Source organism: Musa acuminata, chromosome BXJ2-11, assembly GCF_036884655.1.
Source record: "Musa acuminata AAA Group cultivar baxijiao chromosome BXJ2-11, Cavendish_Baxijiao_AAA, whole genome shotgun sequence".
NCBI classification, from domain to species: domain Eukaryota; kingdom Viridiplantae; phylum Streptophyta; class Magnoliopsida; order Zingiberales; family Musaceae; genus Musa; species Musa acuminata.
The window spans coordinates 23,678,876-23,739,823 of record NC_088348.1 but is presented as its reverse complement, the minus strand read 5'-3'; the positions used below and the strand labels follow the sequence as shown (position 1 = coordinate 23,739,823).

Sequence of the window (60,948 nt, the reverse complement as noted above, 5' to 3'; positions counted from 1 at the left end):
TATTTTACTTTCATAATTATAAAAAAAATTAATAGAAATTTTTTAAATTCAAAAACTAAAATATTAAAAATATCTAATTAAAAAATATATAATTAACCCTAAAGAAACACTACACTCCTCCGAACAGGTGGATGAATTCTTATGAAACGGATTGGCTTATGTGTCGAGATTTACCCGCTGACTTCATAAGTTTCCATCCCAAATTTTTACCTTTTTGCCATAAGTCTTCATGCTTCTTTTTAGAATATATAATGTTTCGTGAAATTTATTCTTAAAAAGTGTATACGAAAGAAGGTATTTGCGCAATGAGTAGACACGACCTTTAGAAACGAATTAGATGTAAAACCTTTTGCCTATTGTATAGACGATAAAAGGGCATAAAAAAGGCGATGAACACCTGAAGGAAGAAGGTTATGTAGCCGACCAAAGAGTTATCCGGTTTGAATTGAGACACAACCAGGAAATATAAAGATCATATTAAAGCACAATACTCGGGAAACGGCTTCAACAAACCCTAACTACTACAAAATTCACGAGCCTTCTGCGTTTGCATTAAGTGACCTGTCACTTGAGATCCATAAAGACTACCTACAACCCACATTAGATCAATGCAAAACTCAATGGGACTTGACATACTCCTGAACTATATGAAGACCCTCCGATTCTTCACCATAATCCTGCCAAAGAAAAATATTAACAGATATTTGGAAGTCATGTCCGAAAATGTCAAAGAAATGACAAGTATAATGTTCTTTTTCAATTGATTACAGTACCTTGATTACCACACATGAACAACCCACAACTTTCCTAGCCTTTCCCTCTGAATCAATCTTGCATAGCTGCATTCCAATAACACAATAGAAAAGCATTCAGAATCGTCAGATAACAGCAAATCACAAAGAGATACAACCACCGCGCATACATCCCTGATTAACCAAGATAATAACAAGCGTGATGTAATACCATTTTTCCTGTCAACCAACTGCCCTTTATAACCAGATACCTATTACAAAGGACATAAGAAAGAGCACTAGGAAGAAGCAGTCAAGCCTATAAAATAACAGCAGCATAAACGGCTGCAAACCATGGACACATCAATATGCCTACCAGAGAATAATAGGTGACATAATATTTGCCTGTTTATGCATATTTGTCACACAACATCAATGATGAAACAACATAGTTGACAGAGAAAAAATAAATTGAAATCATCAACCACCATATATGCATATTATATTTTAATGTTGTTAGACTGTAAAATCTTAAAGAAAGAAAAATCTGACAAAGAAGATGCATTTCTACCACCGTTATCATCTTGGCTCATATTTGAAGTTCACAAGAAAAAAGAAAGGATTTCAAAAAATGTCTGACAAAGCAGGCTGGATCAGAGTCTATATTTACTAAGGTTGTGACAATTTATATACATGTAACACAGATAAGCAAAAAAAGTCGATGAAAAAAATTTACAGGACAATATTCAGCTAGCTTGCTTGTACATGCAGTTTTGTGATATTTGACTAGGAATATAGACTGCTAACTGCGTTTTTGTTTTGCTTTAAGCAAACATTAGAAAAGAAGTTTTTTTCAAAAAAAAAACTTTCCCCATGAATCATTTGGTGCAACCAAATACAAAATGAAAAAAAAAGAGAAACATGAAGAGATACAAACCCCTGCCCACTCGCCAAGGGTTTTGGCACTTGGAACCATTACTAGATGCACATTATGATCAGCACAGAGGGCTTTGACTAGCTTGACATAGTCAGCCTGGTTGCAATCCTCAGCCAGAATGCAAAGCTGTGCTGCATGCTTCTCGATTGCCTTGGCAGCTTCGTGAAGACCACGAACAAGCCCATCATGAGCCAATGACTTCTTCATCACAAGTTGGAGAGCTGTCATCAAGTCCATGGGCTCTCCAAGAGCTGGAGCAGTTTTTTCAGGCTCTTCCCTGAGAAGCACAGGGAGAGAGTGTAAAAACGGTGTAAGAGGGCTTAAAACAACGTGTAAAGGTGAGCTCACTGCTCATGCAAGAAATTCAAATAAAAACCATGCATACCAAGAAGCAAATCGAAGGAAAAAGATCAGGAGCTAACTGATGCTTTAAAACAAAAGTAGCTTCTAAATGTGGATCATTTATTCAGTATACAACACAGTGTTAAATGCACAGTCAAAAACCAATAATAATGATGTTGAAAATCAATAACTTATAACTTAATCAAGCTAAATATTTAGCCATTATCCCTCCATAAAGTTTACAGCCAGCTCAACAACAAAACTATGCATTGCCTCATTGCATTGTTTATGAACATAACTTATTATGAGTACCATAGAAAAGTGGCAGTGCTATTGCCGTCCAATTGCACTGATGACTAGATAAGCCATATGTAATCGAAGTGAACAAGTTAAAATTAAGCAAAGTATGGATAAAAAAGTCACATGAAGAGAACATCCAAAAGTTGAAATCAAGAAACAAGATTAGTTATAGAGTGAAGGTTCATGACTCCACCTGTTGGTAGTACTGGCCAGCCAAAAGAACTATGTCTGCCGAGTTTGATATAGATCAAGACTAAACACCCTAGTACAAGAAGTTACAATTGTCTAACTAAGCACATCCTTTCACCAGGAAACCCAGAATAAACTTGGGCGCAAAATTACTGTTAGATGGTCTTCAGTATGGACAGTTACTGTTACTTTGGACCATGACAGATACTGCATCAATATAGTTACTTTTTTATTACTTTCCATTAGTAAAATAATTCAAATGACTCATATCATGAACATCAATTAAACCTCCAAAATCATTAAATTTCCTTATAAGGGTGCTTGGTCAAAGCATCTATGGCATAAAATTTCATTAGTTAAACAGTCCATTATTTAATTCTTAGAGTACAAGTGCTAACATCTAACTGAACAGATGAGCTTGTTCCTCTGAAGGAACCTTTCTAATCATGACTTATTCTGAATAAGTTTTGTTTAAAACAGCTTGAATGATTCAGAAATCTCCTCCCGCCTCCATGTTTCCCTAGCTCAATATTAAAAAACCCATCTTATCATTAGATTGTCATCTATAACATGCTTTGCACTATCAACTAAGAGTTTACTACTATATAATTCATGTCATTAATGAAAAAGAGAAGAGCAATAATTCAATCGTGAGTTATTGAGACTTAAATCTAGTCCATGTGTAGGGCTACCAATGCCCGATTCACCTAAATTATCTAGGAAGATGAATGTTTCTAAAAAAAATTTATTAAATTACACAAGCTAAGCTGAAAATAACAGACAAATTTCTCCGTGCAAAGCATGAACTATAGGCAACTGTACACATGTACATGTCTCTACTTGTCAGTATTTTCTGCGACAAGACATGCTGCACTGCATGCCGCAGAAAGAATTCCATTTCAACACTCATTCCACTTGATTGAGAAAACAACCTACCAAGAAGCATGAAATACTCAACCAAAAACCTCTTATGATCCCGATTGACTTGGTTCTAAGATGGGCAAGCTGAGAAACCATTATAGACATTACAGAACTTTACCATGGGCATTCAAGATTGAGGTGAGTCTCAATTGGTCTGTTATTACTACTTATTAGGAGCTTGAACTTTGTACAAGCAGCCAAAGTACATAGTCAAGGGAAGTGACTATGTGATAGATACAACAACAACAACAACAAAGCCACAAGTCCCAACTATTTGGGGTGACTATATGGATCTTTTGCCACCAATGAAATCTGTAAAAAGCCATATGTTAAGTCCAGAGAGCTTAGATCTTTATTTATAATTTCTATTAAAATCTTTTTAGGCCTTCTTCTATCTCTCTTTGTACCGCTAACATTAATCATTTCACCTTTTCTTACTATCACATCTAGAAATCTCTTAAATGTGTTCATACCATCTTAAATATTTTCTTATCTTATCCTATATTGAAGCGATACCCAGTCGTTCACGAATAAAAATATTTTTTTTCTTATCTTTCCTAATAACTCTACACATCCAACTCAACATTCTCATCACGGTAGCACAAACTTTTTGTATCTGTTATTTCTTAATTGTCTGACACTCAGATTTATAAATCATTGTTGGTTTCACAACTGTCTTATAATTTTTTTTTTAATTTCAACGATATCTTATGATTACACAAGGCTCCTGATGCGTCTCATCAAGAGTCTCTACGAACAATATCTTCATCAATCTCTCCATCTTGTTGAATAATTGACCTCAGGTACCTAAAGTTTTTTACTTAGAGGGACTTTCTATCCATCTAACTTAACTATATTCTCTCTACTATTCCTAGAATCACTAAAATTATATTATATATATTTAATTTTAGTCCTACTTCATCTAAAACTTTTAGTTTCGAAGGCTTGCCTCCATAACTCAAGTTTATAATTAATTCCACTCAGGCTCCCATTAATTAAGATAATAAGATAAGCAAATAATATACACTAGGGAGATCAATCATGTAAGTGACTAATAAGTTCATCCATTATCAATGTGAAAAAGGTAGAGACTTAATGTGGATCTTTCATGTAATTCCATACCAATAGGAAACTACTAGACACACTTCCTATAGTTATAACACTAACAGCAACATTAGCATACACCTTTCTTTTTTAAAACCTGCCATAAAAAATATCTAAGAACCCTATCATAGGCTTTCTCTAAATCAATAAAAACCATATACAATTTTTTTTTCTCCATATATTTATTAATTATCTTAATAAATAAATAACTGCTATAATTGATCTCGAAGCATAAAACCAAATAGATTTTCAAAGATATTTATTTCAAGCCTTACCATACTTTCAATAACGCTTTCTCAAAATTTAATAGTCTGACTCATGATTTTAATTCCTTTATAATTCGAATAATTTTGTCATCATTATTTTTATAAATTGGCACTAAAAAACTTTTTTCATTCATTAAATATCTTGTTGAATCTTATAATTTTGTTAAATAAGCTAGTTAGCTAAGTTACTCACTTGTCCCATATAACTTTTTAAACCTTAATAAGGATGCTATCAGGCTTCACATTCTTAACTATTTTTATCTTCTTTAATGAGTATTTTATTTCACTAACTCTAATTTTATGAACAAATCTATGATTATTAAATCTATCATTATTATTTATCATTAAATTTAAATCATGTCTACAATATTTATTAAATAATTTATAAAAATAACTTTTTCATCTTTCCTTAATCTCCTTATCATTAAGGAGTATTCTTTGATCTAGTCACCTCTAATGCATTTAATATTACCTAAATCCTTACACTTTATTTCCTTAGCTTTAGCAATTCAATATATAGTTTCTTCCCCATCTTTAATACCTAATTTATTATAAAAAATATCATAGGCTTTATATTTTATTATACTAACCACTTTTTAACCTCTTTTTTAGATTCTTCACATGTTTAAAATTTTCTCATTTTTATAATTTTTCCAATCTTTAAAACATTATCGTTTTGTAAAAATTACATTTTAAACTTCCTTCTTATCATGCGATCAATCTTAAAACTCCATACATGAGGAAGATACCTAAGCAAAACCAATTGATAGAAACAAAGGACTCATATCACGGCCATTCTAACCCCGATGAGATGAATACTCCACCTCTATACATGAATAGGATCCTAAACAAAATCAATTGATAGACACAAAGGACTCACATCATGGCCATTCTAAGCCTTAAAAGATGAACATATTTGATAGAAATTTATAGTGTAAATATAATACAACTAGAAACCCCCGATTTCGTACAAGAATTCAGCTTATTACGAAAAAGTTGAAACATCATGTATCTGAACAAAAAAAAAGAGGAAAAGCAAAATGTCTTTCACGGCTGTCGAAATAGAACGGAAGAACAAAGTGGGGGTAATGGATTCCTTACGCGGCCATCTCTTGACAGACGAGCTCGACCTGAAGAACAAGAAAAAAAAAAGAAAAAGGAATCGTAAGAACAAGAGGGAATGGTTCGAAGGAGACGATGAGGATAAGAGGGGAGGCGGGGGTGGCGCCACAAACCTGAGATGAGATGCGCGGGTTGTAGGATTAGGGTTTCGGGATGGCGAGGCGAAAGGCGAGGTTGCGGTCGTTTACATATATACATATGGGAAGGTGGTTTCCCCTGACCCGCTTTTTGGGTTGCGCGGAACCCAACATGACCCATGTGGGTTCGGATTATCCGAACCACTTGAAGTTTGGGCTCGCCGGTTCCCTGATCGATTGGGTCGGACGACTTGGGTCTGGTGATGTAGAGGAAGAACGGCAGGCACTCGCGCATACATACGTACGCCCATTATCTTGGCGTGTCACGGACAGTTATGCTAAGCTTTTGGTAGCCGAAACATCATGGGATCACATGACATCAATATTCTGATGAGACGAGGAAAACCTACAGTTTGATATCAATTAAATGCAGACAATTATAGGAAACAGCAGGAAGATGATGCGGGCTTTATTATTCGAACTAACATCGATGTGCATTTTTTCAGAATATATCGATCATCTATACTTAGCTCACAAGCACCAAAGATGGGTTAGAACGTAAATCATATAAGTCTGTCATATAACCAGAAAAAGAAATAAAAAAGGTCGCATCACTATCCGAAGCGAGCGTTACCATGGGTACAACAGTAGTCCTATGTTTCAATATGATCAACAACCATTTTTAACACCGTTAAGCATCAAAGGGTACAACAAAGAAACAAAAAAGAACAAAATAGGAGTGAGCAGCTACATGCCAATGATATTATTGGCACCAATCAATTTCAACAACTTCCACGCACGGCGAGAAAACATGAAGACAAGTTGCCAGTGCCTCCTTATGTTAGATTGGCCTGTCATTTGTACAGCAGTGATAGGTCAACAGTAAATGGCAGAACAACATATCAGCCCTCGTACCATAAAAGCCTTCTCCCAAGATGTACAGGGCTCTGCAGTTTTTACAGCGAGCAACAATGTCGAGGTTACCATCTGAATGGAGCAACCATCATTGGATCAATATAGAGCTGGTGTTGTCCATCTTGAACTCACTTCCCCACATTGTCAGAAGTCCTCTCATGTTCTGAATCTTCAGCAGCAGATTCATGTCCAAGTGGCTCCGAACTTAAACCAGCGTAGGTGATTTGAGGAGATCCAGGTGAGTCCCCACATAGATTACGCTTACTGGACTCTGGTAGTTCTTCAGCAGGAATGTCAGTAGGTCCTGGTGATCCACCTTCATCCACATCTGGTCTCTCTGTTTCTGCGTCTCCAGATGGAGGCTGACAATCATCTGTACTAGGTGTAACTTCATTATCTACATCTTTCTCCATCTCAAACTGACCATTCGGAATATCTGCAGTTGGATTTATACCAGCTATGTCAGACCCCAGCGTCTCTCTCCATTCAACCCACCCTGGTGGTTTCTCATCCTCACTTATACTTGAGTCACTAGTGCCCTCTTTGGGCTCATTGATAGGACCATTCCCTGAGACAGTAGCCTGAGTTTCTCCTGAAGTGGTTCCTAGAACTGTCGCTTGCAAAGATGTTCCCATGTCATTTAGATCTTTGTTATCACCAATAACCACCTCATCGGGCTCATCTACATCAGGTGATTTCTCATTTGAATTCGGTGACGATGAAGTAGGAGAATCTGTTAGACGATCGTTGACCCCTCTATCATTTTCAAAAGCAAACCAGTTGGAATTTGTGAAGATGGAACTGCACAAGCCAGAGAATTTCAATCAGCTTGATCAATCAAGTGGTTGGCGGGCAGGCATATCAGGGATGTTCACAAAAATTGCAACTACCTGTCCTGGTCATCCCCGAGACGCAAAGACGAAATGACAACTTCTGCAGATTCATCATCAAAGTAAACATCCTGCAAAAATTATCCAATATCTAAATGCCTTTGGACCAGATGAATACAAACTCAACTATATGGTTGAAGAGCACTGACAAGTTCACCATGTCCTACCTCATCCAGATTTGGATAATAGCATGAGAAGTGAAATAGTAGAAAATCAAGTGAAACCTTCATGTAATTGGCATATCAAATAGAATTAAGAAAATAAAAAGAAACAGCTTATTTCTTTGAGACTGCATCCAACCAACCAGTGATTGAAAGAGGCACTCGAGCGCTCGCCTAGGCGCTCGGGCGAGGCGAGGCGAGGCTCGAGCGCCTCGCTAATGTCCCAGGCGGCGCGCTTCAAACAGGCGCCGCCTGGGCGCTCGCCCGAGCCCAGGCGTTGGGCGCTTCGGGCGAGCGCCTAGGTAAACCAAGTGACCGAACCAAGATTTTAGGTCTGGTTCGATCCTGGTTCGGTTGTTAGTTGGTTCAATCGAACCAACTAAACCGATATAACCCTTACCCAACCCTAACCCGCTGCCACTCCCGATCTCACTGCTCGTCGCTCCTGCTCCCGCTGCCGCTGCTCGCGCCTCCCGCTGCTCGCGGCTCCCGCGAGCCCTCCAGTTGCTCGCGCCTCCCGCGAGCCCTCCCACTGCTCGCGACTCCCGCGAGCCCTCCCGCGAGCCTTCCCTTTGCTCGCGACTCCCGCGAGCCCTCCCGCTGCTCGCGCCTCCCGCGAGCCTTCCCTCTGCTCGCGACTAGAATTTTTATTTAAAATAGTATATTTTTATTTAAAATTTTAAATAATTATATTATATATTTTTATATTTTAGCGCCTCGCTTCGCTCGGGCGAGCGCCTGGCCAAGCGCCTAGCGCCTCGGGCATTTTTGGACTTTGGCGCCTTTTGGCGCCTAGCGCTTTTTAAATCACTGCAACCAACACCCCAAGGTTTATAACCCAACAGTTACCCATTCCATCACTAGAAAACCTTTCGAAAATTGACAACAAAAACAAAAAGTATTAACTGTGACATTGTACCATACCTCATCATCATCTCGTTCAAAAGATCCTTGAGCCTGCACCCAGCAGCCAAAAACATTGATAAATTATCAATAACAACGAATCCAGATAGTATATACACAACCCTGTGTCTTGAGATAATTTTTTATCATTTAACTATTGTGCGAATGGTGAAAATCAGGTTTGCAAATATCTTTGATGTTACCAAATCATTAAGCATAATTAATGTCTCACAATGTCAGCTCTAACAAAACAAGAAAGGTGTTTGCTTCCAAGCAATCTATTTTCCAGAACTAAATAAGAATGATGTGTTTGTTTATCATGCTAGAACAGCTGTGAGTACACCTCTAATATTCTCTTACATGTTAATCAGAAAAGGACACATCCACTCCAATATTACACATGTCAAACTCAATCTTACACAACATTGCCAAGCAAGGTTTGCTTAAGCTATTGTGCACATGCTAATAATTGTTTGTTGTGGTATATATCATTCATCGTGCCATGCAGTTATCAAGCCAGTAATAAGACCAGAAAGGATTGCTGAAGCTAATCCTTAATCAAGCCACTCATATCACACATGTCAAACTTAATTTTACACAACATTGCCAAGCAAGGATTGCTGAAGCTATTGTGCACATGCTAATAATTGTTTCTAGTGGTATGTATCACTCATCGGGCAATGCAGTTATGAAGCCAGTCATAAGACCAGCAATTACTCAAATTTTGATATGGGCAATACATGGCTTGCATCAGAAGCATATTGGACTAGATGTATTCCTATTCCAAGGGCATGCTGAAACACTGCAGGAATTGTGTCAACCCAAGCCCATCAGCACCTAGGACTGTAGCAAGTAACGTGCAGCCTTTGATCACCGCACACAGTGTGATAAGTGAAATTTAAAGGTATATCAAATCAAACCAAACTTACTGCAGATAGTCTGAAAAAAGAAATGATTCACAGATGAAACTTAACAGTAAGCAAGCAAAAACAATATTTTTAATAACATAGACGGTTCAGGTGCATCCTTATGTTACCTCTTCAATATCATCATTAGTATAAATCCCCAATCGAAATGCCTGACTCAAATTATTAGCCAGTGCTGCCACATCAAAATCCCTGTCTCGGAAGTCCTCATCATCACTATCCCTAACTCGGTCCTGTAGTGTAGTTGGACGCCTAATAAATAGTGAAAACCATTTTAATCCATGGAATATCCAACAAGGTGTAGATGGTCACAAATGTAAAAAGTTCTTAGTCTGTACAAATAGCATAACTTTTATTAAATAATTTAGTGCAGCATAAAGTTGGTAATGGTTCTGTAAAAACAATGGTACAAAATTTCAAATATGTTACTAAATCACTGAGCAAGCAATCAGTTTACATAATTCAAGTATTTGAATAAATCATACCTAAAAGAGAAAAACAATGGAGATTATTAAGGAAGCTCTAATGCTTTGACAAATTGTCATGTAAAGATGAACTAAGTTCAATTACTGTAGGTCATCAATCAAGTGAACTCTCCTAGAAAATTCTAATTTTCTGAATATCTGCCTGTTTCCAGCCTTGGACAGCTTAAAATACCAGTATCCAGATATATGCATGAAAATAAGTATATAATACTGCAATATATGAGATAACCAAGTTCCAAAATATTCCGCAAGAGCATGTTCATTCTGATTTTTTTAGTATAGGATGCACCAAAGGTTTTAAAAAATGGTACTAATATTATGTAAGCACTCAATCCATTATATATAAAACAACTACAATCATGCCTTTGATCGTAATATAACAAATGATGATACATTTAAACCAATTCCTATGCATAAGCATAACCATCCTATATAATCAACTAATAGAAGGAAAAAGCTATATATGCTCTAACTGCCATAATTAGCCAAAACTGTGGCCTTATCAAGATTTATGTGGAAACAAAGTTTATAAGTACAAGTTGGTTACTGGTTACATCAACTGGCCAAACCCATTTGGCACACAAGGTGGTACGAAGAAAAAACTTAAATAGTAACTGATACTACCTCTATGGTCTAGTTGTGGTGCTTGGTCGAACTAGCAAATACCAGGTTGTGGTGCTTGGTTGAACTAGGAAATACCAGGCAATACATACAAGTCCAACCAATATTTGAAAATTTCAATGGAATATATAAAATTTTAAAGTCAAATATGCATCCCCAAAATTCTAAAAACTGCCTTTTGCAACTAAAAGTTTGGCAATTAAACCCTTCAAAGGCTGGCATCCAAGTAACTACAAGTGAAGGAGAGATATAGTTACCCTAGGAGATCAACAATGGCAAAGATCTAAATTGAAATGATCACATTCACCATATATAACAAAGATGAGAATGCAAAGAATAGTCAAATTTGTTGCACTGTGGACATCTACCAAGCAAAAGAATGTTCCCCCCTAATAAAAATATATAGAGAAAAACGACAACAATAAAATGAGATAATTTTATGTTAAAAACTTAAAAAGTTAAAACCCATCCAGAGAAACTTTAAAATGAAAACAACCATAAAATAACAAAGTATACAAAACCCAGAATTTAAGAGAGCATGTTGGACACTGAAAACTCTCACTATCCTACTACATGAATAGTTCTTTTGCTATCAACTGCATATTCTATAGACTCATCATTCATAAAAAAGGAAGTAAACTGAACTCAGAAACCTTATTAGGTTGTAGTCTCAAATGAACAAAAACAAAATCTACAGAAAAGCAACACATGGAAAAAAAATAAAGGTTAAGCATCTTAGTGTGACCATTTAAACCCTGAAATAACCTACCCACAAGCCCATTGATGTACATTTTCTACAGAATTCCGCTTGAGCAAGACATTGCTATGCCAATCAACCCAATCACTATTTTCCTGCAGGTAAGACCAGGCCATAAGAATGAGTGTTTATACAATGAAGTATAGCATCAGAAGCAAAGGTAATTAATACAATTACAAGCTTTGAAATTTAATTGAAGCACAATCTGCAGAAAAGTAAGAAAGGAATAGTCCTAAAGTGCATGCAAGTAGCAAGATTGTCTTCAGAACTTGGACAGCAAGAGTATCCAATCATAACAGGAAGTAATGTAATAGAGTAAAAAGTGTATATAGACTCATAGAAAAGAAGTTAGGCAAACGATAAACCAATCAAGATAAGGATGTCCAAACCAAGGTTTACAGTTTCGAATAATACTGTCCGGTTCGGGCGGTATGTACCGGCCCGACAGCAAACCAGTACGCGGACCACCTGCTACCGGGCAGAACGCTTAATATCGCCCCGTATCGGATGATATGGGGGCTGTAACGGTCGAAATTTCAACCGTTACCGATCAGCAACAGTGCTCCAATGGTCAACTCATAGGTTTTTAAACTCTTTTTCTCCCCTATTTCACTCCATTTCATTCTTATACTCTCTTAAACTATCTCGAACTCTTTTTTTCTGATATTTGAGCTCTATTAAACTCTACAAAACAACAATTTGTGAATTGAATCGAGGCTAATTTGGGAAGATTAAGAGGAAGAACTTTCTAATGAAGAGGTATGTATTCTCTTTCTTTAATTAAAGAGTGAGAGTAATTAAGATCTTTAATATTATGATTAGTGTGTTTAATTGATTAATTCAAAATTAGATACTTAATAGGTCAAATATTTATATTTCATGCATATTAATTATTAAAAGATATTTATGATAGTAAAATAAGTTTAATTAGGTTTTATTAAAGTAATTGAATGCTGTGATTAATCATTTTAATGATAATTTAATCAAAATTTGATCGATTTTATGTCAATTCAATATCTTTAATATCTATTAGGGTGTTTGACATGTTTATAATGTTGAAAGAGAACCAATTAGTGAGTAATTAACTATGTTAATCATGTAATTAGTATATCTAACGATGATTTCATCGTAATTTGAACTATATTGGATCAAATTACGTATTTAATCCTTCTTTTATATGTTTGACATATTTATGATGATAAACTAGGTTTAATTAGGTTAATTAGGTTTTATTAAAGTTATTTAAGGTTGCGATTAGTTATTTTAATGATGATTTAATCAAAATTTAATCGATTTTAGGTCAATTTAAAGTCTTTAATACCTATTAGGGTGTTTGATATATTTATAGTGTTGAAAGAGAAATTTATGCCTCAGGAGCTGCCTCGGACAAATGTGATTCATGACGATCAGCCTACGATCATCACCACATTGATGCACCAATGGCATACGGTATATCAATACACTATGTTGTAAGATCAATTTCATGATTGAGTCCAACAGACATATCATATTGAAATGCAAATGTATAGGATCGAGGACCACAATCCACCACCTGTGGAGGCCTGTCGTTCGTTTTGGTGGTAGGATCAACAATTAGGTATATCTACATATATGATTATTTAATTCATTTGAAATTTAGAGTTTATATTGTAACAAAATAGTCTAACAATTCAAATGATTTTTTTGTAGATATTTCAATATTTACAGAAGGACAATCCATAACGGATTGAAATACGAACCTTGCACAAGACTATTTCTCAAAGTCTGAAAAAGATATATGATACTATTCTTACCTAATTTACATTAATTTTGCTAAACTTATACTATTACTATATTTATTTCTAACTTAAAAACTCTATCCTAACTTTTTTTTATTTTCGAAGGATTTTACGCATAAATTAGGTGTACCGCTCGGTACGCCCTAGTGTACTACGCAGTACACGGTACCATACCATACCAAACCAAGCTCGAAACATCAAAACGGTACGGTGTTTCAATCCTTGGTCCAAACACTAAAGTTTTCATTATAAAAAACCTTTGAATGACAGGTAAAGCTTCTAACTGCCGCATCAAACAAAGTCCACATTACACCCAATTTTTTCATCAATTTGGCTTTTAAATTTGACCATGATAAATTTCAATATGTTTACAAACCATACTTCTATTAAAATTAAGAAAGTCGACTGACCTGCAAGTGTGTCTGGATTATGCTCCTGTTATTTCCCAAGTGAACAAGCTTGTTTGCAATGCGTGTCATGTGACCTATATTTCCTATTCTTGGAGGTATCCGTCCCTCTGCAGACACTGTAGCCTACAATGAAATTTTAAACTTGCAAGGTTGTTAAAGAACATCCTGATGTTATCTTTAAGAAAGAGAACAAATGAATAATATACAAAACAAAGTTAACTTGGGGACTGAGGCACACATATAGAACATGACGAAACATAATCTTAAGAATTCTAGTAGCAAACTGTTATATTATCTAGAACAACTAAGGTATTATACAAACTCCATACCTTAAAAGAATCAGTTGACAAGGAAGGCTGCTTTTCTGCCGCAAGAATTTTGCCAACAACGTCACAATCATTCAAAATATGTTCGATTAACAGAGTCCTCTTACTCTCTAAGCACGATCCTATAACATTCTCGACATGATGATGCAAAAAACTATTGAAAGGGTACCTACAATTTCCATGAAGTTTCAATGCTATAAATTTTAGTGATAAGGTCAATAGTTGACCAAATAATAAGTCAATCAGATGCGCAACTTACTCAAAAAACAAATCTATGACATGCTTTATTACTCCCAGCCGGATCAATTCTTTTTCAACAGCTTCACTACCGATTGTCAACAAAACAGAGATGAACTCCACAATCTGAAAACAAAAAAAAGCCATTTTAAACTATTATTAGCATGAAGGCATCATGAAAATTTTGGGTCAAGTTAATCCCACATAACATGAGCAAGTACTTCAATGCATTATTTAAACATTAATAAATCTAGAAAAGTCATTCGGTACTGAAGATATATGCAGCCCAAATGGTAAGCCATCATCATCATCATAAGGCATAAACTACATAAATTTGGCATGTAGTTTGAACTTTTAGGCAATAAAGCATATATCAACATATTAACAAATAATTATGCATTTTCAGGCAATTAAAGTGTTTTTAGTTATGTAATAAATGCCAAATTAATATGGTGCCTATAACATGAGATAAATATTATATCTTGTTCTAAGTTAGATATCCAAAAACTACAAGTTTACACTAAAAAGGACATTATTTATTCATTAACTTTGGCAAATATAAACTCATAAACACAATCAAACTTTACACAATACCTTCAAACGTTGTTTCCCAAGAGGAGGCTGTAGTTTACCATATGTGGCCGGTAAGTCACTATCCGATGAAGTAATATCCAACAATTTCAGTAAATCACCTGTTTCATGTTTGAATGAATAGAAAAGCAAATACAGAAGCTGATATAGAGAACACCAAAGTTATAAACAATTATAGAAAACTTCACATAGAAACTTTTAAAGACTACTACCAAGAAAAACACAAAAAAAATAAATTCAGTATAATACTTTACTATCAAAATGGAAGTTGGGACAGACAACAAAGAATGCAATGCATGACAACATTTGTGCTTGATACCATAAAAATATATACCCATAACAATATTTAGAAGTCTTATGAGATGAACTTCGACTTTAGTCTCAAGTAAGAACTTTCAACATGTTTGAATATTTCCTACAACTGGAAGCTTTCGAGGTTTAAACTTTAAAGCACATAATAGTGTTGATGGTGAAAAATTAGAATGGAGTGTAATGAAATGTCAGCAATTATGTGCTTAAAAAAGTACAGGTAAGAAATAGAAAATCAGGTAATAATTAGGAAATCATCACTTCCTAGTGATCGTTCGTGAGTAGGAATAAAAAAAATAGAAATCTCATGTAGAAAAATAATTATAATGAAGTTGAAGTTCAATATATAGTAATTGAATCATGGTCTTCAAAATCTTATTAAACCTAGTGGATTTAATAAGCTACTACTATTGTATTGAAGCCAATGAAATTGTAAACATTCATAGGTCCAAAAGAATAAATCAGAATCTGTTGTGTAGTATTCGAGCACTTATCTTTGTGATGAAAAGTATTGCAAGCACACACATTGTTAGGAGGAACCCCACTCCATTTCTGTTTGGCCTTCCTCAATGGCCTTTGGACTAGGGAAAATAATCTATCCTTTTACTGTCAAAACCAATGCTAGGTTTTGACTTTACTGGTGGCAATAGCATTAGATAGCTGTCCAAACCAATGATGGGTTTGACTTTACTGTCAAAATCAATGTTTGGTCTAGTGATAATAGCAATAGACAGATGGATTGCTACTGATGTACCAACATGTTAAATTGATCAGTACCGCCAAGGGAAGGATAAGACAGGAGGATTGCCAAAGGAGAATGAGAAGGTGGACGAGGAGACAACGACCTAGAAGAGAAAGCAGCAACATAGCAGAGCGAAGGAGGAAGATGACAGAGGAGAGAAGGGGGAGAGAGAGAGAGGGAGGGAGGAGGCACATGAGAGGAGAGAAAGAAAGGTAAAGAAACGACAGCTGTCAAAAAAAAAATTGATATGGGTATCAAGTGACAAGCGAATAGAGAATTTGCATGAAGAGAGAGAAAGAAAAAGAACAATCATCACAGCTATCATAAATAAAAAAAAGTTTCAAGACTAGTACCGGGTTGTGGACTTACAATCTCACACTGATTTGCTTATCTACTGGAAGTTCACCAAGCAATACAACCCATACCAGACCAAACCAATCGAAATCATTCTGTTCACATTTCAGCTGGATGTCAGACTGGTAAATACCAACTTGTACTGACCAGTATGCACAGTATTTTTAACCATGAATATTGTGGCAATGAGATACGATCCAAGACCGTGGTAATGAGATATGATCCAAGGCTGTGGCTCAGGATCAAACCATAAAATCTTAAAGGTCATCCTCTCAAGGTTTGTTGTTTCATCACAAGGAATACTCATGTAACCACTAAACTTTAAAAAAAAGCCTAATCAGATGTTGATTAATTGATTTCCTGATGTGTATAGAATCAAGGCTTTAAAAGAATATACATTTATTACACTTGCTAGAAAAGAAGACTACTGTTGCATCTAATTTCAAGATCCCACAGGACCCATACAACACCAACAAGAATCATATAATCCAAACAAAAAAGTTGGCATGGAGAGGATTCTGTAAGTTTTTTTTAGAAAGAAATTGTCAATATATTAAATAGCATATAAGACGTCATACATAGAATTGAAACCGAGACCCATCAATCGTGCAATAGTGCACTAACCAATGTCTCACCAGACATATAATGGAAGTTGTTAAATAAGCAACTCAAAGTCTGAAATTATTTTGAGATATAGGATAATGATGGGCAATAAAGCCAAAAATAAAAGGGAATAATAGAGCTGGTTGTAATTTATCACAAGCATCCTAATCTACTAAAACTTGAAACTCAAAATATTAAACCTATAAAAATAAGATAAACAAATTGTAAATCTTACAATAGAAGTATCCCAAGCACAAACAAAAGCAACAACATACCTAGTCTCCCAAGCATACCCTCAACTGTTTCTTGACTAGCAATAACTAATGATCCATGAGTTAGCTGGCTTCTAAACGCTTGATAGGAAGATGCTACCAGTCGTTTAGGATCTAACAAACATATGCAGAAAGACAAGGCGTGCACTAGCACAGATTTAGGTCTTGAATCTTCCAGTGCATGATGAAACAATCTTCCCACATAACTGCATTGTGAAAACATAATAAAATAATCAGAAGATAGAACAAAGCTCAAGATCCAAATGATCAACAGGTTCACTTCTATGACAAGCTTGCATTAAACAGAACTCTTATATCATGTTTACCTTGGGCTACAAATTTTAGCTGCGAGTGCTGGAGGGGCACATCGAGTAATGGCACAAAGAATTTCTGCTACATTGGAATGGACTTCCGGTGAGTCCTGTTCAAAAATTGTCAGATTAGAAAGAAGTCACCCATTCAGATAATTAGGATCAAGAAATTCTTTTACTTGGCTATAGATCATACAATATTAATGGTGGAGAAAGACATAGAAAATGACCTAATGAGACTGTATTAGAAACAATTTAAAAAAGATTTCAATAATCCTGATTTAGATATATTCTTGGTCAAAGCTCAATCTCAAAAAAAGATCCATATTAGCTGATCCTAAATAGTTGGGACATTTAAAGCTTGTTATTGCACTTGTTGTTATTGTTGTTGGCAAGATTCACAATTTCGTATCGTACCGGAGTATCATGCTCAGTTCGGTACGGTACAAGTAAATCGAGCGGTACACTCTGGCATACCACTCAGTATATATATATATATATATATATATATATAATAAAAAAATTAAAAAATTAAAAAAGGACGACGTCGCCTCGTTTCTTCTCGTCACCGAGGCTTCTTCTCCTCGCGTGGATGAGGAAAAGTTGCCGACGACACCGAGGCCTCGTCACCTCAAACGAGGAGGCGACATCTCATATGCAGCGTCCAGTGAGGGAGGGCAACGACAGATCGAGATCGTTAAGGGAGAGCAACGTCGAATCTCCAGGTTCTCCCTTTTCTTCTCCCTCTTCTTCCTTGTCCCTCGACTAATACCACCCCGTAGCGGGCGGCGACGGTCAAAATCAACCATCGCCGATCAATCCGATAGCGGGCAGTCCACGTACCGGTCTGCTGGCGGACCGGTACGTACCACCCGGTACGGACAGTATCATTCGAAATTAAAAACCTTGGTTGTTGGTAACTTGGTATATAGCTTATGTCTCATATAGGAACATGTCTTCTTTATTTCCTTATAGCAAGTCTCCAAAAAGGACTAATCTAAAATGATGATACAAGACATATCACATACCGATGACCTGAACTTATCCACGATCATCTCAAGAATATCAGCATCTTCCAAACACTGAATTGTGTCCGTGTAGTTGGAGTGCATATTTTCATCAGCACCAATCAATCGAATGAGTACCTGCCTTACATGTCAACATCAGAACTAGATGAAAAAAAAAAAAAAAAGCTAGTAGCTGTGTTTTCATAGTTGCATATCAACTTCACATAAACATAATGAAACTGAACCACTAACCTCCATTATAGATGTGATCCCAATGAGGTCCACAAGTTCACGAATTATTTCTGGGTGACCCTAGACAATAACAAGGAAATGTCAAGTGCAAATACTTATTTATGCAAATGATATCAGAAAACATGTACAAACTGGAACATGAACTTTGGCAAATAATACATATTTATGTACTGATAGTTAATATCCCTTTGGAAATCAAACTATCTGGCTTGCAGAAGTTGTAAAACAACTTGAAAACACAGGTTCAAGATAGTGGAGAAAGCAGCGCAAATTACATTGCTCCTGCACATTGCTTGTGGTGTCTCTTCCACAGAAGATTTCAACCCTCAACAACTAATGATAACATCATTCAACTTTTTGACTCTTTTCACCAAAATACAGCAGAACCTGTACAAAATGCTCTTTTTTAACACAACAACATCTAACAAGCCTTATCCAGTAACTAACACATAAAAAAGATAGATGTTTCTTCCACCTTTCTCAGTGACACCCTTTGTGAATAAAGGGTAATCAGCCCTCTTGATCATGGCTACCATACATGCCAAGATGCAGAATTTAGTTCACTCAGCGGCACTTTTATACAGAGATAAGTTAGTACCATCTACGGTTTTAAAAATTAAATCAAAATCTCAGAAGGCAAACGAAAACTGATGACAGGATTCAGAAAGTGTCATCCACATAGGCAAAACTGCTCTCATGCAAGTATTTATATTTTTGGAAAGAGGGGGTGGTTGTTCTAATGTAGACTAGTTCAGTATTTTGAACCACAATAAACACCTAAGACAAAAATGGCACATCCTCTCTTGTTTTTCCTGACAATTCAATCTTCTAGGGCCCAAGCTATGTGGAATCAGATATGAAGACAAGACAGAGCCAAGATGACTTGCCACTGAAGAGATTAATCGTGAACGCTAGGGCAAAGGTCAGTTAAGCAGGTATCCCTCCCTCCCTCCTTTTCTCTCTCTTTAATTTGCTTCCTTTTGTCTTTTTTTAATGAGAACTTTATATAAAAGCTGCCCCGCAACATGTCAGTCGCCAGCTAGGAGAGGAATGTGGATGATGATTATAATCCCATTTAAAACAATGAAATATGATCGTAGAGGTAAGTTATATTATGTTTTATATCATAGTTTCTACCATTTCTTTTCCCTTTTGTTGGAAACTTCAGAGACTTTTGCAAAAGAAAGAAAGATATATGCAGATCTGAAATAAGGCTCAATAAGGCTATTGCATAAAAAAAAAGTCAGAAAGAAACCACAAAAATCATCAACCTATGTCTAGAAATAGTCCATTGATGGGCAATTCAAAAAAAGTGAATAGAAAAAATCAGATAGTTATGATATCAAACTATCACATTATACATCAGCACACCAATAGGATGGGGTCATCCTCCTTACCAGTACTATCCTAAAGCAAAACATGCATAAAGAAAATGCATGCCAAATGATGATTCTCAGACATTTGGTTCTTTGAATACAGGAAGGATCAGTTGTCCTTTATCAGTGTTATGCAATGTACATTTCTAAATGTCTTCAACAGGGTTATCAGCAAAAAGCATACAAGTAGCAACTCATTATACAATTAAATACACATGGAAGACGAGACTAATAACAAAAGCCACAAACCCAAGTGAACAAATGTATCAGGTCCCATGTACAAGACTAATGGAAGGGACATCACACCCTTTCTCATCCACTAACACAACTACATCAAATGAGATGAATTCCACACTGTGCAATTGTTACAGTCAATCCAAGGCATTGGATTGTCTGAAAATGTAATTAACGATCCCAGGCTTAATCACCTTTACCTGTGGCATATTAATAGTAATGTGCCCACCAAGTATGAAAATTGTGTAAGGCCCCTAACAAGCTTATCAGCATGCTCCTAACAAGCTTGATTTTCTGCAAACATGCTCCTGCCATCATTGATCAAGCAAAACCCAACGATAGTCCATTGTTTGATTCAAGTTTAGCATTCTTAACATATTACTTCAGGTGTGTGCTAATTTAGTCATTCACCCCGAGCTGATAATTTTAGTGAAGGAAATTTCTACTGTGGAGAAGTTGAGCAATTCCCCAATGCCCGATGCTGCTGCTGATTAGCCAAATCATCTTCCTTCCTAACAGAAGATTGTTTCTAGATATGCTTTCAGTAAATTTGTAACTGAATTTCACAACAAAGATATATACTAATGTAACTAATCAACAAATAACACAGGGAAAAAAAAGTTTCTTGTTTGACTACATGAACTGCACATACCTGAACATAGTTGAGAAAAAGGCCTGTCTTCCGCATCATTAGGCATATCACAACCTTTCCAAACAACATAACATTTGCAATAACTGCTGTTAGCCAGAAAGAAGAGCTTAAAAATGCTGAAGAATCACTTATGACATGTTTGGCTAAATCCTACACAAAGGATGTTATGGATACCTTACTAAAGTAACCAGCCAACAATGTACTATGCGGGTGATCCGGCTTGAGGAAGGAAAATAACTTGTCCATAAGCTGAAACAAGCGAAAAAAAAGGAGGTGCAGTCAGTAGCAATTTGAAAAAGAGTGGTGATCTTCAATATCGCACAGGCTGTTAAAGGTTTAATAGAGACATTTACCTGTCCATCGTCAACTAAAGCCCTCAATATGATATCAACCTCACAAGTAAATATCTCACATGCAATAAACGGAAACCTATATTGAAGACCAAATTCAACAAATAATCATGTGGCAGAAGTGTTGAAGCATGAGTAATATGACAAACAAATTATGGCTCACTTGAAACTATGCTTCTTATCGGCATCCTCAGGCGGCTCCTCCGTTATATAATGAAGCAATTGCTCCACTTGGACCTTTTCTCTCAAACTACATATGAAACAATAAGGAAACAATAAATGGCTAATGAAGACCATTGAAGAGATCGAAAAAAGTGCAATTCATGCAAAACCTAAGTTCCACATTCAACAATAATAAAAATGTTGAATAAAAGGACATATAAAAATAACTATAATAATTACACCACATAATTTACTATGTTAAATAGAATAAAATATTATAAAAATTATAAAAGACCTCTCATGATTGCTTCCAATTTCAAAATTGATGTGTAACTGGGAAAGTGCTTGTTTCTCATAGAGGAAAAAACTGATAGACAATTCCAACATCATAAACATCATAAAGAAGAGTTAGATACATTGTTGGAAAAGTTCAAAGCAGTGCTAGTTTTTAAAATGTAGAGTCTAATAAGTATTGAGGCATCTGGCAATCCGAAAAATAGCTCATGCCCAGGCATGCATCCAATGTCAACTACTTTAGGTTGATACAGGAGGCACTTTATACTTGCAGAGAAATGAAATACTTTTTCCCCTCCCTACTAGATAAATGGTGGTTTATCCCTTTTTATAAGTATACCATTTTATTGCCCGAAACTAAAAAGATCAGCATACATTTAGAGTCATACAGAACTAAGACAAGGAACAAACTATCCCGAAAAAACTTTCCTAGCTAACACCATGTACAATCAATCAACTAAATTACAATCACATCATAATAGAACTTAATATCATGAGGCTGTACTTCGTACTTTACTTCTTTTACATACTAATTAAGTGGAAAATGAATTTGAGAAAAAGCGAAAAGAGGTGCAGATGTTACACAGTGTATACCTATGAAAGCATAAATGAGAGTACAACTAAAAGAAGAAAAAAAAAGCAAACAAGCAACCATCAACAACCAAAGGGGAAACAGGATATCACCATTAAAGGTTCCTGATTGATTCCTGTGAAAAAGATAGTTGAGTAATTTTATTACTAGCTAGAAAAATTACTAAATCAAATAGTTATCTGTGATTGAGTCTTTCAACTACTTTTAACTAATCATCCATGCGCTAGATGCCCTGACATGTGATGTTACTACTCTATCCACCCCCTGACAAAAAAAAACAACCACACACACCTTTTCTCTCCCTTGCCGGTGGGAGTGGCAAAAGCCAGTGTAGCACAGCGCATCGGCTGTGGCAGTGCAAGTAGTTCCTTGATCCACTCTACTTTTCCTTCCATCTTTCCTTCTTTCTCTTGTTCTTTCACTAAAAACTTTTTCATGCCTAAAATTTTCCAAATTGCACAATTTTTGTTCCTCAATTTCATCATTCTCTTTCTGCTTAGACATTCCGATGCAAGTAAATATAAACATTCCAATACAAGAATGTATGCGCTGAAGATCTTAAACAATTCAAACAACTTTACAGTCTGTTATATTAGCATAATTAATTTTCTCAAAGCTAGACAGGTTGATTGCTAGTTCCATTCTTGAACCTTTTTTTTTCTTTTAACCTGGTTATTAATATATTTATCTGAGCAGTGTGTGCTGTTTTTCCAAGGTTTTTTTGCGAGAATTTCTTTCTTTTGCCTCGTGGAAAGGGAGCACTGCCACAGCCACATGCTGGTGAAGTTATTGGCATTTGGTTAAATAAATTCATAAGAATATTCCACATTTCAATTTCAATTGATTTTGTACCACCCATTGCTTCTTTGTGACTAACTAATAGACAAATGGTCTGCTGATACAAAAAAGCATATACCAAGCAGTTCCAGGATGTTTCTGGTGACTTAGTTTATTCAGCATTAGCTACTACGCCAACGAATTGTGTATATAGAAAAGGATATGCTAATGTAATTTTTAGTATCCTTCTATAAGATCATTATCTCTCTATGTAACAGCATAGGATTAGAAGAAAGTCTTTTTGAACATGGATCAGGCAATCAACAAAAGAGTAAAACAAACTATTACAAATTTATAAGACGAGTATTTAATGCTCTGCATTCTTGGATTATTTCATCCTCATCAAGAAGATCTTCCAAGGTAAAATTCTCCTTCTCCAAAATGGCGTCCACCTGAAACAAATAGGAACTAGTATGAAAAAAATGCTTGTTTTACATGCATTATAAACTAATAGCAACAATGCAAATGTAGGAGAGAAAACAGTAAAATTCATCAGCAGACGAGGATAAGTATCGATAAGGAAAACTGCATTCAGATGACTAGTATACAGAAGAAAAAAAAGCCAAAAAGGTGAAGAAAAAGAGTTTAAACATCAAAAGAAACGGTTCCAAAGTTCTCATGGTGAATAAAACCAAGCAACCACGTAGCTGTCACATATGTTGTAATTTGAAATTGTGGATACAAAGCCTCCAGAGCCAAAGAAGATAACAACATAAACATTAGCAACCACAAGTCAGAAACCAAGCCTGTCCTGGCATATGATCAATTGAAGAGCATAAATCCAACTCAACAGCAAAATAATCCATTGAAATCACAGTAGAACTCACTGGTCTCCAAGAAAATAATAACTGCATAACATAGATGCATGTGAGCTACTAATATGGTGGAACTACTGCATATCAAGTTATCAGCAACAACAACCCTTAGGTCCCACATCAATTGCTCTAGCTATATAAACTCTTTTCAATCATTCGACGTTACCGAGGACAACATCCTCCACTAACTCGAAGCCCAATAAAAGGCACACACCATTAGTTGCGATATCAATGTCATCTTATCCAGACCTAGGGCATGCCGTGCAAGAAAGTGTCATTGTGCACCATTACAGTATTGATGAAAAAATGCATGTATGTGATGGTAGGAATTTAATAACAAAATATAGTTTATCAAAGAAGCATTGCTCGTTCCAAGATCAAAATATAGTAAGACTGAACTCCCAAGTTTCTAAAACTGCTCAAGTGCCATCTAAGTTCTCAACTGCACCCCAGTGCACTAATTGGTACAGCCTGCACTACAGAATCTGAATAATCCAGTCAATCATCCTAACAAAGAAGTGATCGATGTTCTTCTCCTGCCGGATCATCCAAGAGATAATGTCAGACGGACCATGTCATCAAGCTAAGTGTAACTACCTAGGATAGGAAATGTTGGTGGAGAAAGATGACATGAACGAAAAGTGTGCTGCAACCATACATTGTTCTCCACTATGTTTGGTAACAAAAAGGACAGTTTGACCGTCAAAGTCAAAAAGCCAAATCTTTTGTCCTGTTGCCAAATCAAGAAAATCATACTTATTTAGTATCTCTTTACTAGTAGTATCGATGCCTTAAATCGTTTTCAAAGACAATGAACTAACCCACGGGATCGATCGAGTTCTCAGATTCAAAATACAAGGAAGGAAAAAAGAACGAAGATGCACAATGCGCAGAACAAACAGCTAACTGGAAGACTAAACCCTCGACAATTGCACGCGCCAAAACGAAACCAATTCTCAATCATCAATCACAACACGTAAAACAGAAGGCGGCAAGAACAAAAAATCACATCCACCAACACGGAGAGACTCACCGGAGACGCTTGAGACAATCCGGTCATGCGCCAGAACATCGTGACGGCCGCCAAATCGAAAGACCCCGAGAGCTCCTCGGACGCCCCAACCCCAGATCTAGGGTTCCGGACTCGGGCACCTGCTCGCCAATTCGGTCTGCTGATCCCCCGGACGCAGCAAGAAGACCCGAGGGACGGGAGCAGAACCCTAGAACCCCGATCTGCGCCTCTATGAGGACTTCTTGAAGGGGGAGCAGATCGATGAACGGCAAAACGCGATCCGCAGAAAGAAGGCGAGGCGAATTGGTCGTCAATAGGGGGAGAGGAAGGGAGGGCTCCAAGGGGATCGAATTCGAGGAGGCTTTGAGAAGAAGAAGAAGAAGAAGACGGGGAGAGCGGAGAAGCGGCGAGGGGGATACGGGCGAACCCTTGAATCGCGGGACGAAGCGCTTCAGATGTAACGAGAAAGGGGTCCTATCGGTCCTACAGTAGCTTATATACGTGCCTCGCAGGGCCTTCGAGTATTTATTTCCGATTTAAGATAAATAAATATATATATTTTTTGTTTGCTTGTTTGTAATACATGTATTTGACAACCTATTATATAATATATATATGAAATATTTCCACAATCACACAATTGATATGGAAGAAAAAAAGTCTATTTACATTGGAGGTTGTTATAGACTATCAACCTCCATCGATAATAGTTTACAAAAGTTTATTTAGGCTTGTATCTCCTTTTTATCACTGTCGTCGGATGTTGAGATCATTATAGAGGATCCACTCAGCCGATCAAGTATAAAAATCGACCCAAGGGTCGAACATTTCTTCTAAAAACCTCTCACACCCCATATAACCTCCTGAATTAACTCAAGAGTTAGAGCGGCCAGGTCGAGAAACCGCTCTCAACACTTACCTTTATACAAGAACCTATAGAGAAGCCAGATTCCACTGAGTCGATCTCAAAATTATCTTGAGTAGGTTAAAGTTACATGAAGACCTCCTCGGAGCCACTACAATCACACCAAGGCCACCACAAAGGTCCCTAAGACATCCCTATACCTTTGGGTCAAGACCAAGCTTAGTTGACTCAATCGTCGATGACACTTCCTCTCAATATTTTAGCACTAGAAGGAGGGCCTCAAATGTCGCAGGAACATCCGCTCAACGAGCTGTCACAAACGGTCGTCGTGCACCCGCAACAACTTTGTTCAATAAACTGTTCGTCGCTTTTGCATGCTTGTACCGCGACATGGCAGCATGTTTTGCCTTAGTTTTGTGTGTTTTTGCTTGTATAAATGCAAGTTCGAACAAGTTGCAGTGCTATAGTGCGATCGCTCGTCGCGCCGGGCTGAACTGCCCAAAACAGCTCCATTTTCACGTGTCACGGCTTATTTTCTGCAAGTCGCAGCTACGCGTAAAACACCAGCCATCTCAGTACTCTGGAAACACCAGCCATCTCAACACCCTGAAAATCTCCGGGTTGGCAAAGGGAGTTCCCATAAAGATCGGAACATGGAGCGAGATTACGAACATGATGGCGGTGCCATTGGACGACTTCCAAGTGATTCTTGGAATGGAGTTTATGCACACGGCGATGTTGGTACCAATGATGTTCCTAAACTCCTTATGTATGATGGGAGGTGACGACCCTTGTGTGGTTCCCATCTCTCGGAGAGGAACCAAGGAACCCAACAGATTTTGGCATTACAACTGAAAAAAGGGGTACGAAAAGGTAAATTAACATTTGTGGCTGCTATGAAGCTAGAGCCACTCGACAAGAAAGTCATTCATGAACCTACTGTGGTGGCAAATGTCCTGAAGGAGTTCACAGACATTATGCCACCTGAGTTACTAAAGACTCTACTGTCACGTAGAGGTATAGATCATTATATCGAGCTGAAACCAGGAGTGAAGCCTCCAACGAGACCACCCTACTGCATGCCCCCTCCAAAGTTGGTAGAGCTTAGAAAGTAGTTAGGTGAACTACTAAGCAGTGTTCTCATCTGTAGTTCTAAAGCACCATTCGGAGCTCCAGTTCTCTTCCAAAAGAAATAAGATGGGAGCCTCCAATCATGCATCGATTATCGAGCCCTCAATAAAGTGACGGTGAAGAACAAGTATCTCATCCCACTCATCGCAGACTTGTTCGATCAATTAGGCAAAGCCAAGTATTTATCTAAACTCGACCTCTGGTCGGGGTACTAGCAAGTGCGCATTGCTGAAGGCGACGAAGCGAAGACTACCTGCGTGACCAGGTATGGAGCGTTTGAGTTCTTGGTGATTTCGTTTAGCTTAACCAACGCTTCGGCCATGTTCTGCACTCTTATGAACCAACTATTCAAAGAGTATTTGGATTAGTTCATGGTCGTCTACTTGGACGATATCGTCGTCTACAGCCAAACGCTTGAGGAGTATGTCGAGCAACTTCAGATAATTTTTAAGGTTCTCAGGGAGAATACTTTGTTCATGAAAAGAGAGAAGTGCTACTTTGCTCAAATGAAAATCTTATTCTTGGGGTATCAAATCGGTGATGGCTCTATTCAAATGGACAAATTGAAGGTGCAAGCTATTGCAAAATAACGAACTCCAAAGAAGGTGCCAGAGCTGAGATACTTCCTTAGTTTCATCAACTACTATCTTTTGAGAAATCTCTGAGGGTGACATCACATGTGCAGTGGAAGAACATAAAACAAAATCCCCAATTCCCAAAGATAAGTTCGTCGTTGTGCGAAGATTGGTACGCAAAATCTGTGAAATAGAAAACCATGTGTGAGATAGATTGTGTTACCTAGGGAGATTGTATATCCTTGAATCCCTACAGATCTCTATGAGAGGATGAAGGAGGTCAAGCGCCCTCCTCTCTAGTGGTGATCCACATAGTAGGGCTGCGACGACGCTCCTCAAAACTTCAAGCTTGCTTTGAGATGGAGAGGGGGAGGAGAATAGGAGAGGCAAGCAAAGACTCTAGCTTATGAACCACTGAATCCCTCTTATTTATAGAGGTCCACTGTTAACTTAACTCCAATGGATCCTCCCCTATTAGGTATTAGATCTCCATCCAACTACCCAAGCCTCTTAGATTAGTGGATCTCTATCCAATAATCTCTCATGGGATCTTTAAACATAATTCTTGCTAATAAGAGTCATGTTCGTAGAAAAAAAGGAATTGACTTTATGAGTAAAACTCAACAAAAGCCAACCACTTTTGTTAAAGGACCCACGTTACATATTTCTCTTGTAAATAAATATAATTTTTTATGGTAGACATGGTCATTTTGCATATAAATATTCATTTAAAAGACATAACTTGCATAAATTGGTTTGATTTCTTAAAAGAACCATAAATAACCTTATGCCAAAAATCAAGATAGATAGATCTAATCATGAGGGACCCAAAGTCAAATGAGTACATAAAGGAAACCTACCTTTCTTGTAGACATCTCTTCAATCGAAAGCTAGGAGCAATAAAAAAAATTTGATAATGGATGCTTAAGGCTTATGACCAGAAATCTAACATACTTTACAAAGCTCACTAGCCAAAATAAAATGATTTTGATTGAAAATACTTTATGTTTAATGAAATCATGCTTGATGATTTTTTTATGTGTTATGCTATTTATCTTTGTCGTGATGAACTTTGTTTTTTTGGTTTTAAACATGGATGCATATTTGGCATAAAAGACAAAGGTATGCTTGTATGAAATAAATCGTATAAATTAAGACGCATAAAAAGGGAATGCATTTTGAAAATTTCTATATCTCTATCTTATCGATTTTTCAATAAGAGATTGATAAATCTATTTATGTTATTTTGAATATCTTGAAAGTAATTTTGATGATTTGATGATTTAAATTTGAATGAGTTTTATCTATATCATGATCTTGATTTTTTAGAATTAGAACTTGAGATTTTCTTTATATGAATCAAGATCCCTTACTCTTTATCCTTGTATTATTCTTGCATTCTATTAAAGAGAATATTTATCCAAATAAATCATGAATTTTATCTTAATTTTTTGGAATTAATGACTTAAAATTTCTTTTGAATATCTTTTATCATTTGATCTCCTAAGATTTATTTTTGATTATTTAAGAGGAGATTTGTCAAAATGAATCATGTCTTCTAGTATTCATATGATCTTTGATATTATCTTTCATGACATGATTTTCATTATGTATAATTCCTTTGTATTTATGGTTGTAACCTTATGTTATAAGTAGAGCATTGATGTAAAAAAAAAAATTATACCATTGTATTTTTCTAACCAACTTCTTTCTTGTTTATAATGACAAAGAGGAGAAAGAAAATTGCTAGCATATAAAAAGAACCAAAATTGCTAGTTTAAATATTAAATTTATACAAATTGTTAAATCTTGATTTCTTGATTTTTATAACTTGAGTTTTCCTTTTGAATCAAGATCGTTTACTATGATTCATCTTTTTACTATTTGATTTATCCAAAAGAATCATAATTTGTCTCTTGATATTCATAACTTGAAATTTGTATTCATGAATTATATATCTCAACACTAAGTTAATTTTTCTACATGTTTTTCATATAATGATTTGAAAAATGATGTAACGGGAAAAGTTTTGTACTATTGTAACCTTCCCTTTTTTTTTTTTGACAATGACAAAGGGGAAGAAAGATTTCCTAGCTTGCATAATTCAAGAAGTTAAAACTTGTTAGCTTGCACATTTCAAAGAAAGACAAAAACTTGCTAGTTTGCATATCTCAAAAGAGAAGCAAAAGGTGATATCTTGCCTATTTTTAGATTTGCCCATCTAAAGAAGTAAAGAATTACTAGACTTGCACATCTCTAAAACTTGCTAACTTGCATGTTCTAAAATAATGTAAAAATTGCTATTTACTATCTTATATTCTTTTTCAAAAACTTACTAGCTTGAACATCGCAAAGAAAAGCAAACGTGCTATTTTGCACATATCAAAAGATGCAAAAATTTTGCTAACTTTCATATATGAAAAACTTGCTAGCTTATATGATGATAAATGCAATGATTTGAAATTATCTTAAAAACTTGCTAGTTGTACTTCTCCTTTTTATTGATGATAAAGGGGGAGAAGGTATGATGATGATCATGCATGGTATAATGAAATTTTATTATGTATGATGGTTTGGATACAATACTTAAACTTATGATGTAAGTAATAATATGATGTATTGCATATAAATCGTGATTAAAATTACTTTTACTTGATAGGGGGAGTTTAGTTTAAACACTATCATCGATTGGTTGTCATCATAAAAAAGGAGGAGATTGTTGAATTTTGGATTTTGATGATAAAATCAATTGATGAAGTTATGATCTAATCATCATTTTGAGTGACGCAAGACTAACCTCGATCAAAGAAAGGCAAATTGATTGACGCGCGAAGAATCAAATGTTGGGCCGAAGTAGAATATGTCAAAAAATTGGACGTCGGGCTAGAGGATTGGTCAACGTGCCGGAAGGACTTCGTGCCATGAGTTTGGGCATCGAGCCGAAGGATCGGATATTACACCAAGGATATTGAAAGTTGTGGGAGTAAACATGTCGATTGGGCAATACGCCGAAGGAGAGGATGATGCACTGAAGGATTGGATGAAGCGTCGGATGAACCAATGATGTGCCGGACAACATAGGATTCACGTTTGTAATCAATTATGTCTAGATCAAGTTAGTTTAGGTCTAATTGAGTTGGTATTATGATGAAACAGTGCCAACTCAATTAGCGGCCCATTGGGTCCGATTTAGGGCCGTTTTAGGCCAAGCGAGGCCCATGCAACAACCCTTAGTAGGCCTAGGCGGTGGCACCACCACGGCTAGTGGTGGCACCACCTAGGACTCGACCTCCCAAGTTGTTTAGGTGGTGGTACCACTCAGACATGGTCTTCAAGACTGTGTTAGGCGGTGGTACCGCTAGGACTCGGAAAACTTGGGATGAGATCTTTTTTGGCTCTATTTTTAAAGTTATTTTGGGTATATAAATACCCCAGCTATTTATGCATAGATAAGCAAAAAATTGAGTAGAAAGGGGTTGTGATTCTGAGATAAAAGTGTTAAAAAGTTGAGTTCCCTCTTCCTTGAGCTTAGATGTTATTCTAAGAGAGGTGTAGGAGGGTTACCTTAAGGGGTGTAAAGGTTATCTCTTAAACTTGTGAAAAGGAGAAAGAGTTGTAAGGGTAGTTGATCTTTGCCCGTTGAAAGAAGATCAGTAATGGAAGTTGGTAGCCTCGAGTAAAGAGGAATCGGGAGTGGATGTAGGTTACGACGATCGAACCACTATAAAATTGGTGTGCCTCCCTTTATCTGCTTATTTACTTATTTTGCAACTGCTTTACCTATTATTACTACTCTTACAAATGTTTTAAATTTAAATATTTTTCTGATACGGCTTTATTGAATGAAGATTTCCAAACTGATGTGATTTTACGAAAGCACTCATTCACCAACACCCCCCCCCGCATCTTAGTGTTGATTTCGGTCCTAATAGGAAAAACTTTGATCATGGACTTGAATCATGGAAGTAAAATCTAATATTGGGTTGGATAACATCATGTTGGATGATTAGTCGATGTGCCGGAGGATAGACTTTGTACCATGAGTTTGGGCATCGATCCAGAAGAATCAGGCATTGCGTTAAGATGATTGGATGTTGCAGGAGATTAATATGCCAATTGGGCAATACACCAAATGAGAGGACTATATGCCAAAGGATCGAACGAAGTATTGGATGAACCAATGACATACTAAACAACGTAGGCTTCATAATTGTAATTAAGTCTTGGTCGAAGTTTAGAGTCTAATTTAGTTGGTTTTGAGTATAACCATGCCAACTTGATTGTGGACCAATTGGGCCTAAATCAGGGTTGAATTGGGCTTATTGAAAACCCAATTCAATGTTCTGAAGCTGGCCTGAGTGGTGGTATCGCCAGGTTAGGTGGTGGAACCGCTTGTGAGACAATGTACGTCTTCGGGAAACCCAGGCGGTGGTATCGCTAGTGTCAGGTGGTGGTACTGCCCAGATATAGTCTCCCAGACTATGTCAGGTGATGGTATCACCTTGACTAGACGGTGGTACCGCCCAATGTCAGTGTTGCAGACGGTGGTATTACCAGTACCCCAGAAACCCGAGATGAGACCTTTTTTGGCTTCATTTTTTAAGTCATTTGGGGTCTATAAATATCTTAGTTATTTCTTCTTGGATGAGCAAGAAATTGAGTAGAAAGGGGAAAGAATACTTGAGAAAAAAGAGATATAATCTCTTTTGAGATAGTGAGTCTCTTCCTCCTAGAGTTAGAAGTTTTCTAAGGGATGAGTGAGGTCCAATTGTAAAAGAGAGAAGTGTAAAGGTTATCTCCTGAGCTTATGAAAAGGAGAAAGAGTTGTAAGAGGGTAGTTGATCTTCGCCCATTAAAAAAAGATCAATAGTGAAAGACAGTGGCCTCGAGTGAAGAGGAATCGAGAGTGAACGTATGTCGAGATGACCGAATCACTATAAATTAGTTTGCATTTCTATTCTGCTTTTCATTTCATTACAAACTGATTTACTTAATCACTACGCTTATGAAAATTTTTATGTTAAACATTTTCCCTATATGGGCTTTATCGAACGAAGTTTTCAATCGTCATAATTTTTATGAAAGCACTAATTCACCCCCCCTCTTAGTGTCATTTACGGTCCTAACAGTTAGTATCAGAGCCAAGTTTTTTTCGATTGCTTCAACACTAAAGAGAATAGCTTTTACCGATAATCTAGAGGGTCACTCTATCACTCGTCCTCCTATGTTCAATGAAATGAACTCCACGTATTGGAAAACACAAATGAGAGTTTTCTTGCATTCTATAAGCTTTGATTTATGGAATATTGTTGAACTTGGTTTTCAAACATCCTCTAAACCTATGAACAAATGGAGTGATTTTGAGAAAAAATCAATTTTGTTAAATGTTAAAGCTATGAATGCTTTGTTTTGTGCATTAGATAAAAATAAGTTTAATTATATTTCGACTTGTAAAACTGCATACGATATTTGGCACATACTTGAAATTACTCATGAAGGCATAAGTAGAGTAAAAGAATCTAAAATCAATCTTTTGATGCATAGTTTTGAATTGTTTCAGATGAAACCATGCGAAATCATTGAAGGTATATACACCCATTTTACAGATATTGTCAATAGTTTAAAAGACTTAGTAAAAGTTTTTCTAACCTCGAACTTGTTAATAAAATTTTATGATCTCTTCCTAAAAATTGGGATCCGAAAGTAATTGCTATTCACTAAGCAAAGGACTTGAATAGTTTTTCTCTTAAAGAACTCATAGGGTCATTAATGACCTATGAAATGACTTGTATAACATATGACGAACATAAGAATAGCAGAATAAGAAGGATTTGACACTTAGAATAAAAGAAAACCACTCGAGCGAAAGCTCAAGTGATAATGACTTTGAACTCCTCACAAAAAAATTTAAAAAGTTCATAAAATAAGAATTTAAGAATAAAAACAAACTTAAAAAGAAGAGGTTGCATTAAGTGTGAAGAATTAGATTCATAAATGCTTGTTAACCCCTTGTATTAAGTGTGAAGAATTAGATTCACTTAAGAAAGAAAATATAGTATTACAACAATCTTTAGACAAATTTGAAATTGGAAACAAATATTTAAACATGATCCTTGCTAACAAAGGTCATGTACATAGAAAAGAAGGAATCGGTTTTGTAAGTAGCAACACTCAACAAAAGCCGACTATTTTTGTTAAAGGACCAACTTTATATATTCCTCCTAAGGTTAAGTATAATTTTTGTGGTAGATATGGATATTTTGCTTATAAATATTCATTTAAAAAGTATAGCTGGTATAAATTAGTTTGGGTTCCTAAAAGGACTATAAATGACTTTATGCAAAAAGACAAGATAGGTAGATCTAAACATGAGGGACCCAAAGTCAAATGTGTACCTATAGTAAACCCACATTTCTTTTAGAAATGTCTACAATCAAAAGCTAGGAGCAAAAGTTCAAATTTTGATTGTAGATGCTCAATGCATAGGACCGGAGATCCAAAACACTTAATAAAGCTCACTAGCCAAAACAACAATAATAAAGAAAAAATTATTAAAATTAGAATTATTGGCAACAAATCTTTTGATTAAAGATGTTTTATTAGTTAACAGTTATTGATCTTGATAATTTTTGTGATAAATCTTGTTTTTTGATTTTAAACATAATGCATGGTTTGACATAAAAAACTTGGGCATGCTTATATGAAATCAATCGCATGAATTAAAACAACTAAAAAGTGGAAAGCATCTTTCTTGAAATTTTCTCAATCTTTATCTTATCGAGTTTTCAATAAGAGATTGATGAATCTATTTATGATATTTTTGAATCTCTTGAACTATAAAAGTGATTTTGATGATTTGAATTTGAATGAGATTTTTCTAACCGAATCATGAACTTTCTCTTGATTTCTTGACTTAAGGTATCTTTTATGGGAATCAAAATTTTTTTATCTTCTATGATTTCTTTTTTTACCATTTACTAAATAGGAGAATTGTGCAAACAAACCATGATCTTGATAACTATAACTTGAAATTTTTATATAAATCAAAATCATTCACTATGGTTCTTTCATTTTATTAAAAAGAATTATCCAAATGAATCATGATTTGTCTTTTGATTTCTTAGAATAATAACTTGAGAATTTTTGTATGAATCAAGCTCTTCTATTATTTATTCTCGTATGATTTTTTCTTTTTACTAAAGAGGAGACTTATCAAAATAAATCATGATCTTTCGATATTCACAACTTGAGAGTTGTTTATTTCATATAACTCCTTTGTGTTTATGATATCTATACCCTATCATAAATTGATCACTCTTGATGTAAATTTATCTTTATTATTAATATTTGTTATGATTTGAAAATTGATGTAAAGGGAAAGGAATTATAACATTATATTATTCCATTCTTTTTGATAATGACAAAGGGGGAGAAAGAATTACAGCTTACATTAAGAAGCAAAAGTTGTTAGCTTGCATATCTCAAAAGAGAAGTAAGAATTGCTAGCTTGCAAATCTCAAATAAAAGCAAAAACTTGCTAGCTTGCACATATTAAAAGAGAAGCAAAATTTGTTTGCTTGCATATTTCAAGAAGAAACAAAAAATTACTATCTTGCACATCTCAAGATAAGTAAAAATTTTGCTAACTTTTGCGTCTCAAAAACTTGCTAGCTTGCATGTTCTAAAATGATGTAAAACTTGCTAGTTGCATTTTTCTCCTTTTTGATGATGACAAAGGGGGAGAAGTTATGATGATGATTTAAAATTTGAATCATGCATGATGTGATATACTTTAATGTTTTGAAATTATGATGATTTCAAATTATGCATGCAATGATATTTTAACTCATGATTTGACATTATGATGCATATAATAATATTGTTTTGACTTGAATTCAAAGGTTATAACTCTTTTTGAATTCAAGTTTACTTTATTTCGATATGGTATATTGATAGGAGGAGTTTAGTTTAAACTCCATCATCAATTGGTTATCATCTTCAGAAAGGGAGAGATTATTGAATCTCAGATTTTGATGATGAAATCAATTGATGAAGTTATAAACTAATATATATTTAAGATAAGTGATACAGGAAAAATTTCGATCGTGGACTTGAATCATGGAAGCAAAATCTAATGTTGGGCTAGAGAGCATCATGTCAGATGATTAGTTAATGTGCTGGAGGATAAACTTTGTGCCATGAGTTTAGGTATCATGCCAAAAGAATCGGGCATTGCACCAAGATTATCGGATGTTGCAGGAGGTCAACATATCGATTGGGTAATACGGTGAATAAGAGGATAATGTACCAAAAGATCATACGAAGTGCCAAATGAACCAATGATATACTAGACAACATAGACTTCATGATTGTAATTAAGTCTTGGTCGAAGTTTAGAGTCTAATTGAGTTGGTTTTGGGTGTAACCATGCCAACTTGATTAGGGGCCAATTGGTCTAACTTGCTACGAATGCAAATTATCGGGGTACTTCAAAAGTGAATGTTCGTAATTAAAAAAGATGTTGCTCGCACAAAAAAAAAAAGAAAGTACTTAAGACGACTTGAGACGAATCGAGTGCATCCGAAAACGAGGAGCAAACCGATGAAGATGAAATGGTGAACTACGCTTTGATGGCTCTCGACGACGAGGTAAATGACTCAACCAAAACCTCTTTGTCTTACAATGAATTACTTGATGCTTTCTATGATTTGTTTGAAGATTTTAAATTAGTTAGTAAAAAATATAAATTGTTAAAAAAGGATCATGCTTCTCTCTCTACTACTTTTGAAAAATTTAAAAATTAGCATGATAATTACATGTTAATCCCTTGTACTTAATGTGAAGAATTAGATTCACTTAAGAAGGAAAATATAGTATTACAATAAATTTTAGAAAAAAATTAAATTTAGTAGCAAATCTTTAAACATAATTCTTGTCAATAAGAGTCATGTTCGTAGAAAAAAGGAATTAACTTTGTGAGTAGTAACACTCAACAAAAGCCAACCACATTTATTAAAGGACCCGCATTACATGTTTTCCTTGAAAACAGATGTAATTTTTGTGGTAAACATGGTCATTTTGCATATAAATATTTATTTAAAAGATATGACTTGTATAAATTAGTTTGGACTCCTAAAGGAACCATAAATGAAGGACCCAAAGTTAAATAGGAACCTAGAACAAGCCTATCTTTCTTGTAAACATATCTATAATTGAAAGCTATTAGCAAAAGATAAAATTTTGATAGTGAATTATCAAAATATATGATTGGAGATCCAACACACTTCATAAAGCTCACTAGCTGAAACAAAATTATTTTGATTGAAAATGCTTTATGTTTAATGAAACCATGATTGATGATTTGAAATCATGTTTAATGAGTTTATATTTTGAAATTATGCATGATGATTTGAAGTAATGATGATTATTATGATTTATGGCTTATTGATCTTGATGATTTTTGTGATGAAACCATGTTTTATTGTGATGTTTTATTGATCTTGATGATTTTTGTGATTGCCATAATGAGTCTTTTTTTAAAAAAAACATGATGCATGGTTTTGACATAAAAAAACTTGGGCGTGTTTGTATGAAATCAATCGCATGAATTGAAACAACTAAAAAGAGGAAAGCATTTTTCTTGAAAATTTCTCTATCCCTAAAGCTTATAAAATTTTTCAATAAGAGATTGATGAATCTATTTATGATATTCTTGAATCTCTTGAACTATGAAAGTGATTTTGATGATTTGTCAAATTAAATTTGAATGAGTTTTATCCAAATCATGATTTCTCTTTTGATTTCTCATAATTATAACTTGAGATTTTTTCTATGAATCATGATCTTGATGACTTGAGATTCCTTATGCATGAATCGAGATCTTTTATTTGTTATCTTATGTCTTGTTTTGCCATTTACTAAAGAGAAGTTTTTATCTTAATCATAATCTTGATTTTTTGATATTTATAACTTGAGAATTTTTTATATGAATCAAGGTCTTTTATTATTTGTTCTCCTGTTCTTTTGTTGTTTACTAAAGAGGACATTTATCCAAATTAACCATGATATGTCACTTGACTTCTTAAGGTTTATGACTTGCGTTTTATGTATAATTCATTTGTATTCATGAATTCTATATCTCATCACTAAATTAATTTTTCTTGATATCTTCCATGTAATAACTTGAACATTTACACTATTGTGTTATTCCCTTTTTTACAATGACAAAGGGGGAGAAAAAATTGCTAGCTTAAGAAAAGTAAAACTTGTTAGCTTGCTCATCTCAAAAGAGAAGCAAAGATTGTTAGCTTACATATTTCAAAGAGAGGCAAAACTCGTTAGCATGCTCATCTCAATCGAGAAATAAAGATTGCTGGCTTGCACATTACAAAAGGAAGAAAAAATTACTAGCTTGCAATCTTAAGTAAAAGTGCTATCTTGCCCATCTCAAGAAGTAAAACTAGCAAACTTGCACATTGCAAAATGAAGTAAGAATTACTATCTTGCACACTTCAACAAGAAGAAAAAATTGCTATCTTGCACATCTCAAATGAGACGCAAAGTTGGCTAGCTTATACACTTCAAGTAGATGCAAAAACATGCTATCTTGTACATCTCAAAAAAAGTAAAAAAATTGCTAACTTTCATATGTGAAAAACTTGTATATCTCAAAAGAGAAGCAAAAAGTGCTATTTTACCTATCTTTAGATTTGCTCATCTCAAGAAGCAAAAAGTGTTAGCTTGCCCATCTCAAGAAGAAGCAAAAATTACTATCTTGCAATCTCAAGAGAAGCAAAAATTTTGCTAATTTTCATATCTCAAAAACTTACTAGCTTGCATGTTTTAAAATGATGTAAAACTTGTCGGTTGTACTTTTCTCCTTTTTGTTAATGACAAAAGGGGAGAAGTTATAATGATGATATGAAATTATACATGAAATACTCATGATATTATGATGATGCATACAATAAGAAGTTATGATGATCATACATGGTAGGATGTAATATACTTTGATATTTTGATACCATGATGATTTGAAATATTTATGATTTGGAATGATGCATGCAATACTCATGATTTTATAATGCATGCAATGATGTGAAAGTCAATTGTTCTCATTTTATGAAATTCAACGGTTATCATTTTATGAAATTCAACCTTATTTCATTATGGCATATTGATAGGAGGAGTTTAGTTTAAACTTCATCATTAATTGGTTGTCATCATCAAAAAGGGGGAGATTATTGAATCTCAAATTTTGATGATGAAATTAATTGTTGAAGTTATGATTTAATATGCATTTGAGTGATGCAGGACTATCTTTGATTAGAAAAGGTAAATCGATTGAAGTAGGAAAAATTAGACGTTGGGTCGGAATAAACATGTCAAAAGATTGGATGTCGAGCTAGAGGATCAGTCGATGTGCCAACAGAAGGACTTTGTGTCATGAGTTCGGGCATCGGGCTGAAGGATCAGACATTACGCTAAGGAGATCGGATGTCACGGAAGGTCAATATGTCGATTGGGCAATACGACGAAGGATCGAATGAAACATCAAATGAACCAATGACATACCGGACAATATAGGATTCATGCTTGTAATCATCTATTAAAATTGATGTAGTCTAGAGGGCTAATTGAGTTGGTTTCGGGTGTAACCATGCCAACTCAATTAAGGGCCCATTGGGCCTGAGTTGGAGCTATTTTGGGCCAAGTGGAAGGCCTATTCAGTGACCCTCAGTTGGCCCAAGCGGTGGCACCGCCTAAGGCTCGACCTCCTAGGTGGTGTTTGGGCGATGGTTATAATATCCCTCACTTCAAAAAATTATTTATAAGGATCTATTTATAAATCGGATGACCTATATGTAAACTTAGTAAATTCAATGACTAAACTGTTAGGTTGCAAAAAAAAAAAAAACTAAAAAATTATAGTTTTATCACATATGGGAAACAAAGGAGAGGGAGTGCGTTGGGGAGGAGAAGGAAAGAAGAAGGGAAGAAGAGGAGAAGAAGAGAAGGAGAAAAAGAGGGAGAAGAGAAGAAAAGAAGAAGAAGAAGGAGAAGAGAGGGAAGAGGGAAAGGAGAGGGAGGTGGCTGCAACTAGGGCTGCAGCATCTCTATTTCCCCACAGAAGGAAATAGAGGAGAGGAGGTGTGGGGCATCGGGGAGGAGAAGGGAAGAAGAAGAAGAAGAAGAGGAAGAAGAGGAGAAGAAGGGAAGAAAAACAAGAGGGAGAAGTTAGCTATGACACCTCTATTTCCTGCAAGAGGATTCAAAGGAGAGGAGATGTTTTGTGTCGAGGAGGATTAGGGAAGAAGAGGAGAAGAAGAGAAGAAGAAGAGGGAGAAGAGAGGGAAGAAGAGGAAGAGGGGAAGGTGGCTGCGGCTGGGAAGGAAGAAGAGGAAGGAAGAAGGGAAGGAGAGGAAGAAGAGAAGGGAAAGAAGAAGGGGCAGTGGCGGCAGTGGCAGCTGGAAGAGAAGAAGGAGAGGAAGAAGAGTAAGGGAGGAAGAAGAGGCTGCGGTTGTGGCTGCGATAGCTACTTTAGGAAAGAAAAAGAAGGAATGAGAGAAGGGAGAAAGAAGTAGCGCAGTGGAAGGGGCTATGGCCATGGCTGCGGCTGTGATTGTGGGAGTGGCAACTGCGGCTAGGAAAGAGAAGAAAATGAAAGAGGAGGAGAGGGGAAAGCAGGTGACTGCGCCTCTACATTCTGCATGAGCTGTAGTTGTGGAGGAAGAAAGAAGATATATGCAGAAAATGAAATAGGGAGAAGAGACGGAGGAAAAGTAGAAGGATTTGGGCTTACACCTTTGGATCAAAATATTTGAAAGGCAAGTGTTTCGATCTTTTCTACTGCAAGTGTTCAGATCTTTTCTCCTGTAAGTATTCTAATCTTTATTTACTGTAATTTTATCTCTGCATTTGCTTTGAATATGAGAAAATTTGAATTATTCTAGCCTTATATCTAATATATCTATTGTTTAGATGATATAATTAGAATCTAGAAAACTTCTAAGATTCTGACCTTTCTACCTTATTATAACTATAACCTTCTATACTAATATCTAATTTAGGCAAAACTAAATTCATCTAAAAATAGACTCATAAATCTTATGAAAGATTTAGAGTCCAAATTCCTGCCTAGTTATCTAATGAACCCTATAAATTATGCAAAATAGAGATTTTATTCTTTAACATTTAGTTACCAAATTATTTGTAACTCTCTGTTTGAAAGTTTGATTTATATAAAACTTTATTCATATAAAAGTAGATAGAAATATCTTTCCAACGATATATTTCTTGAGTAAATTGGAGCATAATTGATAGTTTGAATTATTTGTTCAATGTGTCTCTCAAATTCTACCAGAATCGAGCTTTGATCAATTTCACCTATTCTTGTTGTTAAATCTCGGATTTTGATGATAAAATCAATTGATATGTTTATGATCTGATCTACATTTTGAGTGATGTAGGAAGCTTTAATCAGGGAGAGACAATTAAAGTAGGAAGAATCATATTGGGTCGGAGTGGAATATGTCAGAAGATTGGACGTCGAGTCGGAGGATCGGTCGACATATTAGCAGAAGGCTTTGGGCCATGGGTTTGGGTATTGGGCCAAGAAGAGCAGAAATTGCGTCAAGGAAATCAGAGTTGTAAAGGTTAATTGACCGATTAGGCAATAGGCTATAAGAGAGGTTGATGCGCCAAAGAATCGGACGAGGCATCGATGAACCAATGACATGCCAGACAATATTTGATTTAGTTTTGTAATAATTGTCTAGATTAAAGTAGGTTTTAGGAATAATTAGGTTGGAATTGGGCCAACTCAATTAGGGTCCAATTGGGTCTAAGTTTGGACTATGTTGGGCCAAGTGAAAGGCCTAAATAATGACCCAAATTGGTGGAATTGTTGGTGGCACAATCTCCGAGACTATGTCAAGTAGTGGTACTGCCCAGACTTAGTCTCCGAGACTGTCAGGCAGTGGTACTGCCTAGACATAATCTCCCAGGCGATGGTACCTCCAGACTAGGCGATGGTACCACCCAATGTCAGTGCTGCAAGCGGTAGTACCGTCCAACATAGGTGGTGGTACCGCTAGTACCCTGAAAACCAGGGATGAGACACTTTTAGGCTCCAATTTAGAATCCACTTGAGGTCTATAAATACCCTTCTCATCCCTGGTTAACATACATAAGCATAAAGAGCCTAAAAGTGGGAAAACACTATAGCAATCACTCGAGAGATCCCCTCAACTAGTTCTAAGTTTATAATTCAATTTAGTGAGGAGTAAGTGCTTGTAAAAAGTTGTCTCCTAAACTTATGAAAAGGAGAAGAGGGGTGTAAAAGGGTAGTTGATCTTTGCCTATTGAAAGAAGATCGATAGTGGAAGCTGATGGCCTCGAGTGAAGAGGAATCGAGAGTGGATGTAGGTCACGATGACCGAACCACTATAAAAATCTGGTTTGCATTTTTTTCATGCTTTTTCCTTATATTGCAAACTGAATTCTTACTTTTGCTACGCTTTAGTATGCTTTTAAGTTAAGCATCTTTTCGATATGATTTTATCAAACGATATTTTCGACTCGACGTGATTTTTATCCGCTGTACTAATTCACCCCCCCTTCTTAGTGCTGACTTGATCCTAACAGTTAGTATCAAAGCCATTTTCTTTCTCATTTGGTTTAATAATCAAGAGAAATGGCTCTTTTCGGCTTTCAAGATGGTCACTCTATCATTCTTCCTCCTATGTTCAATGGGACGAACTACATATATTGAAAAATTTGAATGAGAGTTTTCTTGATTTCTTTATATTTCAATATATGAAATATCATTGAAAATGATTTTTAAAATTCTTCTAATCCAATGAATGAATGGAATGATTTGAAGAAGAAAAATTTTTCCTTGAATGCTAGAGCTATAAATGCTCTATTTTGTGCCTTAGACAAAAATAAATTTAATCATGTTTCTATTTACGAAACCGCTTTCGATATTTGACACACTCTTGAAACCACACACGAAGGCACAAGTAGAGTAAAAAATTTAAAGATAAATATTTTGATGTATGATTTTAAATTATTTCGTATGAAACCAAGCGAAATCATTGAAAATATGTACACCCGTTTTACGGATGTCGTCAATGGTTTAAAATCATTTAGTAAAGGTTTTTTAAATCTTGAACTTGTTAATAAAGTTTTATGATCTCTTTCTAAAAATTGGGATTTGAAAGTAACGACAATACAATAATCAAAGGACTTGAACCATTTTTCGATTGAAGAACTTATCGGGTCTTTGATGACCTATGAAATGACTTGTATTGAACATGAGAACTACATTTTAAAGAACAGAAAGGATTTGACACTTCAAATAATAGAATACCACTTAAGTGATGACCCAATTGATGATGATGATGACCTTGAACTCCTCACAATATAGCTTAAAAAATTCTTAAAACATTAAACTAAAAATAAAAATGAACTTAAAAAGAAAAAGTTGTTAGGATCGGAGTGGCACTAAGAGGGGGGGGGGGTGAATTAGTGTAGCGGTAAAGTATGATAAACTTTTGACGATTTAAACACTTTCGGAAACTTCGTACGATAAAAGCAACGTTTCGTTTGAAACCGTTTCGATTGTGTTTTAACTTGAAGGGATATGTAAGAAGGAGACAAAGAAGTAGAGCATCAAAGTGAAGATAGTTTGCAGTAATATAAATGACAATAAGATAAACGTAAACCGATTTATAGTGGTTCGGTCATGCGACCTACATCCACTTACGAAGCCTTCTTCGATGAGGCTCCCAACTTCCACTAGCAAATCACTTTGAAGGGGAAGGACAAATACCCCTCTTACAACCTTTTACAAGTGGTTCACTCTCTTACAAATTTTCAAAGAGAAAGAAGGAGGTGAACACTCAAGCAATTGAAAACAAAAACTTGCTAAAGACTTTGCTAAGACTTTTATCTCAATCTCTTGCTTCTCAAAGGTTGTGTTCTCAGCTGAGAATTGAGGGGTATTTATAGGCCCCAAGAGGATTCAAATTTGGGCTCCAAATTTTGAATTCTCTTGGGTTCCCGAGGCTGGCGGTGCCACCGCCCAGTCCGACGGTGCCACCGCTCAGTCCAGCGGTGCCACCGCTCAGTTCTCGGGTTCTAGGCGTTGCCACCGCCTACACTATTTCAGCTCACTGGTTGGGCTCCAAACTTGGCCCAAACCAGTCCGAACTCGGGCCCAATTGGCCCCTGCTTGGGTTATAGGATTAACACCTAATCCTAACCCTAATTAACGTGCTAACTACGAATTTAAAGACATTTTCTAAGCTATTACAAAGTCCGTAAGTCAAGACTTCTTCCGGTGAGCTTCCGACGAACTTCCGACGGTCTTCCGATAAACTCTCGGAAACCATTTTGCGGACTCCCGACAAGCTCCTAGACTTCACGATTTGATCTTGGTGAGTTCCAACGAGCTTCTTCGGCAAGCTCCGATCTTTCTCGGTGAGCTCCGCAAACTTCCAACGAACCTTCCGGCGAATTTCCGAAAAACCCTTCGGTAAGCTCCCTACTCATTCTCGGCTAGTTCCGGCAGCATTCCCGACGAACCTTCGGACTTCCGTCAAACTCTCAAACTCGCAACGAATCCTTCGCACTTGACTCTGGCACTTTGTTTCGCTTTATGTCTTCATTGTTATCATAGTTAATCCTGCACACATAAGCCAAAACTCTACTCCGATCTAGACAATTATTACAACGCGAATTGACATTCTGTTGCCCGGCACGTCATTGGTTGGCGCTTCGTCCGATTCTTCAGTGCATCATCCTCTCTTGCGGCTTGTTGCCCAATCGGCGGTTGACCTCCGCAATCCCAATATCCTTGGCGCAATTCCACTCTCTTTGGCCCGATGCCCGACGTCCGAAGCCTTCTGCCGTCCAATATCCTGACGTGATCTCCTCCGGCGCAATGTCAATTCCTCCTGCGTTAACTGTCTAATCCTGATCGAGTAGACCTGCATCACTCAAAATGCAGTTAAACATCTAAACACAATCAATTAGTTTCATCATCAAAATCTGAGATTCAACAATCTCCCCCTTTTTAATGATGACAACTAATTGATGACTAACGGAGCTAACCTTTACTTCCCGGAGTTTAACCAAACTCCCCCTATCAATATGCCATTGATAGAACACTTGGATTATCCCAAATCCAAGTAACATTCATCACATGTTATGAAAAATATTTAAACTATCATGCAAATATATATAAAATATTCAATTCAATGCATGAAGTCATCAATATACTTCTCCCCCTATGTCATCAACAAAAAGGAGAAGTAGCTCTAGCTATTTTAAAAGATATGCAAGTTTTTGCAACATAAAGCTAGATTTTCATCACAACATATAAGCACAAAAGCATAGCAAGATTCTTAAGTTCAATCATGACAATTCAACACTTGCTTCTTGTGCAAGATTGCACTTTGCTTTTCTTTACATGTTCTCACTAGCAAAAGCTTTCTTCCCTTTGCTTTTGTCGAAAAGAAGGGAAGAGTACAAGCTAGCCAACATTTGCCTTGAGCTAGCAATCTTTCTCCCCCTATGTCATTGCCGAAAAGAAGGAGAGGAACCAATGATTTAGACTTTTACATAAATTATGAATTTGCATCAATCAATATTTCAATCATCACATGATATATACAAGACAAAAATTGCAAAGAAATCATGTCATGAAAGACATCAATTGTTAAACATGATATGATAATAGTCTCAAAAATTTTAATTTGCAATACATGTGATACATTGCAATACTAAAAAATTTAATGCGATGCTTTTAAGGATATCAACCTATTTTTGATACAAAGCATGGCAAGAGCAATTATATTACAAGTTTTCGAAGTTTTGCATTTTTTGCTTCTTTCGAGATAGTAATTCTTTGCTTCTCTATAAGCTAGCAAATTTTACGATATGCAAGTTTTACTACATACAAGCTAGCAAATTTAAAGATTTGCACGTTAGCATATTTGCTTTTCTTTGCGATGTGCATGATAGCATTTCTTTGTAATGTTCAAGATAAAAAATTATACATTATGCTAGCTAGCAAATTAAAGATGTTCAAGAAAGCAAGCTCTTTCTTCTCTTTTGAGAAGTGTCATTTTTGCTTCCTTAGCAAAATGCCAAACTAGCAAGGGACCATGTTTTACATGAGGCAAGCAAACAATTTGGCAAGTGTTACATTTGTATCTTTTCTTTAGATGTGCAAGAAAGTAAGCAAGTTTTTACATTTTCTTGACTTGTGCAAGGTAGCTAATTTATCTTTGAGATTACCCTTTACATCAATTCAAGATAGCACATTAGCAACTCTTTCTCTCCCTTTGTCATTGGCAAAAAGAAAGGAAGATTCAAGTCATGAACATCAAAATAATAATTTTATCATGAATATTTTATCATTGTGTGCAGCATTATTGCATGCATAATACCAAATTATCATATATATTTTCAAAACATATAAACTCATCATTATATATATGATTCCATATCATCATTCATATCATTTCAATCATTGTTTCAATCATCACTATAACTCATCATGCACAAAATGTAAAATCATCTAACATGATACAAACATTTATTTTCAAAATATTTATCACTATTTTCATGTATGATAATAAAGTATTCATGATACACATTATATGCATATATCATCACAATAAAAAGCAATTGCATGCATAATTTTATATCACCACATAAGGAATATCAAGAAGAAAGTAATTGGGTGATGCGATAAATATTTCATGAATACAAGGAATTGTATAAAAATCATATCATGAAAGATTAGAACATATGAATACCAAAAGGCATGATTTCTTTTTGAAAAACCTACTCATAAATAATCAAAAGAAAATCTTAGGAGATCGATTAATGAAAAAATCTTGATTCATAATAAATCTTAATTTGTAAATATCACGGAATCAAGATCATGATTTTGAATAAAACTCATTTAAATTCAAATCGTCCAAATCATCAAAATCTCAATATTTCTTTCAAAAGATTCAAAATGGCATAAATAAGTTTATTGGTCTCTTTGGTAGAAATCAATAAGATAGAGAAAAAGAAAATTTTTAATAAAAAAATCTTTCCTCCTTTTGTTTCAACTTATTGATTGATTCCATACATGCATGTCCTTTTTTTTTCTTTTTTTTTTAAATCCATGCATCATCGTTTAAAACGGAAAGATCAAAAATCATAAAAAAAGTGCAACACATAATTCAAAAAAAAAATTATTTCAACTCAATACTTCAAGTCAAACATGATTTCATTTAATCAAAATTGAATAACTTCAAGACCAATAAATCATCATGTATAACAATCATTAAGTATGATACAAACTTTTCAAAACGTTTATTATGATAAGACATATAAGCCAAAGAAACTATTAAATATAAAGCATATTCATCAACGATGGTTTCATTGGGCATAAGGCATTTTCAAACAAAATCATTTTGTTATTTGTTGTAGTCATACATTTTTCTTTTTAGGTGAATCTATCTTTTCATGCTTAAATTTTTTAATTTTTCAAAGATGCTAAAAAGAAAAACATGATATAATTTTTGAAAAATAATTTTTTATTTCCTATTCCTACTATTTAAATTAAGTACTCATGAAAAACTTCAAGTAATTTCAAAATAATTCAAGAGAGTTGAGTTACTTACCTTATAGTCGAAGCCCATCAAAACCCAATTCGCCGTTTCACCTTTGGAAGTTCTTGATTCATTCTTGGGTGCCTTCCTTTTCTTTGGCCTCTTCCTCCGTTCAAGTTCATTGTTTATTTTAGATTTTTGTTTAATGAACTTATTAAGAGTTAGTGTTCGAAGTTCAAGTTCATCATTGTCCTCATCACTTGAGTCATCGCTCAAGTGGTATTCATTTGTCCGGAGTTCCAAATCCTTCCTATTCTTTGGAAGGTGGTTCAAGTGTTGATTGTGTTCATCATGTGCATTGCGCACCATTTCATTTGTCATCAATGAGCCGATAAGTTCTTCAAGTGAAAAAATATTTAAATCTTTTGTTTCTTGTATTGCCGTTACTTTTGATTCCCAAGCTTTAGAAAGTGATTGTAAAACTTTACTAACAAGTTCAAAATTCGAGAAACATTTGCCAAGAGCTTGTAAACCATTGACGACATCCGTAAAACGGGTGTACATGTCAACAATGGTTTCGCTCGGCTTCATTCGAAAAAGCTCAAAATCATGCATTAAAATGTTGATTTTTGAATCTTTAACTCTAGAAGTGCCTTCGTGTGTGATTTCAAGAGTGTGCCATATGTCGAAAGCTGTTACACACAAAGAAACCCGATTGAACTCATTTTTATCCAAAGCGCAAAATAAGGCATTCATAGCCTTTGCGTTTAAAGAAAAATACTTCTTCTCCAAATCCGACCATTCGTTCATCGGTTTAGAGGGAAGTTGAAAACCATTTTCAACAATATTCCATAAATCTAAATTTATAGAAATCAAGAAAACTCTCATTTGAGTTTTCCAATAAGTGTAGTCCAATCTATTAAACAACGGTAGACGAAAAACCGATAAGCCCTCTTGAAAGCCATGAAGAGCCATTTCTCTTGGGTGTAAATCCGAAATGAGAAATGCCGGGCTCTGATACCAATTGTTAGGATCGGAGCGGCACTAAGAGGGGGGGGGGTGAATTAGTGCAGCGGTAAAGTACGATAAACTTTTGACGATTTAAACACTTTCGGAAACTTCGTACGATAAAAGCAACGTTTCGTTTGAAACCGTTTCGATTGTGTTTTAACTTGAAGGGATATGTAAGAAGGAGACAAAGAAGTAGAGCATCAAAGTGAAGATGGTTTACAGTAATATAAATGACAATAAGATAAATGCAAACCGATTTATAGTGGTTCGATCATGCGACCTACATCCACTTACGAAGCCTTCTTCGATGAGGCTCCCAACTTCCACTAGCAAATCACTTTGAAGGGGAAGGACAAATACTCCTCTTACAACCTTTTACAAGTGGTTCACTCTCTTACAAATTTTCAAAGAGAAAGAAGGAGGTGAACACTCAAGCAATTGAAAACAAAATCTTGCTAAAGACTTTGCTAAGACTTTTATCTCAATCTCTTGCTTCTCAAAGGTTGTGTTCTCAGCTGAGAATTGAGGGGTATTTATAGGCCCCAAGAGGATTCAAATTTAGGCTCAAAATTTTGAATTCTCTTGGGTTCCCGAGGCTGGCGGTGCCACCGCTTGTCAGTGTCTGACACTGACAGTGTATTGGCAGTGCCATCGCCGGACCTCTCGGGTGCTGAGCGGTGCCACCGCTCGGTTCTCGGGTTCTAGGCGGTGTCACCGCCTACACTATTTCAGCTCACTGGTTGGGCTCCAAACTTGGCCCAAACCAGTCCGAACTCGGGCCCAATTGGCCCCTACTTGGGTTATAGGATTAACATCTAATCCTAACCCTAATTAACGTGCTAACTATGAATTTAAAAATATTTTCTAAGATATTACAAAGTCCGTAAGTCAAGACTTCTTTCGGCGAGCTTCCGACGGTCTTCCGATAAACTCTCGGAAACCATTCTACGGACTTCCGACAAGCTCCTAGACTTCACGATTTGATCTTGGCGAGTTCCAACGAGCTTCTTTGGCAAGCTCCGATCTTTCTCGGCGAGCTCCGCAAACTTCCAACGAACCTTCCGGCGAACTTCTGAAAAACCCTTCGGCAAGCTCCCTACTCATTCTCGGCTAGTTCCGGCAGCATTCCCGACGAACCTTCGGACTTCCGTCGAACTCTCGAACTCACAACGAATCCTTCACGCTTGACTCTGGCACTTTGTTTCGCTTTATGTCTTCATTGTTATCGTAGTTAATCCTGCACACACAAGCCAAAACCCTACTCCGATCTAGACAATTATTACAACGCGAATTGACATTCTGTTGCCCGGCACGTCATTTGTTGGCGCTTCGTCCGATTCTTCAGCACATCATCCTCTCTTACGGCTTGTTGCCCAATCGACGGTTGACCTCCACAATCCCGATATCCTTGGCGCAATTCCACTCTCCTTGGCCCGATGCCTGACGTCCGAAGCCTTCTGCCATCCAATATCCTGACGTGATCTCCTCCGGCGCAATGTCAATTCCTCCTGCGTTAACTGTCTAATCCTGATCGAGTAGACCTGCATCACTCAAAATGCAGTTAAACATCTAAACACAATCAATTAGTTTCATCATCAAAATTCGAGATTCAACAAAAGTTGCAAAAGAACAAGAAAGCAATCAAGGTGACTTATTATGAAACGAGTGCATCCGAAGACGAGGAGCAAACCGATGAAGACAAAGTGGTGAACTTCGCTTTGGTGACTCTCGACAATGTGGTAAACAACTCAAATGAAACTCCTTTCCTTTATTTTGAAATTAATTAATATATTTTCATGAGTTATTTTTAAATTATTTAGTAAAATAAAAAATAAAAATATCATGCTTCTTTTTTTATTGAATTTAAAAAATTTAGCATGAAAATTGCATATTAAACTCCTAGCACTAAGTATGAAAAGTTAGATTCATTTAAAAAGGAAAAATGCATTACAAACAAAATGATTTTGATTTTGATTGAAAATGATTTATGTTTAATGAAATCATATTTGATGATTTAATGATGCATAATGATGTAAGACGTAATAAATGTTAAATGTCTTAGTACCATGCTAAATGATTTAATTATGCATGATGATTTGAAGTCTTGGTGATTTTTGTGATGAATCTTGTCTTTATCTTTTGGTTTTAAACGATGATGCATGCTTTGATTTAGCATAAAAAAAACTTGGGCATTCTTGTGTGAAATAAATCAAACAAAAAAGGAGGAAAATATTTTTCGTAAGAATTTCTCAATCCCTATCTTATCGAGTTTTCAAAAAAGGAGATTAATGAATCTATTTGTACGAATCTCTTGGACTATGAAAAAGATTTTGATGATTTGAATCTAAATGAGATATCTTCTATTTTATGTGAATCAAGATATCTTCTTTGTTCTTCTATATTTCTTCTTACCATTTACTAAAGAGGAGATTTTCTATATGAATCATAATATTTCTTATGCATGAATTAAAATCTTTTTCTCCTATGTTTCTTTTTGTGATTTACTAAAGAGAATATCTTTTTCGGAATTCATGACTTCAAATTTATTTTGAAGATATTTTATTATTTGATCTGTTAAGATTTCCTTTTGATTATTTAAGAGGAGATTTGTCAAAATAAATCATGTCTTTTGGTATTCACATGATCTCATCTTTCATGATATGATTTTTTTCTTTGTATAATTCTTTGTATTCATGAAGTATATCTCATCACCAAAATTTTCTTGATATCTTCCATGTGATCACTTAAATATTTACACCTTTGTACTTTTCCCCTCTTTTTGTCTATGACAAAAGGGGAGAAAAAATTGCTAGCGTGCACATCTTAAGAAAAGCACATTGCTAAGAAAGACAAAACTTGCAAGCTTGCACATTAAGTGAGATAGTTTTGCTAGCTTGGATGAATTGGTGTAAAACTTGACATGCTTTCAACCACTTGCATTATTGAATGATTCTCCTTTTTGCCTATGACAAAGGGGGAGAAAATAAAATGATAGAATATTTGGTACCAACAATCATGAAGTAATAAATGCTTAAAAATATTGATTTAATGTTTGGTATCATGAATGATTTAGTTTCATGATCAAAATGTTGATTTAATGTATGAAGTGATAAATGCTTTTTTAATGTCGTAGCATCATGGATATTATGCCAAAAATGATGTATCATGAATTCTTAAGTATCATGTATGATATGCCCATAGTGATGATTGATTTATTTTTACTTTCATGCATGAAGTAGGGATGAAATGTAAGGTTTTGAAATTGTGCATGTTTTAATTTAAAATTATAATAATGCACAAACATATTGAAATAAGATTGATACTTTACCTTTGTCATGATTTGGAAATTGATTTAAAGGGAAAAGAATTACAATGTTGTATTCTTCCCTTCTTTTTGACAATGACAAAGGGAGAGAAAAATTGCTAACTTACACATTGCAAAGAGAGGCAAATCTTGCTAGCTTGCTCATCTCAAAAGAGAAGCAAGAAATGATATATTGCAAATCTCAAGAGAAGCAATGTTTGCTAACTTTCAAGAAGATGCAAAAATAGGTTATCTTGCTCATCTAAAAAGATGTAAAAATTTAGTAACTTTCATATATGAAAAACTTGCTAACTTGTATATTTTTAACTTGCTATTTACTATCTTGCATTCTTGTTTAAAAGCATGCTAGTTTGAACATCGTAAAGAAAAGCAAAAATGCTAACTTGCACATTTAACAAAATTTACAAACTTACAAAACTCAAAATTGTTGCTTGCTTGCATGTTGTAAAATGATGTAAAATTTTACAAGCGCAAGAAGCAAAAATTACTAGCTTGAATATTGCAAAGGAAGCAAAAAATTGCTAGCTTACACTTCTCAAAAGAGAAGAAAGAACTCACTAGCTTACATGTTCTAAAGTGATGGGAAAGTTGCTAAATTCCTAAACTTATACCTCTAAAACATTGATAGTTACACTTCTTTTTGTTGATGACAAAGGGGGAGAAGGTATAATGATGATCATGCGTGATATGATATATTTTTATATTTTGAAACATTGCATGATTTTCTGAATTTAAAGGTTCTATCAGTATAATATATTGATAGGGGGAGTTAAGGCTAACTCTATCATCAATTAGTTATCATTATAAAAAAGGGGGAGATTGTTGAATCTCATATTTTAATGATGAAACCAATTGATGTGTTTATGATTTGATCTGCATTTTGAGTGACGCTGAAGCTTTTATTAGGGAGAGACAATTAAAGTAGGAAGAATCATGTTAGGCCGGAGTGGAATATGTCAGAAGATTGAACGTCGAGTCAGAGGATCAGTCAACGTATCGGTAGAAGGCTTCGGGTCATTGGTACGAGCATCGGGCCAAGAAGAGTAAAAATTGTGCCAAGAAAATCGGAGTTACGGAGGTTAACTGACCGATTGGGCAATAGATTATAAGAGAGGATAATATGTCGAAGAATCGGACGAGGCGTCGATGAACCAATGACATGCTGGACAACATTTGATTTAGCTTTGTAATAATTGTCTAGATCGAAGTAAGTTTTAGGTGTAATTGGGTTGAAATTGAGCCAACTCAATTAGGGTCCAATTGGGACCAAGTTTGGGTTATGTTGTGCCAAGTAAAATGCCCAAATAGTGACCCAAACTAGTGGAACCGTCGGTGGCATAGTCTCCGAGATTGTGTTAGGCGGTGGTACCACCAGTCTGGATGGTGGTACCGCCCAAACTCAGTCTCCGAGACTATTAGTCGGTGGTACCACCCAAACACAATCTCCTAGGTGGTGGTACCTCTAGACTGGGCGATGTTATCGCCCAGTGTCAGTGTTGCAGGCGGTGGTACCACTAGTACCTAAAAATCAGGGATGAGATACTTTTAGGCTCCAAGTTTGAATCCACTTGAGGCCTATAAATACCTCTCTCATCCCTGGTTAACATACATAAGCATAAAGAGCTTAAAAGTGGGAAAACGCTGTAGTAATTACTTAAGAGATCCCCTCCTCTAGTTCTAAGTTTAGAATTCTATTTAGTGAGGAGTGAGTGCTTGTAAAAGGTTGTCTCCTAAACCCGTGAAAAGGAGAAGAGAGGTGTAAAAGGGTAGTTGATCTTTGCCCATTAAAAGAATATTGATAGTGGAAGCCGGTGGCCTCGAGTGAAGAGGAATTAGGAGTGGATGTATGTCATGACGACCAAACCACTATAAAAATCTGGTTTGCATTTCCTTCATGTTTTTTCCTTATATTGTAAACTGAATTCTTACTTTTACTATGCTTCTATATACTTTCAAGTTAAGCATCATTCCGATATGATTTTATCGAAAGAGATTTTTGACTCAACGTGATTTTTATCCGCTGCACTAATTCACCCTCCCCTCTTAGCGCTGACTTGATCCTAACACTTGTTTCATTCCCTTTGGAAATTGATTTCATCTAGAATTCTTTCTTCAATTGAGCTTTATATTAATACTTTCAATTCTTATATGCATTTATCCTTAAATTATTTGTATACTTGAAACCTATTATGTAAATTTTATATTGTATTGTATTGTTTTGTATGGGTAAATGTATGTTCCGTTGTTCTGCATTTACTTCTGATATGTGCTAAAATCCTTATATGCTCTTGTTTTTATTTCTTTTCAAATTTGAATGCATTTGTAAATGAATATGTTTACATCATAATGACTCATAAAGGCACATGTATGTTTCATTATTCTACATGTGCTTTTGATATGTACCAATTGTATTATTCACACGGTCCTTTTGTACTTTGGTGTTTGTGGGATAATGTGAACCTTTGCCAGAAATGACAAAGGGAGATATGCTTAGAGCTCGCGATGCTCTGTTGGTCTCCTTTGACTTCACTCAAATGTGGGTAGATGGAGCTCCCAAACGTGGGAGACTTATGTTTGGTAGTCATTCAGAAATGGATGGACCATATTATATTATGATCCCACTTCACCTTCTATATGTTTGATATGATTTTCAAAGCTTTGGTTATGTGCTTTTATGTGTGCTTTCGATACGAATGATATGAATGCAATGTCAAGTGCGACGTTTGAGCTTATATTTCGTATTTATTCTTTGATAAGTACTGAAATGTTTCATATGCCTTTGATTTGCTTCGAAATATTTCATATGCCATTGATATGTTTCAAAATATTTTATTTACTATTAATATGCTCCGAAGCATTTCATACGTCATTGATATACCTCGAAATGCTTCTTATGCCTTTGAAATGTTCATATGTCATTGATACACTTTGAAATATTTCATACACCCTTGATATGCTTCGAAATATTTCATATACCGTTGATATGCTCTTAAACATTTCATATGCCATTGATATACTCCGAAATGTTTTATATGCCTTTGATATGCTCCAATTACTCTCTATTTCATTTGTTATAAACCAGATATAATTTGATTGAAATGACATTTACGATTCTGTATCTAATAAGATTATATCTGTGAACTCTTGTATTCTACCTTGCATTGTGATACCAAGTTTGCTTATAGCTATGCCCTTTCTTGTTTTAGATATATTTGTAAATTGTTGAGCTTTTTAGCTCACTCCATTGTTATATAAATCTTTCAAGTTAGCTTGTCACTCACTGAGATGTTTGAATTGGGCTAAGATAGTGGATAGCTATTCAGATTTTGGGCAAGTCTTATTGGTTGATATATTGTGGTTATTGTATAAGTATATTTTGTATGTAATGAAATGTTATTGTTGAATCTGAATTGATATATCATATAAAAGTTTTAAAAGACCTATTTCATTTGAAATTTTGAAATGTTATGTTAGTTTACGATGATATGAATTCATTGTAAATGGTTGGAGTTTTGATTATATAAATTGTTACGTTTTTGGATATATAAGTGTGGTTAATATTTGGTTAAGTTGGCTTGAGTTTTCATAAATGTAAATTATTGAGTGACATGGTGTATAATTATAAACTGTATAGGTTTTATGGATGTGAATTTGATAAAATATTTCTCAGTATCCTCAAATGTTAGTTTGGATCTTGGATTAGTTTGTTGATAAAATTTTTTAATATTATCGATTAAAGACAAGGTCAAACCTCTTGAATATGGTAATTCAAGGGGGCCGTGATAAAGGTGGTATCAGAACATGATTTGAGGCTCATTGAAATATTTGATAAGTTTAATATATAAAATACATTGAGGTCTAGTAAACTATAGTGATCGGTGAAAATTTTCTTTAATATCTTTTAGGAATCTAAGATGACGAGAACATCTGGTCATCTTACTTAATCTTCTGTTGAGTAATTAAGTGGGATGAAAGGGGTGATCCAGGATATCAAATCAGAGTGGCGCAGCGGAAGCATGGTGAACCTAATCCATTGGTGGTAGAATAGTGGCAGAATAATGGATGATGCGAATAAAGCAGATATTTGATGTACTAAATTGTTTTGATGATTAGAAGATTTCTTTTGCCACCTTTATGTTGGAAGAAGAGGTTGAGCACCGGTAGAAAACTATAAAAAAGAATCTTTGGAGATCAATGATAGGAATGACAAGGATAAATTTACCAATAAAAATACAAGAGGAAATGAATTAGAAAGTGATAACAAGAGGGTCAAAACATCTAGATTTAAAAAGAGAAGTCACCATAAAGGACTCAATTATATGTAAAATATGGGTTAAATTATGAAACGAGTTTGCGTTTTCAAGTGACTGGAGCCTATTTTGCTTATGAGAAGTTGAATTATAAATTAAAAAACTGCCCTTTGAACAAGAAGAAAGAGTCACTACCTCCTGAATCATCATCCCATGTTAGAGTATATGCTCTCACTGAATAAGATTCTAAAGCTTCTAAATCAGTGGTTAAAGATATTATTCATGTTTATGAAAGAATGCAAAATTTTTTTTTGTTTGACCATGGTTCCTACTAGTCATAGGTGTCTGGCAAGCCAATCACATGAGTGATGGCACGTGTAACATAATACACACTCTTTTTGCTTATTATATTATTTAATATTTTATTATTTTATATTACTTATGACATGAATATATATATATATATATATATATATATATATATATATATATATATATATATATATATATATATATATATATATATATATATATATATATATATATATATATATATTGATGTCCATAGATCTGTGCAATAGGAATTGGATCGTGATAAGATCATGATAATGAGTTCGATTCACCTTTAAACACATACCCTAAATAGTCCTAGTCATATGTTACTCGAGAGGGACATCGAGATAACCAGACAGACTGGTGTGTTGTATTCCCATCCGTATGATTGAGGCAACTGGTCTCATAGCTACTCGTGTGGGGACACTAAGGCTACAATGCAGGTGCTCATCGGAGAATGAGTTCATTGATTGATCTGCTCACTAAATGTTGGATGGTTAATGATATCTTATTGTTACACAACGATTTTGTTGTCCCAATGGTGTACTTGGTCCTTAAACTTAAGACACAAGGATGTCCTGTAGGAGTACTCTACTCTTTGATACCAAACTCATAGGTTTGGAAGTTCCAAATCTATTACAACCGGTCATCGGGAGTAATAGTCAACCTTACGAGGGCTATTAAGTGTCGATAGAGGATCATCCGTACTCAATGTCATAAGAGAAATATCCCACGTATTCTTGCTCAGACAAATCCTTGGCCAAGGTCATTCAGATTGAGAGAGAAAGAGTTCTCTAGGAGAATCCGATTAGTACGAGACTCGAGGAGAAACCGTATGAGTCTAACAATACCATGCTTGGTATATGGTCTCTGGGATATTAGTGTTAGGATCAAGAGTCGGCACTAAAGGGGGGGTGAATTAGTGCAGCGGTAAAATCACGTCTTCAAAAACTTCGTTTCGATAAAACCAGTTTACGACGTAAAACCGTTTCATAAATATCTTAACTTGAAACGCGCTCATAAATGAATTGAAGGCAATAAGCACTTAAAGAGGTTTGTAGTAAGGTAATAGCAAGAATAAAATGCAAACTAGAGAACATGGCAGTTTTAGAGTGGTTCGGTCAATGTGACCTACATCCACTTTCGACTTCCTCCTCTGACGAGGTCACCGGCGTCCACTAGAGGCCTTTCTTCAATAGGCGAAGGCCAATCACCTTTTACACCCCTCTTCTCCTTTTCACAGGTTTAGGAGACAACCCTTACAAGCACTCACTTACTCCTCTCTCAAACTAGTCTAACACTTTAGAAGAGGGGGAGGAGATCATACAAGATTTTAGCAGTGTTTCTTTGCTTTTAGACTCTCTATGCTTGTGTGCTTTAACCAGGGATGATAGGGGTATTTATAGGCTTCAAGTTGATTTAAACTTGGAGCCTAAAACTTTCCCATCCTGGGTTCCCCGGGCACAGGCGGTACCACCGCCTAGTGTCAGTTTGGCTGACACTGCCCTAGGCGGTACCACCGCTTGGGGGGCAGTGCTGGGTGGTACCATCGCCCAAACTAGTGGTACCATAGCCTGGCACCTTGCCAAGGGCGGTACAACCACCCAGACTAGCGGTACCACCGCCTGACACAGCCTCAAAGACTGTGCCATGACGGTGAGATTTCTGGGGCATTGTTTGGGCTTCTTATTGGGCCCAACACAGTTCTTACATGGGCCTAGCTGGCCCCTAATTGAGTTGGCCCAAATCTAATCCCAATTACGTGCTAACTACGATTCCTAAGACATATTCTAAGCTAAACAAAGTCCGTAAATCTATTCTTCAAACGAACTTCTGACGATCTCTCGGCAATGTTCCGGTGGACTCCCGGCAAGCTCCTGGACTTCATGACGATCTTCTTAGCGAGTTCCGACAAACTTCTCTGGCAAGCTGCAAGACTTCTTGGCTGGTTCCTCCAGAACTTCCGACGAACGTCCGGACTTCCAATGAACTCTCGAACTCCCAACGTAATCACGTCCTTGACTCCGAGACTTCATTTTGCTTTATGCCTTGCTATCATAGTTAATTCTGCATATGTAAAAATACACTTCGATCTAGACAATTAATACTAAGCATTAATCAAGTTGTCCGGCATGTCATTGGTCCCTCGACGCTTCGTCCGATTCTTCGGCGCATCGTCCTCTCTTGCGGCCTATTGCCCAATCAGCCAGTTGACTCTGCAACTCTGATATCCTTAGCGTAATATCCGCTCTTCTTGGCTCGATACCCGAATCTACGGCCCGAAGCCTTCTGTCGATATGTCGACCATTCCTCTAGCCCGACATCCAATCTTCTAATATGTTTTCCCCCAACACAACATGATTTTTCCTGCTTTAATTGTCTCATCCTGATCGAAGCATCTTGCGTCACTCAAAACGTATATTAAAACATAAACACATATCAATTGGTTTTATCATCAAAATATGAGATTCAACAATCTCCCCCTTTTTGATGATGACAACCAATCGACGACGGAGTTACCTTAACTCTCGGAGTTTAAACAAACTCCCCCTATCAATATGCCATATTAATATAAACTCTTGGATTAAAAAATCCAAGCAATATGTCATGATCAAATCATGCATGACATCAACATACTTCTTCCTCTTTGTCATCAACAAAAAGGAGAAGTCCACTATTCATGTGTTTGGACATACAAGTTCAAATCGTTGCATGAAAAAATATAATATCAAGTTTTATCATCATGCATAGAACATTCATGCTATCAAGTTTTAGATATGCAAGTTTTACAACATACAAGCTAGCAAATTTAAAGATGTGCAAATTGGCATATTTGCTTTTTTTTACGTTGTGCAAAATAGCATTTCTTTATAATGTTCAAGATAGTAAGTTCTATATCATGCAAGCTAGCAAATTAGAGATGTTCAAGAAAGCAACTCTTGCTTCTTGAAATATGTAAGTTTGTAAATTTTGCTAGGTGTGTAAGTTTAGTATGTTTTGCTTCTTGAGATAGGCAAGATAGCAATTTTTGGTAATGTTCAAGATAGCAATTTTTGCCTCTTCTTGAAATATGCAACTTAGCACACATTGCTTCTCTTGAGATTTGCAAGATAGCACTTTTGGTTTTTTTGAGATAGCAACTCTTTGCTTCTCTTTAGATCACAAGCTAGCAATTCTAGTAAATTTTACATCATGCAACGTTGCAAATTTTTGTAATGTTCAAGATATCAAGTTCTTCTCCTTATAATTTTTGCTTTCTTCTTGAAGTATGCAAGCTAGCTAGCAAGCTAGCAAAATTTGCTCCCCCTATGTCATTGTCAAATAGAAGGAAAAACCTTTAATATCAAATTTCAGATTATGACAAAGGTAAGTATCAATCTTATTTGTGTATCATTATATATTCAAATTAAAACATGCACAATTTCAAAATCTTATATTTCATTTTTCATGCATGATACCAAAAAATAAATCAATCATCATTATGAGCATATCATACATGATACTAAAGTATTCATGATACATCATTTTGGCAACAAATCATAGTATTTTAAATCATAATGTCAAATTACATTACATCCCATATTTCATGCATATTTTTATTTCATCACATTCATTTTATCTCATCAAGAAAAATTAGTTGGGTGTTAAAAACAAGGAGTTATACAAAAATAAATCATATCATGAGAGATAAGATCATAGAAATGCCAAAAGACATGATTCTTATATTAAATCTCCTTATAAATAAAATACCAACAAGAATCGTAGGAGAACAATTAATGAAAAATCTTGATTCATAATAAATCTTAATTTGTAAATATCAAGGAATCAAGATCATGATTTGGATAAAAATTTATTCAAATTTAAATCATCAAAATTATTTTCAAAGTCCAAGAGATTCGTAAAAATGATACAAATGGATTCATCAAAATCAATAAGATAAAAGAAAAATAATTTTCAAGAAAAATACTTTCCTCTCTTTTTGTTTTAACTTATTGATTGATTGCATACATGTATGTTCTTTTCTTTTATGCCAAATCCATGCATCATTCATTAGCGCCGAAAAAGAACTTTCAAAAGATCACAAAGTTCGATAATCACAAAAAAATCAGGATCAATAAACCATAAATTATTTAAAAATCATTATGCAAAATTTCAAAATTTAAATTTATTAAGCATGATATCAAATTACATTATTTCATCAAGTATGATTTCATATTTTCAATTAGAATCTTTTTTTTGTTTATCATAAAATATGTATTTTTCTTTTTAGGTGAATCTAACTTTTCAAGCTTAGTTTTCGATACAAAATCCATGCATCATCATTAAGCATCAAATCATCATTACATTATTTCATCAAGCATGATTTCGTAAAGTATTTTCAATTAAATATGAAGATCATCAAGATACATATTATCACTTTATCACATAAAAACATCTAGCATGATTTAAGTCTAATTTTTTGTTCTTTTATCGTATGTAATTTTTATGATTATTTTTAAAATTAGTAGCATGATCATAATTTTTGTATTTCCATTTTTAAACATGCAATTTTTAAGAAAAATAATTATTCTAAACAAAAAAATAAATGCATCAATGAAAGCATCGTGTAATTTCGAAATAAATTAAGTGGGATTTGATTACCTTATCATCGAAAGTCGTTAAGACATAGTTTGCCA

At 35.4% G+C, this 60,948-nt stretch overlaps 2 protein-coding genes across 3 annotated transcripts; both read right to left on the bottom strand.

The window, feature by feature from the left end:
• Window positions 1-445: 445 nt before the first annotated feature.
• LOC135627107 (small ribosomal subunit protein eS12-like) lies at window positions 446-6,151 on the bottom strand. Its single transcript, XM_065133069.1, has 5 exons — window positions 6,026-6,151; window positions 5,892-5,920; window positions 1,669-1,945; window positions 774-839; window positions 446-677 (listed from the first exon to the last, which is right to left on the bottom strand). The coding sequence occupies exons 2-5, from the start codon at window positions 5,897-5,899 to the stop codon at window positions 618-620; spliced, it is 411 nt and encodes a 136-aa protein (XP_064989141.1). The 5' UTR covers window positions 5,900-5,920; window positions 6,026-6,151; the 3' UTR covers window positions 446-617.
• Window positions 6,152-6,540: 389 nt separating this feature from the next.
• Window positions 6,541-25,637, bottom strand: LOC135626391 (uncharacterized). Of its 2 annotated transcripts, XM_065131633.1 has the most exons (19): window positions 25,185-25,637; window positions 23,625-23,728; window positions 21,615-21,701; window positions 21,455-21,530; window positions 21,276-21,350; window positions 21,102-21,155; window positions 18,840-18,899; window positions 18,609-18,725; window positions 17,596-17,690; window positions 17,273-17,475; window positions 14,993-15,090; window positions 14,421-14,524; window positions 14,165-14,330; window positions 13,836-13,958; window positions 11,660-11,742; window positions 9,895-10,036; window positions 8,880-8,912; window positions 7,795-7,865; window positions 6,541-7,705 (listed from the first exon to the last, which is right to left on the bottom strand). In XM_065131633.1, exons 1-19 carry the CDS (start codon window positions 25,221-25,223, stop codon window positions 7,033-7,035), a joined length of 2,403 nt encoding a protein of 800 aa, XP_064987705.1. In that variant the 5' UTR covers window positions 25,224-25,637; the 3' UTR covers window positions 6,541-7,032. The 2 variants fall into 2 exon arrangements, with proteins under 2 accessions (XP_064987705.1, XP_064987706.1); XM_065131634.1 differs by lacking the exon at window positions 8,880-8,912.
• Between the last annotated feature and the right edge of the window lie 35,311 nt (window positions 25,638-60,948).

Coding starts and splice junctions, on each gene's coding strand:
- LOC135627107 (XM_065133069.1), bottom strand. Junction 840..1,668: donor CCCTTGGCGAGTGGGCAGGG/GTTTGTATCTCT, acceptor ATTGGAATGCAG/CTATGCAAGATTGATTCAGA. Junction 678..773: donor GTTCATGTGTGGTAATCAAG/GTACTGTAATCA, acceptor TTTCTTTGGCAG/GATTATGGTGAAGAATCGGA.
- LOC135626391 (XM_065131633.1), bottom strand. CDS start 25,223: ATGTTCTGGCGCATGACCGGATTGTCTCAAGCGTCTCCG. Junction 18,726..18,839: donor GGATCACATCTATAATGGAG/GTTAGTGGTTCA, acceptor CATGTAAGGCAG/GTACTCATTCGATTGATTGG. Junction 10,037..11,659: donor GTACATCAATGGGCTTGTGG/GTAGGTTATTTC, acceptor ACTATTTATTAG/GCGTCCAACTACACTACAGG.